Here is a 72,089-nt window from a genome sequence, read left to right on the forward strand (position 1 = left end):
TTATTTCTTGTTCTATCTTCACGAGACCATTCCACTTTCGGTTTTGGAATGTATTGCGGAGTCTCACTTGTTTGTTCGGATGAAGTGTTGACTTGCAAAATCTCGATAGGACCACTCGTAACCACTTCCCACATTTCATCATGTAATGCGGATAAATGTACCTGCATGCGAATTTTCCAATCGTCAAATTTTTCTAGAGAAAATAATAAATTTTGGGCAAGAGCATTATCTCTTTTCATCATCTTGATTTTTCGAGATCTGTCTAGCAGTCAAAATTGACTCAAATAGACAACTGCTCTGATACCAATTGTTGGTCCCGATAGGGTGGTGAAAGTCTAGAGGGGGGGGGGGGGGTGAATAGACTTTCAAGATTTTTCAAATTAAATAACTCTTTGGTAACTTCAACTCTAAGTAACAAGTAAATAGAGCAAGTTTGTACTGCACAGCGGAATAATAGTAAAGAGTTATGCCCAACTAGTAAATTAAGTGTGCATGTATGAGATAAGTTAGGTACAAATGATATGTAAAGTGACAGAGATATCTTGAATATGTAGAAGAGATGGTTCACTCAATATATAATGACAATATTCAAGATTGTAAATAAATATCGTATCACGTCGAATGTGTGACGAATGTTACATGCAACACGTCAAACTTGCTTAGAATAAATCACTATTTAAGCTCGAGAAGTTTGAGTCACATGCATACGTGAGAACACACTAAACCCGGATGATTAAGATTAACTGTGAATAGTAAACGGGTTAGTCGGATGAGATAGATAGATATAGCAAATAAAGTAAGTGCGGTATGTAAATGAGAGAGGCAATTTATAGTGGTTCGGAAGTGGCGTAATCTTCCTAGTCCACTTTTCTCCTTTCACGTCTAGGAGAAATTCACTATTTTCCACACACAGTTACAATAGTGAACAAGTGCTACACAGGCACTTCCTCCGGATGTCTTGCACACAGCTACACCCTACTCCGAGTGTCTCGCACACAGCTACACTCAACTCCGAGTATTTCGCACACAGCTATACTCAACGCCAACTAAGTGTCTTGCACACAGCTACACTTAGCAACTACGAGTGTTTTGCACACAGCTACACTCACTAGAGTATTTTGCACACAGCTATACTCTTTCTACAGTTTACAAATACAAGGATTTGTATTTCTCTCTCCAACTAGATTTTGAGACTATTCAGACTAAGTCTCTTTGAATATTTGAGCACTAGCACTTTTGAATTTTGCACTTGTATTCTATCTCGTTTTTCTCTGTTCTTCACACGCTCTCTGCACACACTTTGTCTTCAAGTCTTCATGACTTTTTATAGTCAATCAAATATATCCGTTGGAGTGGGATAATTTGATATTTGAATTTTGAATCTTCATAGCCTGATATTGTTGACAGTAGTAGATCTTCAATTTTGATTTGATTTGTCAACTTGTCTGACAAAGTAATTATTTTTAGCACAACTTTGATTTTCTAGTTGTTTCTAAAAATATTACTTTAATTGTCAATTTGAATATCCAACGAATCTTTGAAATAAATTCATCTGATAGAATTTATTTCTAGGATAAGTTTTTATATTCAAGCCTTCATAAATATTTTTCCGTTCTGATCAAATGTCTTTCAGGCAATTTTGGAGTCTTGTGGCATGTGGGTGGACTTGGAGTAAATTCCTTCGAATTTATCCAATATCTGATCATCTTGCTCTTTTGCCACATTGTGCTCCTTTGACTTGAACATCGTGCTCCTTGACTTTGAACATTGTGCTTCTTTTGATGCATTGTGCTCTTCTGACAACATTGTGCTTTTTAGACAGCATTGTGCTTTTTAGCATTGTGCTCCTTCGGACACATTGTGCTCCTTAGCTGCATTGTGCTCTTTTCAGATTTGGTCACATTGTGCTCCTTTGGTGAGCATCGTGCTCCTTTCAGATTTGGTCACATTGTGCTCCTTTAGTGAGCATCGTGCTCTTTTAGCATACATTGTGCTCCTTCAAAAATCTGCCTTATTAAAAATATGGGTCCTTGGGGGGAATCGATCTCGGGTGTGATCATTTAGAGTAAGGACCTCTACCATTTCGCCGTTAGGCTCATCCAGTCATTCCTTGCAACGCCATTGCTTTATGCTTCTTTCACGGATGAATGCTCATAGGACCAAAATTAATTTCTCAAATTAATTTTGTTCTTCCTATGGTAGATTCCTTCTGATTTCAATATTCTGATTTATGATGCTTGTACTAAAGACCTAAAGACCAAAGGGATCTAAAGATACATTTGGCTCATCAAAACTTACAAAAATATTCCTATCAAGTAGTTTCAGTTTTTTTCAGTTTATTCCCATGTTTAGTTTGCTTTTATTTACCAAGTCTTTAGGAGTTTAATTGTCAGTTACTTGTTAGTGCCTTAGTGGCTTGATGTTAGCTAGTTAGTGGGTTAGTGGCTATCTTTTGTTTGTCAGTTTTTTTCTGTGTATTTAAGCAGTGTTTCACCAGTTAATAAATGAATCTTTTTCTCAAAAATAACCAACAAAGCAGTCGCCGGGCCGAGGTCGCGATCCACTGCTCGCCATTCAACGTCGATCGCCGGTGTAGCACGCCTGGAAATCTCGCCATCGTCGCCACCTGCGGAAACTCCAGCGCTGGAAACCACCACCGCCGGATTGCTCCAGCGTCACCGTAGTCACCGCCGGACCTGCTGCTGCTTCGCTGTTGTTGCTGTATCGCCGATCGAGAGAGTGAGGGAGGAAACAGGAGAGGTTGGTGGTGGAACCACGATGGTGAGTGGCTCGGCGGTGTTTAGAGGGAGAGAGAGAAGAAAGGTGGCAGAGGCACACGAGGAGACACGGACGGAGCCAGAAATTCCATTGAAGGGGGCGAAGTAGGACGGACTCAGAAAATTTTTTCAGTAAAAGCGAAATATTAAAACAAAAGATATAATTTAAAAAAAATAAATTACCTAACAATTTTTTTTTTTATAACCATTACTTAAGAAATATAATTGTAATTTAATAAAATAATTTGAATAGAAAACACATTATAAATTATACATATCACTATTAATATAAAAGAATGTTATATATATATATGTGTGTGTGTATTAAATTTTAAAAAAGTAAATGTGTTAAAGCCATAGGCTTGGAAGGACAAAATATGCTAATGCAAAGTTTCAAACCCAAGACCTTTCCTATTACCATAGATATGCTCTACCAACTAATCTAATTCCTTACATGATAAAATTTACTAGTTTGTTTATACTAATACTAAAACATATACTATATAAATATATACATATACATATTATACATATTATATATAGGGTGGGGGTGGGGTGGGGTGAAGGGGGTAGCTGACCCCCTGCCCCCCCTCTGGCTCCGTCACTGCGAGGAGATATATGAAAGGGAGAGAATTGAGAGAAGTGTGAAGGAGAGATGGATCTTAAAAAAAAAAAAAAAAAAAAAAAAAAAAAAAAAGAAGGCTAAGAAAAACTGTAGTAGAGATGAAGGAGATGGGCATAATGATAGTGGGTGGAGATGTTAATATTGTTTGGTTTTTGGGTTCTGTTTTAGCAGAAAAGCAAGTAATGGGGGAGAGATAGACCTTGTAGTCCAATAGCACCAAGTTGCTCAGGGAGGTTGTGGGATCTTGACTTATTTTGTTATTATAAGGAAGGGGATACCCTACACACTACTTGCCTCAACTGAAGTTTGAACCTATCACCTCCCACTTAGGGGAGCAACCCAATACTAGTGAAACACAAGCCACTTGGTGGGATCTTGACTTATTAAATTAGCTATGAACAGATATTGCATTATAATAGAGTTATAAATATTTAAAAAAGAAAACATATATATACATATATTAATATTAGCAACATCTTTTCAAAACAATTTAGGTCACATAATATAAAATATATTAATTATGAACCATATACTAAAAAAAAATTTATTTAATATATTTATATAGTAAATAGTTCACTTTAAAATAATAATTTTTATAATCAAAATATTCAAATAACTCGGGTATCACTATATATATAAGGGAAGAAATCAGGTGTGGGAGGGGCTTTCTGTGCGGTTGTGCGGTTGAACGCACATTAAGCATTAACTGACGCACTTTAAGTACAAATACACGCACATTAAGCACACAAACAAAACACCTTCAGAACATAAACTAACGTACGTTAAGCACAAAATTCACGCATGTTAAGCACAAGTCTCACGCATGTTAAGCACGAGCCGCACGCACCTTAAGCACAGAACTCAAGCAGGCACCTTTTAAGTTTCAACAACTACTCACATTAAGCACAAATCCACGCACGTTAAGCACAAAACTCACGCATGTTAAGCACAAAACTCACGCACATAAGCACAAAACTCACTCACTTAAGTTTTCAACAACTCACATTAAGCACAAACTCAGGCACATTAAGCACAACTCTCACGCACATTAAGCACGAGACTCACACACTTGAAATACAAATCTGACGCACATTAAAACCGCACAACCGTACGGGAAACCCTTAAATGCACTAGAACTTAATTATAAATAAATATATATATATATATATATATATATATATATATATATATATATATATATATATATATATATATATATATATATATAAGTACTAGTATTTAATTATTTATTTATAAAAGTTTCTATACCTTCGTGTAACTTTTTACTATTTTTATATCTAAAATACTAAGTTTATTTTTAAAAATTAACAATTTAGTTATTATATTTAATTATTTCTATTATTTTATATTTTATTATAACTAATGAATTTTATTATTTTATTATGTGTAAGTAATTTAAATATTATTTTTATATAAAAAAAAAAGGATGATAAGTGGTGGGTACCCGTAGTGGGCACCCACACCCGGTGGGGTGGGGGTGAGTTTTGAAAAAGTCTGCCGATGTGGGTTGGGGGTGGGGGTGGATAGAGAAAATATAAGGTGGGTCGGGAGATGGATGTAGCATTCTGCGACCTACCCCCGACCCATTGACATCCCTAACTGCCGAGGACTTAGCAATTCATCAAAGTCCATTCAATGTTTATGCCGAATTGGCTCAACAAATGACCAATGAAGATCTACTTAAGGCCATTTATGTTGGTGAGGAAAATACAGTCGCCATGGATGAAGACCTACTCGCTGAGCTCATCCAAGTCACTACATGGCAGAAGTGGCGCATGTCAGACCTTGACACCTTGGAAGAAAGTCTCCCATACATGTGGCCCGAAGAGGTGTTTGCATTGAATTTGGCTTGGAACCTCCGTTATTGCTCTCGCTACAACCATTGATGAGATCCACCACGTCTATACGGTGAAGATTGTGAGAGAGAAGCTTCCAAGGGCAAGGCTAAAGTGGTAGAGGAAGAAACAGAGGCCCCTCGCACTTCTCAATAAGAAAAGGCCTTTACCAAAGAAATGAGAATGGCCCAAACCTTCTCAAGATTTGAGGTAGCGTTTGTGGATCCAAACCCTCAAGTTGGACTTAACACGAGAGTTCCAGATCAACCAAGTGGTTTAACATGAGAGGTCGTAGAGGATAAAACTCATGAAGGCATTGACCAAATGGTTTAAGAGGTCATCTTGACTTCATTTATTGAGGCCGAGACGTCAGATGCTCAGCCGAACCTTCAAGCCAAGGAAACAACACAACCATCTGCCGATGAGTTAATTCGAGAGGTTGAGGAGGCAGTACATAAGATGGTCAGTGAGTTACTCAACTGAGTGGTTGACGCAGCCGAGACGTCAATTTCTTCACTCACACATGCTCGAGAGGTTGAAGTACTGAGCAGTGAGGTTTCTGTCATTGTGGATCTTCCGAGCAGTGAGCCAACCACTCAAGAGGTTGTAGAACCGAGTGGTGAACTTGTTCGAGGAGTAGAAGGATGCTCACCTTCTGTGGCACCCACTCTAGAAGTTGTAGAACTTAGTGGTGACGTAGAGCCCACAACTACTCGAGGAGACAAACCATTCACAACTCCTAGTGATTATGATGAAGGAGTTCTTGCGTCTACAGATTCTACCTCAACTAGTGGTGGAAACATGGAAGTGCCACCTAGTGCGAGCTCATAGGATCTTTTCTCAATTGATGTTGGTCAAGACGAGACACCCTCACATTCACCAAAGCCAATAGATGCGTTATCTTCATTGATCGAATTTTTCAAGACATTGGCTGAGGAGCAGAAGTCTACATTTAAAAAGGTGAAGATGGTTGTCAAGAGGACTCAAAAGTTGAATGCCGATACTAAGAAAGCAGTGTTCAAGGGAACACAGGCTACAAGGCACTTCATCCTTTCACACAATCAACCAGCCAAAGCCTGATGACAAATTTAAAGATTCGGTTGTGGAATCCTCGTCCTAAAACGAGAAAATGATGAATCGGACCAACAAAGCCTTAGACACTATTCTCAATGGCTTAAATGATATATTCATTCAACAAGAACAAGTCCAGGCCAATCAATAGACAATCAAAGGAGACACTGGGGAGATAAAGGAATACTTGAAGATAATTCACAACAGTCTCAATAAGCTCCATTCCAAGTTTGACGTCTTAACCTCCAGCGCTGATGCTGATGATACCAAAAAGGGGGAAGGCATGGGACTCGATATTCTTGGAGTCCCAAGTTCTAGTTCAAGAGGTAGAGGTCGAAGCCTAGGAAGATCAAAGACTACCATCAACACGAGTGGTGAGGTAGTAACCTACATACCCTACCAAGAAGGTAGTGAGAAAAGGTTTAGAGGAGAAAACCTACCACCTTGGACGAAGAACTGGGACAAGCAGCGTAAGATAGACTTTATTTATTTTCGCAATCAAGCTCTTGATAAGCAACGAAGGCTTGATGAGGAGAATGAAAGGCCAAAGAAGAGACAGCGTGTTGAAGCTGCTGAAGCTGAACGGATGATCAAAGCCAAATTTGACTTATTCAGGAGAGTCACTTGGAATGAGCCAGATACAACTCTTACAAGTGCTATTTTTGAAATTCTAAGGAACAAAACTGATGCATTCGCTAACAGTATGAATTTCGAGGAATTAATCAAATGGTGGAGATGTGGAGTTGTTGCAGGAACTGTCATCCTTAAAGCTTTCAATAATTATCAAAGCTTAAGGATCACAAATTTCTATGACCATCTAGTGATAAGAGATAACATCGTGGCTACAATACGGCAGATCAACACTATTTTGGATAAAGTAGCAGCCAAGGCGAAGAAGCTTCAACAAAAACAAGGTTACAGGGTGCGTAATGAATAATTGTAATGTTTATTTACTTGTTCTTTGATTGTCAAAATTAATGTAATTGTAATACTTTTTGAGATGATGAATAAAATAATTTGTGTGGGTTGCGTGGAGTTTAAGTATTTCTAGCATTTAAAATTTCGAGAACTTCATTTGTCAAACTTTATTATGAGCTAATTGTAATGAAAAATCATTTTTCATGGATAATTACATCTTCATAATTTTGGTATAGGTTTTGGCATCATCAAAAAGGGAGAAATTGTTATGAACATTTTGTTTAGATTTTGATGATACCAAATGATATGAATTTTAGTCCCCAATTATTTTATTTTCTATACTTAGGATTATTTCTACTTTACTTTCGAATTGTCTGAATGGTACCTTGAGTAGTCTAATTTCGGTTAAACAAATCAATCTGAATGCTAAATAGATAGGTCACATTACGATCAGTCTCAACAAATTTGAATAAGTAATTCGAATGGTTATCTTTATAAGAACCTGAAGACTTGAAGAACTCGAAGAGTTGAAGACTAAAGAACCTGAAGACTTAAAGATCTCGAAGAGTTGAAAATTGAAAAACCTAAAGACTTGAAGATTCGAAGAGTATAAGACTACAAGATCAAAAGGTTGCAAAGGCTGAGAGGTGGAAAGGCTTACCTTTCGAAGTGTAAGAAAAATGAATGGTAAGGATAATCATTCATAACCGAAAGGCTGCAAAAGGTCAAAAGATGAAAGGACCTACCTTTCGAGGAGTAACAACGATGAATGGTACGATCAACCATTCATATCCGAGAGGTTTAAGGTTCAAAGTGTTAACCTAGTTAACCATTCGTAAAAGGACTGCTTGAGTCATTCTCTAAGCCAACAGTGCGAAACCTTCAAAACTGAGCGAATGTGTTCAAGGCAAGGTGTAACATCCCCTTTTTCTAAACTCTAAACCCGATATAAGCATTCTTAATTAGGATAAATCAAAGGTAGATTTAAATAAGTTAAGATAACAATCTATAACGATAAACTAAAGGGGACTATCACCGCCACAGGCACCCACTCGCGGGTGACTGCACAGGCTAATAAAACTACTAAGTCAAAGAGTCAAACTCAATAAAACGACAAAAAGGGGAAGCAATCCCCGGTGTCTATGCACCAACAACAGTAAAGTAGTTTACTACAACCATCAACAAAAAAACATCTAAGGGAAGAAGGGTACTAGTCTAGCAACTACTACATCTAGGACTACGCACTAGTCTATCAACGCGCGCTCTCATGCACTAGGCCCACCTGAAAGGGGTTATAAAACATATAGGAAAATAAACCCGTTAGCAATTAATGCTACATATAAAACCACTCAACCCTGTAAAGTACTATAGATATAGGTTGGAAAACATTTTGCATTCACACACATTCTCAAGTATGAATATAAACAGTTACGAAACTTAGTCATAGATCTCAATAGATAAACATAAACACTTCTATATGCTCACAACCTATAACTCATATAAACATGCTTTAACTCATAACTCATACTTGAACACATTCACATGCTATAAACAGATATAAATCAACTATAGTCTATTATGCACTACTCACAATCATATTGATAGATAAGGAAATAACTGAAGTTTAACAAATAAAATCATGTTTTTATGCTAACACTTAAACAATGATAAAACTATACTTCTCAAATGCTCTAAATAAAACATATGCTAAATCATGAAGCAATTTTATAAGTAAGGATATAATGCTGAATACATACATACATACATACATACATACATACATACATACATACATACATACATACATACATACATACATACATATATATATATATATATATATATATATATATATATATATATATATATATTGGTTCATGTGAGGTCAGGTCTTCCCGTGCGGTCAGTGCGGCATACACCATTAGGTATGCATAAATGCACCATACAGTGTTCGAAAATACACCAGAATGAAATGCCAAAAAATACACCACACAAAAAAAAAAAAAAATACACCACACATAATGGTGTATCTACGAACACTGTGTGGTGCATTTATGCATACCTAATGGTGTATGCCGCACTGACCGCACGGGAAGACCTGACCTCACAGAAACCTGACCATATATATATATATATATATATATATATATATATATATATATATATATATATATATATATATATATATATATATATATATATATATATATATATATATATATATATATATATATATATATATGTAACACCCCCTAATTTCCATGCTATTTAAAACCTTAAACATGCAGATATCTAATCAAAATATCAAACACAGCGGAAGACTGAAAGAGGTTTATATAAACTGGAAGTAAAAGGTGTGCTATGCCACGCTCACCCAGAGGTGAACGCACAAGCAAACATCTGCATAGTTCAACATCTAAAACCGAACATGTTCAAAGAACTAAGTCTATACTTGGCTCACAGGCCACAAAAGACAAGAAAGGAGCTACACTAGCTGGCACTAAACCGCGCTCTCGTCTAAACATACCTGAAAGAAACACATAAAAGATGGGACGACACCCGGTCAGCGAATAATACTGGTAACCCACCAATGCATGTGAAATATCATACATAGATAAGATATATGTTTGTAAAATCATTTGCGAAACGGAATACATATATATATATATATATATATATATATATATATATATATATATATATATATATATATATATATATATATATATATATATATATATATATATATATAAGTTCAAAACCAAGAGTAGAAATCAACACAAAGACTCAAACACTCACAACGAAGATAAGGGAACACATCCCAAAACCACAAAGAACAACAGCGACTCACAAGGACGGTGTAACACCCCCTAAAAACCATGCTATTTAAAGCATTAAATATGCAGATATCTAACAAAACATCAAACACAACGGAAGACAGAAAGAGAAATATGTATAAACTAGAAGAAGATGGGTGCTATGCCACGTTCATCTAGGGATGAACGCACAGGCTATCATCTGCATAATTCAAAGTCTAACACCATACATGTTCAAAGTTCTAAGTCTAAACTGGCTCACAGGCCACAAAACAATGGAAAGGAGCTACACTAGCTGGCACTAAACCGCGCTCTCGTCTAAACACCACCTGAAAGAAACACATAAAAGGATGGGACGACGCCCGGTCAGCGAATAATGCTGGTAACCCACCAATACATGTGAAATATCATACATAGATAAGATATATGTTTGTAAAGTCATTTGCGAAACGGAATACATATATATAAGTTCAAAACCAAGAGCAAAGGTCAACACAAGACTCAAAGCACTCACAACAGAATAAGGGAACACATCCCAAGACCACAAAGGACAACAACAATTCATAAGGACGACTCGAGGTATAATCTATCATCAAACAATAGATTAACACCCGACATGCATAACACAAGAGAACAAGGACACACCCAACGGCAACACATGCCAAGGTAACACATACCTTTGTGACTACACACGTCACAAGAAGAGAACTCACAACAACGGCTACACAAGCCCTGGTGACATCACCCATCACGAGTTGATATGCCTTCCTTATACCCGGTTCCAACCTTATGGCTACCCCCAACCTTATATCTAGTTCCAACCTTTACCTCCAAGACCCCTGTACACCAAGTCCAACCTTATTCCTCCGGGAACCATCGTTCCTCCTCCAACAGTCCCTCCAACAGAACCACCGATTTCATAGTACACGAGGGTACCGATCACACACACGGCAACACATGCCACCCAAGAAATACGTGAACCTTACAAAAAGGTCATAGCTCCATAATCACGTCATGGCCACCACGAGGACCACTGCAATACCTTGGTGACTAGTGTCCCATACCACTAATCGTGCAATCCAAGTAAAGCCACACACACATCACACCTCAACAGGAATCAATTAACGGATCACAACGAAGATATGAAACCATACTCAATCAAGGAATGGATCACAGTCCAACAACAACAACGATGAATAACACAAGTTATCATCAACCTATAAGAAGGTACGAACAACACACACGCTAGCATTTAAACATCGAACTAGCATGCTCATCAAACGGGTAAACCAGACGTAGTTCCGAAGAACACAAAAGACTCATCACGGTTCAACAAATCACAATGTTGAACACTTAGCACGATTCAAGACACCAAAACCTACATGGAATCCTACCATATAGTTCTAGACGTACGAAACATCAAGAAGACGCTCAAATAGTTCCACAAAAGAACAACGGGAAGTCAAAAGACCAAATACCGAGTCAAAAGAATCACGGGGAACAAATCCCTCAACAACACCAGCATGTTCCCCGCGGGTGGACCCACGGGTAGGCTCCCACCCGTGGTTCCGCCCGCGGGTACACACCCACCGGCCATATGTTCCCCGCGAGTGGGCGGTGGGTAGAGCTCTACCTGTCGTTCCGCCCGCGTGTACATACCTGTGCCCAAAATAATCCCTTCGGGGATTTTCAACACCAAGCTCAAATTCAAGTCCAAAACATGCCAAATCTCACCAAATACAACAAAATGACTTGAATCAAAGGAATATCCAAGCAATGGCTTACAAGAACCCTAAACACAAGCTCTAGATATGCATTTTCACAAGACAATGCATAAACACTCACATTTCATAGCAAAACACATGTAGAATCCAAAAATCATCAAATAGGTAGGCAAAATAGATTTTGTAGAGCATGGGTTACCTCTTGTAGACAAAAACCTTCACTTAACACTTCACAAGCTCCTAGTAAGGCTCACCCTCCAAACCCACTTCAAGAACACACCAAAAAGATCATAAAGATTCTATCTTTAAGAAAAGACACATTAGAAAACACTAAAAACACAAGATGAACATAGATCTTACCCTCCTAGATGCCCAAATGTATGAGAGGTAGAATCTTGGAGACAACTCTTGAAGATTTGACAAAGCTTCGACTTGGCTTGGAAGAAAAGCTATCTACCTTTTTAGAGAGAAGGTAGAGCTAAAGTTTGGAAAGTGTAAGGAGAGAAATGAGGAGTGTCTACTAGGTCAGCTTGCATTACTAACACAAGGTGAAAAGTCATGAATACCCTTACTAAAATGAAAAGGTGTAAGGGAACAAGGGAACTCCTCACAAAGCTTAAGGTACAACCTTGACTTTGGGTTGACTAGTCAATTACTAGTCCCCGACTATTGAATTTCAGGAATTTAAGGAATTAAATTACCAATTGGTTTAGGATTAATTACTTAATTAATCCCTTAATTGAATTTGGATTACGGGGTGTCACATCCTCTCCCCCTTCAAAGAAGCTTCGTCCCCGAAGCTTGGGTACGATGAATTAAAACAAACGGTGAAAGGAAGAATAATGTGACAAGAGTGTCAAGAACAATCTCTTTTGGTCAAAACCCAAAAGATTCCAAAAGAATTCAAGGCAAGAAGGAAGGTATATCAAAACAAGGATTGAAAGAGTTTAACAAACGGATATATTGAGCATAACGAACTCTAAACCAAACACAACCACTAACTTCTAGCCAACAATTAAGAACTAGACAACTACCTCAAAACACCAACCACAAAACTAGCTACTCAACAAAACAAACAAGCAAGAACAAGCACACAAGGCAAGCAACAAACAACCAACAAACGGTAACAACAACTAAGAGATACAACAACTAAGGAAGGGCGAACAAGATTACCACAACACCGAGCTAGAACGACTCGCTCTCCGACTCATCGGTGCTCTCCTCGGATTCTTCATCATCCCCTCCTCTGCGACTCGAACTGGCCTCAATCTGATCTAGCCTTTGGTGCACGGCAACAAACTGCGTCTTCCTGTACGCGAAGCTTTCCTCGATCATACGGTTCTGTTGACGAAGCAAGGTGACAACACGCTCCTCATGCGTCAGGGAGTCATGCTCTCTCTTGGTGCGGGCTTCCCTTCTTCTTTGATTTTCTTCACTTTCAGAATCACTTTCTTCGGCCTAGGCAGCTTCCGGTGCTCCCACCTCTTCCTCACGGCCAAGTGCACCCTCATCTTCTTCATCGCCTCCCAAGCTCTGGACTGCGAGGTTCAACTTCCCGGCATGAATCCCAAGCACGGCTGCCAACTCGGCTCTTTCTTCGGGGGATTTCCTTGCAACTTCTTCGAGAGTGATGTAATCACCATCGTCCAGCTGAAACAAATTGCAACTCGGAGATTGGTGGCATCCAACACCAACTTTCCCACGGCCTTCGGTAGACAACCATCAACACTTACACCTTTCCTAACAAGGATCCAGCTCAACACCATCCCATACGGTAGGCTTTTCCGTTATGATCACGACAGAAAACCATATGTTGCAACATCAAAGCTGGCAGATTGAACTTGACCATATTCTTGAGACAAAAGGCAAAGGTGCACTCCAACTTTCCCAACAACTTACTTTTGTTGTTATTGGGCAACAAACAATCCGACACCAGCATAACCAAGATCATTTGCTCCGCGGACAACCACTTTTTCTCCGGTCTTGAAGCTTGAGTGAAACCACTCGTGCGACCCAACAAATAACTCAGGTAGTCCCGGTACCCCATGGTATCCGTACTAATCCAAGAGTTACCGCTATACTGAGCAACTCCCGAAGCAGATAAACTCAAAACCTAAGCCAGCCTCTTTTCAGACAGAACTACCTTCACACCTCTCACTTTAGAAGTGATCTCAAGCTTATCACCATCCTTTGTCACAACCATGTGACGATAAAATTCTTTAATCAAACTTGGGTATGTCTCGGCCCTTATGGCGAGAAACCCATCCAACAAACCTTGGAATCTAAGCATATCCAACAAAGAATTAGGAAAAGATTCCGGGTCAAAGGCTTTACCTTCAAGAACGAGGTAATGGGCATCCACCCATTCCACTTTCCTAGCCAAACTTGACCTTCTAGGCATGGTAGGAGATGATCCAAATCTCAACAAAAGAAGCCCACAACTCCTCCTTCTTCTCCTCTTCACTCTCGCTGCCTCTCACTCTTTCGCTGCTATCTCGGCGTCGCGGCAACGCAGCAGGTCGACGTCGAAGCTCCGGTGGGCAGTGGCTCCGGTGGACGGCGATGGTGCGGTGGTGGTGCGTCGACGGGCAGGTGGTGGTGGCGGGTTGCAGGTGGGGCGACGAGTGGGGGTGGGTTCTCGGCTGCACACGGGTGGGAAGGGAAGAGAAAGAAAGATTTGGGAATTTAGGGATTTTGGGAAAAATTGGGGAAAATATGATTTAATTTGGGGATTTGGGTAAAGTGGAAAATTTATGGTTTAGATGGAATTAAAGTTAGGTAGGTTCCAAGAAAGATAATTAGCTCAAGTGGTTTAGAGGTTGGGTTGGCAAAGAGTATACCTAGGTTTGAAGCTCAAGATTTGCAAATAAACATTTTACTTGACTTTTAGGCTACACAAGAAAGGATTTTGGTATGGGTTTTCTATTCTCAAATTCAAAGAATACTTATTAAATTTAGGTGGTTCTCAAAGGAAAGGTTGCAAGAATATCCAAGTGCAAAGATTATAGAATTAGCCCAAGCATGATTCATTCCAAAGATAAATAACTAGTTCCGCAACGACCCTTACTCGTGAAAACTAAGAGAATTATCTATCAAGAATAGCTTACACTTAATTCCAAGAGAATCATTTATCAAGGGAAAACATGACAAGGATAGCCAAGTAACTCAAGTAGACAACGAAGAAACACAAGACAACACACTAGGCAACAAGGAACAAGATGCGTACTAAAGACAAGGGTATGCTAGGAAAGGATTACCAGCTAGCTCTTCCTCCACTAATCCTTCGGACTCCGCCTGTGAACGCCCCATCACAAAGACTCTCCCTGATGGTCTGGCACCGGCTGCTCCACGACTCGAGCTACCTCCCGCTGCTCCTCCGGCTCCTGGGGGTGGTAGCAACGCCCTCTGATTGGCTTGCTGGGGACACTCAGCGACCTTGATACCCCTATCTCCGCATCGGAAACACCGAAACGCTTGGCCATGACAATCTTGGCCCGCGTGCACCTTTCCACATCTACAACATGCAAACGTCCTAGCTTGATTCCCTTGCTCCATACGGTTGGGTCCTTGGGTTGGGGACGATGTATTCTTAGCTTGAAAACTCGGTCGTGGCTTCTTGAAGGTGGAAGAACCTCCGCTCTTGATCCTCTTCCTCGCTAGCTCATAAGACCCTTGCTGAAGCTGCTGAACACGGTACAGATCCGCGGCACTCACATAAGCATCTTTAAGAGAACTCAGCCTGCTCACAGTCAAGGCCTTTCGTGCCTCATAATTCAAGCCGGCAACGAATTTCTCGACCTTAGCGAGCTCCATAGGCACGAGCATCCGAGCAAAACGCGCCAACTCCAAAAACTTCTTATGGTACTCGACCACATACAGAGATCTTTGCTGCAGATGGAGAAATTCCTCGTACATGGCAGCTCGCACGTGTGCCGGGTAAAACCTCTCGCGCATCCTATCCTTAAGCGCGAACCAATCGAACTCAGGCTCCTCAAGGTAGGCCGGACCCTCATGAATCCACCACTGATCAACCTCATGACAGAAGTAGAACGTTGCCAGTTCTACCCTTCTCTCCTCAGGACAACCCACAACCGCGAAGATCTTGTCGAACACTCTCATCCATTCCTCCAAAACAACTGGGTCTTCTTCACCCGCGAAAGTCGGTGGCCTGTGACCCGACACCAAACGACCCATGTCCCTGTGCCCAGCAGGTTAAGGAGGTGGCACGGGGTGGTTGTTGTTCAGCAACGCCTCACTAAGATTCTGCATCGTCTGTGTCAACTGCTGGAGGTTCTGAGCGAGCTGCTCATTCGTAGAGGTCTCCGGGGTACGCGCTCGTGGACGAGGAGGCATCGCAAACTTCTACAACAACAACGCGATTACCAAAAACACAACAAACAAGCAAATAACTGAAAGCAACACTCAGCTCACCGCGCAACCTAGAGTCCTAAGCCTAACACTTAGATTCTTAGGGTCACTTTAAGGTCTCAAACCACACTTAGCCACTTAGAAGTCTAGACTTTACCCTCCTAGGCTCAAACCTAGGCTTTGATACCAACTGTAACACCCCCTAATTTCCATGCTATTTAAAGCCTTAAACATGCAGATATCTAATCAAAACATCAAACACAGCGGAAGACTGAAAGAGGTTTATATAAACTGGAAGTAAAAGGGTGTTATGCCACGCTAAACCAGAGGTGAACGCACAGGCTAACATCTGCATAGTTCAACATCTAAAACCGAACATGTTCAAAGTACTAAGTCTATACTTGGCTCACAGGCCACAAAACACAAGAAAGGAGCTACACTAGCTGGCACTAAACCGCGCTCTCAGCTCGTCTAAACATCACCTGAAAGAAACACATAAAAGATGGGACGACACCCGGTCAGCGAATAATGCTGGTAACCCACCAATACATGTGAAATATCATACATAGATAAGATATATGTTTGTAAAATCATTTGCGAAACGGAATACATATATATAAGTTCAAAACCAAGAGTAGATATCAACACAAGACTCAAACACTCACAACGAAGATAAGGGAACACATCCCAAGACCACAAAGAACAACAACGACTCACAAGGATGGTGTAACACCCCCTAAAAACCATGCTATTTAAAGCATTAAATATGCAGATATCTAACAAAACATCAAACACAACGGAAGACTGAAAGAGAAATATGTATAAACTAGAAGAAGAGGGGTGTTATGCCACGTTCATCTAGGGATGAACACACAGGCTATTATCTGCATAATTCAAAGTCTAATACCATACTTGTTCAAAGTTCTAAGTCTAAACTGGCTCACAGGCCACAAAACATAGGAAAGGAGCTACACTAGCTGGCACTAAATCGCGCTCTCGTCTAAACATCACCTGAAAGAAACACATAAAAGGATGGGACGATGCCCGGTCAGCGAATAATGCTGGTAACCCACCAATACATGTGAAATATCATACATAGATAAGATATAAAGGTCAACACAAGACTCTAAGCACTCACAACAGAATAAGGGAATACATCCCAAGACCACAAAGGACTACAACAATTCATAAGGACGACTCGAGGTATAATCTATCATCACACAATAGATCAACACCCGACAAGCTTAACACAAGAGAGTAAAGACACAACAAATGGCAACACAAGCCTCCGTGATATCACCCATCACGAATTGATATGTCTTTCTTATGCCCGGTTCCAACCTTATGGCTACCCCCAACCTTTTGTCTAGTTCCAAACGCTACCTCCAGGACCCCTGTACAACCAAGTCCAACATTTTCCCTCCTGGAACCGTCGTCCCCCACCAACGACCACCAACAAGACCACCAATTCATAGTACACGAGGGTACCGATCACACACACGGCAACACATGCCACCCAAGAAATACGTGAACCCATCACTCAGGTCACAAACTCCATAATCACGTCATGGCCACCACGAGGACCACTGTCGTACCTTGGTGACTAGTGTCCCATACCACTAATCGTGCAATCCAGGTACAACCACACACACCACACAATCACAGGAATCAATCAACGGATCACAACGAAGATATGAAACCATACTCAATCATGGATTGGATCACAGTCCAACAAAAACAACGATGAATAACACAAGTTATCATCAACGATAGGAAGGTACAAACTACTCACACGCTAGCATTTAAACGCCAAACTAGCATGCTTATCAAACGGGAAAACCAAACATAGTTCCGAAGAACACACAAGACTCATCACGGTTCAACGAATCACAATGTTGAACACTTAGCACGATTCAAGACACCAAATCCTACATGGAATCCTACCATATAGTTTTAAACATACAAAACATCAAGAAGACGCTCAAATAGTTCCACAAAAGAACATCGGGAAGTCAAAAGACCAAATACCGAATCAAAAGAATCACGGGGAACAAATCCCCGCCAATCACCAAAGTGTACCCCGCGGGTGGGCCCATGGGTTGGCCCCTACACGCAGTTCCGCCCGCGGGTACATACCCACGTCTCACTTGTACCCCGCGGGTGGGCGGCGGGTGGACCACTGCCCGCCGTTCCGCCCGCGGGTACGTACCTGTACACCAAAATAATCCCTTCGGAGATTTTCAACACCAAGCTCAAATTCAAGTCCAAAACATGCCAAATCTCACCAAATACAAAAAAATTACTTGAATCAAAGGAATAGCCAAGCAATGGCATACAAGAACCCTAAACATAAGCTCTAGACATGCATTTTCACAAGACAATGCATAAACACTCACATTTCATAGCAAAACACATGTAGAATCCAAGAATCATCAAATAGGTAGGCAAAATAGATTTTGTAGAGCATGGGTTACCTCTTGTAGACAAAAACCTTCACTTAACATTTCACCTAGCTCCTAATAAGGCTCACCCTCCAAACCCACTTTAAGAACACACCAAAAAGATCATAAAGATTCTATCTTTAAGAAAAGACACATTAGAAAACACTAAAAACACAAGATGAACGTAGATCTTACCCTCCTAGATGCCCAAATGTATGAAAGGTAGAATCTTGGAGACAACTCTTGAAGATTTGACAAAGCTTCAACTTAGCTTGGAAGAAAAACTATCTACCTTTTTAGAGAGAAGGTAGAGCTAAAGTTTGGAAAGTGTAAGGAGAGAAATGAGGAGTGTCTACTAGGTTAGCTTGCATTACTAACACAAGGTGAAAAGTCATGAATACCCTTACTAAAATGAAGAGGTGTAAGGGAACAAGGGAACTCCTCACAAAGCTTAAGGTACAACATTGACTTTGGGTTGACTAGTCAATTACTAGTCTCCGACTATTGAATTTCAAAAATTTAAAGAATTAAATTACCAATTGGTTTAGGATTAATTACTTAATTAATCCCTTAATCGAATTTGGATTACGGGGTGTCACAATATATATATATATATATATATATATATATATATATATATATATATATATATATATATATATATATATATATATATATACTCTCACTCTTATTTGAAAAAGATATACTTTTACTGTGGAGGATCTCTGTCGAGTCTCTTGACTCGCTTTTCTCTTCTTTCTTTCTTTCTTTCTTGCTTTCTTTCTGATGATTCTCTTTTCTCTTCTTTCTTTCGTGGCAGATACTCCGCCGCAGTGAAGCCCTAGCGAACAGTGCATCTCTTGCAACTGCCACACCCGTATCAACGAAACCTCTAACTCGTGGGGAGGTAGGAACTTCACGAATCATGAATGGACCTATCCGGGCTAGCAAACATGGGCCGACCTAATACTCATCTCGCCCACATACTCATATCTCTGTGGAATCAGGTATCGTACCTTCAGTGTGCACACACCTTAACCGGGATTCCAAGCCCGACGGGTAGTATCCAACCTAGCAACTCGGGAATATCGACCAAGTTACTTCTAGAATATCCGTCGGTCCTCTGTGACAGTTTCTTTCTTTTCTCAAACTTCTTTCTTTCTCTTTTCTTTCGAAAGGACATAGTCCTAACGGGGCCTCACAAACAAGGTTTTCCTCACATATATAGATAACATATATATCTCATGCAACTTCTTTTCTCATGCAAATAATCTCAATATGATGCAAGTTTCTCAATGCACATATGTGACACCCCGAAAATCTTTACTCAATTTCCAAACCAATCCCTACGAGAATTTCTTAATTGGGAATTAATTTCCTTATTTAATAAGCTCAATCCTCATATTCCTAATGGTTCTAACCTATTATTTAATCAAGCCCAATCCTATTAGTAAAATATCCTAGCGTAATAATTCCTTTGAGCCCAAATAATACTAAGTCTTCCTTATATAAATAATCCTTGTATAGAATATATTTAATTCCTCTAGCCCAAGCCGACATAAATAATATTATAACTATGCAAAGCCCACCTCTATAGTAAAGCCCAGAACTTATGTCTTACAATCCTTCTATTGTATACCTATTACTTCCTATCCCTACAAGACATAACCTAGACAAGACTTAACATTTTCCTCCTTCTCTCTTCCCTACTTCACGCCATTTCCCTTCATCCTTCATACCAAGATAATCTTCATCTTCCAACTCAAGAAAACAAGACCAAGATTCCACCTTTCTACTTCAATGAGCCTAGGAGTGGTAAGATAAAGTCTTCTCTATCTTTTCTATTCAAGATCTCTTCACTTTCTCTAAATATTTCTTCTATCTTGTGTTGGGGTTTGGGGGTTTGAAGAAGATCAAGTGGTTGGTGAGTTGTTAGGATGATCTAGAGGAGCTTGTGGTGTTGCTTTGAGGCTTTGCTAGTAAAGAGGTAACTCATGTCCTTCAAAACCTACTTTCCTTGCTAATATGATTTCTTGATGTTCTTGAGTGATGATATGCATATTCTTGTGATTATGCTTTTGTAGAGCTTGTATCTAGGTTGTTTGATGTTATTTGTTGAGCTATTCCTTGTATTCAAGTCCCATTTGTTGTTGATGTGAGTATTGAGGTGTTTGGACTTGGATTGGTGTATTCTTGGAATTTTTCCCGAAGTAGGAATTTCCTTCTCCATTTCAGTACCAGCGGGCACTTCACTACCCGCCAGTACCACCCCCCGGTACGAGGCTTTGTGTGGCGGGGGTTCGGCGGGCAGTTCACTACCCGCGAGACCACTCGTTGGTACGGGTGAGATGTTTTGGCGGGTAGTTTGCTACCCGCCGAAACCACCCACTGGTACGTTGGTTCTTGGCTTCCATTTTGTTGTTCCATGGTGTATTTGTGTGTCTTTATTGATGGCTCATAAGTCTAGAGCGATGTGTTGTGAACCTATTGGTTAGGATATGAGTCTTGAATCGTGGTTGTAATCCAATATTGTGATTCGTTGGATTCAAATGAAGTTTATGTTATTCGTATGAGTCTTTGTGACTACCTTGTTGGCTTGCATGCTAGTTACGTTGCTTATTGGTACTAGTATGTGAATTCCTTGTGATTACCATCTTGATTCTTGATTGAATTGGTACTTGAGCCTATCTATTCATTGCAATCCTTTGATTGGAATCCTTGATATCGTTGTATTGCGTTTGGAATATCTTCTTCGTATCTCTTTCGTGAATTCCTTTCATTGTGATCTACCATTGTGAGCTTGTACATTCGTTGTACTCTATCCTTGATGATTCTTCGATTAAGCTATTGTTTGAGCTTATCCGTGGTTGTACACACTTCTTGTGGAATCTATAACTTTCCTTTGTATCTCTAGATTTCTTGTGTATTGAACTCGTGTTGTGATGAGTATGTTGGGACAGTGGACAGTGTGGGGACTTATTTGTTACTGATATGTGTGGCGGGCCTCTAGCTCTATTTGCAATGGGTCATGTTGGTGTGGGAAGCCCTTGACAGGTCGGTGATGTGGAAAGCCTCGACCAACCATTGTGAACTGATCCGGTAGTGTAGAAAACTACGGGTTGCCGTTTAGATATTTGTGATGTGCGGGCAACTTGGTAGAAACGTATCCCGGTTGCCAGAGATAGTAGCTAACCTGTTGGGCTTGGAATCCCAATAGGGGGTGTATACACTTAAAGTTGCTAGATCTGTTTCCACTGGACTTTGATTGATTGGTCACTTGTGACATTGGTACTGATTTGGAGCCCTTCACACTGATCCACTATGATTCGAGTCGTTTGGTGACTCCTTGGTGAATGACTTGGTTTGGCTATGTCCTTTGTGGATTTGGAACCTCGTCGGTGATTGATTGATTGTCCTATTTGTGTTGAGAACCACTTTGTTGATGATTGTTCTTACCTTACCTTACTTGTTATCTCTTGTGATTCGTTATCTCTATTCCTTGAATTGATCTATATCGTTTGTTATCTCTTGATTCGTTATCTATATTCTTTGAGTTGATTCATATTGTTGATTCGTGGTTTTTGAGTGGTATTGTGGAGTACATTCTTTGTATGGTCGGTGTATTGCTTCTATTCCACGTGAATTGTAAAGCTAGAGTTGCTAAAGCTGTACTTATGTATTCCCAAGTCTCAAAATGGTTTTCATCTGTAGAGTATATGTTATGTATTTCAACGCGTTGGAGTGGCTTACTTAGCAATTTTCGCTAACGGTTGTTATACCTTATGTTTTCAGGTGATTAGTCCATCCGAGAGCATGATAGTTGGAGCCCGGTTTAGACTAGTTCCCTTCCTTTAGTTTAGATGTTTTGGCCTGTGTGCCCTTGAACTTGTTGAATCTTTCGATAATAGTTTTTGTAAGCCTGTGCATCTAGGTTGGAAATCTAGATATGACATAACATCCCTAATACTATGTTTAGCTTCCGTTGGGTTTTTATATGATTATGGTTAGATGTTGCCCTTATTTCCTTAGTTTAATTACTTAATCTTTGCCTAGTTTTGGGGGTGTTACAACATAAATCTCAAATAACTTCTCTTTCTCATATTGGAAATCTAATTGTCATGCAAGCTTCTCTATGCAAATAGATATCGATTTTCCATTATAGATATAAGGTTTTGAAAATAGCTTAGGGCTTCACTTTGAGCTTTTACTGTACTTAATCTTTAAAAGTGGCAAAATGCCCTTTTTAAATGCAAATGGAGAAGGAAAGCAGTGAAGCTGTTGCTTCTCCAGTGCAAGGCTGGAGAATTTTTTTTGTTTGGGCCGTGAAGGGCTCTAGCCAATTTGGCTAGAGCCCTAGCCCATTAATTACTATTATTTTTTTATATTATAATAATAATAATAATAACAATAATAATAATAATAATAATAATAATAATAATATTTGTTGTGGATTTTCATATTTCAAGTGTTGAAGAAGATCAAAATGACATGAGTGATTTTATTCAGTGGCATGCTAATGAAAGTGGTCCTCATTCAAATAAAATTGAGTTAGACAAGTATTTAGATGAAGCTCTTGAGCCTTTGAGTGATAAATTTGACATACTTGCTTGGTGGAAGGTGAATGAACCTAGGTTTCCTATTTTGTCACAAATGACGCGTGACTTGCTTGGAGTACCAATTTCTACTGTTGCTTCAGAGTCTACATTTAGCACTATTGGTCATATACTTGATGCTTTGTGTAGCAGTTTAACACCAAAAATGGTTCAAGCAGTGATATGTGCCTAAGATCGATTACGTTCTCAATCAAAAGATGTAAGTGTTGAGGAAAACATTGCAATCCTTGAAGAGATAGAAAAAGGTAAACATCTTATACTTATTGACTTGTTCTCTCCATGAGTCTCTCTGCCTCTTTTTTCAATTATTAATTATTAATATTTAATTTTACTATTTTAAGTTTTGGAAGCACAAAATATGGATTCAAATTCAGCTCTTGAGTGCTAAGAAGAAATGACTTGACTAGCCACTCTGATCTACAAGCAGACAAACATTAAATTGGTATGTATAATATATTGAATTCTTAATCTTAATGCCAAAGAATAATATGTTATTAACTAATGCTATTATATTTATTTTTTGCATAAATTTATTAATAGGAAACTTGATGATTTGGAATCATGGAGATAGTTAGAAAAAGACTAAAAGAAGACATTAGATAGTCCAAAGACAAAACCCTACTATCGGGGTTCGATCTTGTGACCTTTCCTTAAGGAGAGCCACAAAGGTGGCTTCTAAGCACAAGGTACTTGGCATTTTATCTAGTATTTTGTTACATTTTCATTAATTTATGCTTGTTATGGAATTGATTATCTTTATTATTTTAGACTACTTTGACTTTTGGTAATTTGTTCAATGGTATTACTTGATTAGTATTTCACATTTTTTAATTTGATTAGATTTAATTTTGAAACATTTAAAATATTTGTATCTATTGATCTTTTATTAGCTATTTTATCCCCCAAAGAGAGTATTATAACATTTTTTGGGTATATCCAATTAAACCCGAAATATTTTCACCCGAACCGAACATATCCGAATTAAATTTGGTTCAAATATCGGGTGTATAAAACATCACCCAAAATTTTCAGATATCCGAAATAAAATTCGAGTATCACTCAAACCGAACCAACACCCACCCCTAGCACGCACCCTAGTCTTCACCATAGGAAACCTAACATCCTCTTCTGTAGCAAGCTTATAGTGGGGGAGCATTCCAAAACGGGTCTTGTTGCAACCTTGCAAGGAACGCCAAAGGTGGTGAAACAAAATCATCATCAATATCAGAAAATTACAATCAACTAGGTTCACGCTATGATACCTTGAACTTCTTACCTACAACAAACAGACAACATGCAAGAGAACACCCCCCCCCCCCCCCCCCCCCCCCCAAAAAAAAAAAAAAAAAAAAAAAAACACCTCATAAGCCAGTATAGAACAAAAATACACACAATTAAACCTAAGCATGCACACAAGTATTCGATGTATTCTATATGTGTGCGCACATATAGAACAAAAGTGCACATATTCCAACCCAAACATGCACACAAGTATTCAATGTATTCTGTATGTGTACGCAACAAATAATGCACAACAAACCATTAGTAAAAGTAATCATAAAAACCAAGCTAACGACTCCAAACAAACAGTACAAAGATGATATCAACAGAAAAAGAAAGCCATAGAACACCAATAATAGACATACAGTTTTCCGAAGCACCAATCGCCATTTTGATCCTTTACACGGGTTAGGTAATTTTGCTTACGCCGAGCCGAGGCTGTCTTATGGAAATATTTGGTATTTGCATCACCTTGTTTAAGCCATAATTGCTTCGAACGCTGCTTCCAAAATGTCTCCTCCGCTTTTTGGACATCTTCCAGTTCCCTCTCAGCTTCCAGGAATCTGGCTACTGCCTGCGGTGATCTATTATCCTTCAAATCGTCAAGAGTGCGCCGTAAAGCTTTGGTTCTTGCGCCAAAAGTACGATGATAATCGCCCCCCCAGTCCTCAGCCGCTGACCACACAACGCCACCCGATCCTGAAAATTCATGCCCGAAGACATGTGCCAAGCGTCTTCGACCACTTTCGTGCAACCTGCCTCCAAGAGCCAGGCATTTTCAAATCTGAACGCCCGCAACGCCGATCGAACCGGAACGGTATGAATGTCCACTAGTAACGCACAGTGATCGGAACAATTGGAGAAGATGTTCTCGACCCTAGCCCCTTCATGTAGTTCTATCCATTCGGTCGTCGCCACTGCCCTATCCAAACGTTCCTCCACCCAAGCCGCAGTCCCCCGACCTTTAACCCATGTGAAACGCCCTCCCGTCATTCCCAGATCATTTAACTCGCAATAGCTCAACGCATCGTTAAAATCTTCCATGAGTGTCGTTGGGTGAGAATGTGAACCCCGCTTCTCCGCAAGACAGGTTATGTCGTTGAAATCTCCTGCGACGACCCAAGGTAACTGATTGTTATCCTTAAGCTGCCTCAACAGATCCCATGTCACTCTTCGACTACCCCTGTCCGGATCTCCGTAAAAGCCCGTCAACCGCCACGCCGGACGACCTGGTAGCGTTATTTCCATGTCGATGTGATGATTGGAAAGACTTAATAATGATGCCGCATTTTTATCCCTCCAGAGAAAAGCTAATCCCCCCTCCAAAGCCTACTCGATCCACGCAGATTTTTCCCTCGAAACCTAGTTTCACACGAACCTCCTCTATACGATCCTCCGTTGCTTTTGTCTCCATTAAGAAGACAAACTGGGGTCTATATTTGGACATAATGCCCAATAAATCACGAACTGTTCGGGACCCCCCCAATCCCCGGCAGTTCCAGCTTAACAGATTCATAAGGCTCGGCGAGCCTGGTCTGCCAGACTCGCCAATTCATGCACTTTTGTATTATCTGCCATCTGCACATCATCTCCCAGCCTACCCTCCAAAATCACAAGATCACCCCTACGACGCTTCAAATCACCATGCAACCCTTCTGTCTCCTCCCTGGTCACAAGAGTAGCCGGGGAGATATCCACCGAGGCGGTAGGGAGTGGAGCCGCAATGGTGGACGATGATAACAACCATTTTGCGCCCACCGGTTTCACCTGGCGCCTTGGACCTGCACGTAACCACGCCCCATATGGGAAGTCTTCTGGAAGAATACCTTGTTCATACGCCGTTTTGCAAAACTTATCTGAATGTCCCAGGATGCCGCAACAATAACATAACGTACTCAACCTCTCGTATTTAAACGAAAGCTATTGCGTCGTCCCCTCTCGCCTGACCAGCTTCATGCGCCTCTTGATAGGGGCGGATACGCTTAACTTCACACGAATTCTGTAAAAACTTCGCCATGCCCCTCCAAAGTTGAACGGATCCAGAGCGATGAATTCCCCTATATAATTGCCGATCTGCGAAATAAATTTAGGAGATGCGTACATTGCCGGTAGTCCATGAATCTGGATCCAAAAGGGGATGGTCTCCAGTTCCACCTCCTCCGGACGAACGTTGGGCGGCACTTGTTCACAAATCAGCAGGTGGTTCTCAAAGGACCAAGGTCCATCTTCAATTACCCGATGAAGATCCCTCGGATGCGGGAATTGAAAGAGAAACAGATCATCCGCCAGAGAAATCGCATACATACCCATGACGGTCGCCATACTGATGCCAGGACATGCTGCATATGCTCGAACCGAATTGGCCGATCGGTGAGGAGACGGCCAACAAGGTTATTCATAATCGTCGCATCTGGAATCGACAGAGCATCCGGAGCCTCAAGACCTCCGCCCGCTTCATCGGCCAGAACAATCTCGGCACAACGCTTTTCTAAATCCAGGACGTCCATGCAGATCGATATCAAGAGCCACAACAGAAAAAGATTGATCGCAGGTAGAGAAAACGAAACCATCATCGCAGATTAAATAACAGCGCCCTAGATAGCCTAGGGAGAACACTTTCTCCGATCACGATCGGGAGAGGTATCCACGTTCGTAATGTTGAATCAAAACCACGATCAGGTGTGGCGAAGAATACGGAGCGTTTCTAATGCGATTTTCATTAACTTTTTAAATCACTATTAAATTATTTCATAAAGATTAGTTTACTACCTATATAATTATGTAGATGAGAATTAGAAAATTTTATCTTCCTCCCATTTTCTCCATTGCCATGAACTTTTATACAATATAAAAATATATATTTTCTTCTTCTTCTTCAAGGTTGGAACTCTCCTTTAAACAAGTGCCTTGTAAGTGTTATTCCTTTATTTTATTTTATTTTATTTAGTATGGGTAGAATACAAGTAGGGACCTTAACATTTTACGGGTGCTTATTTGTACCTTGTGTTGTTTTATTGTTGTTGATGATGATGGTTGATAGAAGGGTAGGATTTGAACAATCGAGGCTTAGAGAAATTTGGGAAAATAAGATTTCACGGTAAGTGGTTGTTCTTCTTTTTACTTTGTCCAAAGTAATTTGTAAAGTGATAGGATATGTTGGTTGATAATTATTTGATTGAATGTTTTGACTTATGAAATGACTCAATTGATTACTTAAAAACATTTCTATACTTAAAAAAAAAAACTCTTTTATTATATATATATATATATATATATATATATATATATTTGTTTTATTCATACGAAAAACAATATATATATATATATATATATATATATATATATATATATATATATATATATATATGTGTGTGTGTGTGTGTGTGTGTGTGTGTGTGTGTGTATATATGTGTATGTAGTTGTTTATTTACATACATATGTGTATATCTCTATAAAAAATTACTATTATTATTATTATTATTATTATTATTATTATTATTATTATATTTTCTTTATAAACATGTATTATTAAAAAATATAAACGTAAATGAAAATCTTTTGATTTCTTTCTTTAGATTCATAATCCTAACCTCCCAATCCCTGATGATACACTTCTTGTAGGCAGATACGATTCCATTAATAGGGCCAAGTAGAGCCGTCAATACGGACTTAGCCCGCCGGGTAAGTCCGTCCCGCCCTACGAAAAGGGCGGGGCAGACATTGATATTTTAAGCCCGTATTTTGACGGGTTTTTTTAGCCCGCCCCCGCCTAACCCGCGGGCTTTGGCGGGCCGGGCCGGCGGGGACCCGCCAAATATATACAAATAAAATTTTATTTTAATTATATATATATGTATATATATATATATATATATATATATATATATATATATATATATATATATATTTGTTTACAATGTATAAATGATTTGTTATTGATTTATAGATTAACACATTATGCATTTGATTATTTATTACTCCGTAGTTATTATTGTGCTTAAAACATTAGAAATGTATTAATATATGTTTAAATTATCTAAATTATTTTAGCATATACTTATTATCTTTTTTATATTAATTTTTAGTTAAAATTAAATATTTAAAAATTTGGCGGCCCCCGCCAAAGCCCGTGGGCCTAAGGCGGGCGGGGCGGGCCGACCTACCTTAGGCCCGTATTTTGGCGGGCTTTTTAACCCGCCCCCGCCATATGGCGGGCTTCTGCGAGCCCCGCCCCGCCGGCCCGTTTCGACAGCTCTAGGGCCAAGTAACTCAGTGTCCCCATTGATCCAATCCACAACCTCTTTTTCATCAATACGGATTCAAAGTTTTCTGACCTTCCTATCCCAAGCCCATTGAAGGGCAGAATACACCGCCCTTCTGCCATCAATGCATCTTGTGCAATGTGGAGAGACGGAGGAGAGTTCTCCCTGTTGATGGCGCATGTGTCTTCTATCTTGAGTTTGATGAAGATGCTGATCATATTGTAAGGAAATGCTGGAAGGCTAGGGAGGTCTGGGAGCGCCTGATTCCTGTCTATAACCGCGTGCAATGGGAAGGTGGCGACTTCGCGGGGTGGATCCTGGGCAACATTGCGATGAAGTCAGACTGGAGTGTGTTCTTTGCTACAACAACATATCTCGAGAGATTTGTTTCAATTGGGCAAAGGGCATACAACGATTCAATTCGGTTGTTCTTACAATTATGCAGTTGTAAAATTACCTTTTTTTTTTTTTTTTTTTTTTTTTTTTTTTTTTTCTAAGTTATTTCTTGCGGAGGAATTCTATGTATTTTTTTACATTAAAGATTTACATTACTTTTTCATATTGTATTTTTATTTGTAATTATGAAACTAATTACTATATATAAAAATAGTCTATTAAAAGGTAGGATATTGATTTATATAATAATTATTTCCATATGAGCGTATGTAACTGTCAATTCCAGAATTTCATATAGGTATACTAGGGTAATATTATATTTATATATTATTCCAAAAAAATATACATATATATCATACATCATATATAGTTATTAGGATCAGATTTAGGAATGATATATATAATTGAGTAGAATAATTTAATTATATATAATAAATTATTTTAAAGTTATTTGGCAGATTGGAATGTCACAAAAGTATCCCTACAATTAGGAATTTTTATTTATAATTGTGAAATTAATTACCATATATAAAAATATAAAAATATTCTATTAAAAGGCATGATATTTATTTATATAATAATTATTTCCATATGGATGTATGTAACTGTCAATTCCATAATTGTATATAGGTATAATAGGATAATACTATATCTATATTTTTTGAATACATATATATCGTACATCATATAGAATTATTAGGATCGTATTTAGGAATGATATATATAATTAGGTAGAATAGTTTAATTATATATATTATATATATTAATTTAAAGGTAACCTATTAAAAAGTTTGAAATGATGTAATAAATTATTTTAAAATTATTTGACAGATTGAAATGTCGCAAAAGTTTCCTGCAATTAAGAATTTTTATTTGTAATTATGAAATTAATTACCATATATAAAAATAGTCTATTAACAGGATATTTATTTATATAATAATTATTTTCATATGAACGTATGTAACTGTAACAATATACATAATATACAATAACAATGTAAAAAAAAAAAATTAACATTAACTACTGCAAATTTATAGGTTGTGCATCGCACGGGTATAATAATAATAATAATAATAATAATAATAATAATAATAATTAATAATAATAATAATAATAATAATAATAATAATAATAATAATAATAAGTGGTGGGGGAGGTGGCCAAGACCTTTTGGTCTAGTGGCACACTGGCACGAAGTGGCTCTCCGAAATGAGAGGTCATGAATTTAAGGTCTGATGGAAGCGATATCGACTCTTTGTACTTCAGTAGGATGCTATCATATTACATGATAGTTTACGGACTATTTCAATTTTATTTTTTAAAAATAAAATCGCCTCTCCCAAAAAAAATAAAAATTTGTAAAACATTAGATTTGGCTTGCAGCTATTTTAAGGAATTTGCATAACCCACACACCATTTCTTTGGTTCTCGCAATTGGGACCCCTACTAATTTACAAAATACAACTACGGTCGTAGCAGAAAAACTAGCAACAAATCTACTTCCCCATCTCATCGCGATTTGCAGGTATATTTTGGTTTTCGCTTTTTTTTTCTTAAAATTTTTAATTTTATTTTATTTATAATTCCTGTATTCCAACGCCATGAAAAGGTGAGCCACTGTTATCTCGCGCTCTCAATTGCTGGACCCGGTGTTCGTGCGCGCCGTAGCGAGCGACGTAGGGTTTTCTCACTGAGTTGCCATCCAGATCCGAGTCCCCAACCGTTTCTCTCACCCGATTCCTTTCTTCGAGATTTCACAATGTTTTGGCGTATGGCGGGTCTCTCCACAGCCTCTCCTGTAAGGCCTTCGGTTCAATTTCTTTCGGATGTTGATTTTGTTTGTTCGATATAGCTTTTCTTGACGATCATGTGTTTTTTTATTATTTTTGAATTTTTAATTTTTTTGGGAGCTCTTGGGTTCTTCAGTTTATATGTTGAATTTTAGTTCTTGTTTTTTGTGTTGTGGAAATTAAAAATGTAATAATGTTTGATTTAGCTGTAGTGAAACGTTTGTGCGAGCGCTATTATTTCCTGAATATTGTCGTGATGTAGGTATATTGCGTGGGATTATGAATGTAATTGATTTTTGGGTGGAATTCATTGTAGGGCAATAAATCTAGCATTGTAACATGTCATTTCAGTTGCATACCATTGGGTTCATGGTGCAGTTTTCATATTATCATTATCTACTCTTAAGTCGAAAACCCCAAAAGTCAATAAAAATGCATTCCTTTGTAGCCTATATGTTATTAACCATGTGAAGTTCTGGTATATGGATCAAAAAAGTAAATTAAAAAAAGAAAAGAAAATTCTATGTATCCAATAGAAGTAAAAGACTATTCAAAAACCGAAACCCATCCTTTCAATTGTTTCTTCCAGCTCCTGCATGAGAAGTGAGTTCAATATTGGTGAACTTTTCATATCTTTGTTCATTGAGCAATTCTTTAACAACAAGAGCTGGGGCCATCTAACCAACTCCAAACAAAGCATATCACAAACTGACAAACATAAAAATAGAGGACAAGTTTGGGAGAAATCAGCAGACAGTGGCAGCGTCATATGTGATTTCAGAGTATCTTCCCAATGGTGTAAAATTAAAAATGATTTTAAATGAATTTAACTTCTTAGCATCACCAGGAAGTTCCATTTCTCTAGGGAATCTCTTATGTGGCTAGATCTATTTCTAGTTCTACTTTGTCAGTGTAGTTCAACTCATGGAAGGTCCATGGTAGTAGTTCTTCACAGAAGAAGTAGATGAGAGTTGTGTAAAATCAGGGGCACGTTATAGTTAAGTGAATTAGTAGAGCTGCAAAGGATTTTGGCTTTTTTTTTTTTTGGTTTTTGTTTCAAGATGCTTGCAACTATTCTTTCTATGGGTGCCATTATCTATAAGTTGATTTGATGATAGTGCATTCATTGCTTATTGGTATGTTTTCATGAAAGGGAGACCTTGTGGGAATGAAACGTGGTGATTTTTTTTTGTTTTTTTTTTTTAAAAGCTAAAAAAATTCTAGGTATGCACCTAATTTCTGTGGGTCTAGACCCTAGAATATGAATTTAGTTAATTTGCACAGGCTAAGAATTCATCTACTACATAGATTTGCTTGTTAACTAGGAGTGGCACAGCGATGAAAGGAAACTGTTATAGAATTCAGAAGTACTGGAATCAGATCTGTCATTCTTTTGGAGAGCTATTAACAAGAATAGTGGAGTTGCTGAGGAACAACTAAGGAGAATGTAGGTTTATGTGTAGCCATGTACAGATCTGGCCTAGCAATCTAGCCCCAAGAAAAATGTTTAGTTATGATGCAAAAGAAGCTTTACCAAACTTGTATTCAGTTTCATAAGCACGTAATATTATAGATAACATTTTGTTCAAAACACCAAAAGGGTGCCCCCAAGTACAAGAAGTACTTATGAAGATATAGCAGACTAGAGAACCCTAAAATGGAAAACAATATGGTTATACTAAAAACATATTGGAGTAACCAGAGACCAAGTTCTGATGAAGTTCTCCAAATCATATTATCCAAATGATAAAACCCTTTGACTAGTGTGCTTACAAACCCTCATCCTCTAGGTGCAAAACTACTGGCTTCCTGCTTCTGCTGCATGCATCCCTTATTTCCTTTCCTGATTTAACAAGAAAGTACGAGCAATTTTTCTTCCTAGAAGTTTCAATCATAATAGAAATAATAATATAATATAAATATACTCCCTTTGTCCCATTTTACTTGTCCTGTTTACTATTCATTGGTTAAACCAACTCTTTCTTCTTTGTTTATTGTCTTTAGTAATTTTGAATTATTTTTAAATTTTTTTATTTTGTGTTTAATAGTACTTTTAATGTAGTTTCTAAATATATAAATTTTATATACTAATACTAAACTTAATATTGTGAAAAATTGAATTAAAATAACTTCAGTCAAATCTCGTTAATCGAACCAGACACAAAATTGGCAGGAGGGAGTATTAATTTAACACCAATACATGAGATTTTACCCAAATTCTTGCAATATCATTAAGATTACCTAAAATCTCATCACTGACTTAGTGACTCTTAAAAATAGTTTGGCTAACAAATCAGATGATTGGAATGCTATATATTTTCTTTCCTCTTTTATCAAGTTAATAATGAAATTGTCCATATAGGTTATTGGATATGGGTAGAAGCCTTTCCACTTAGGTTTTGTTACTATAACCTTGATCTCAACTTTTGATTGTTGTTACATTCATCCTTTTCTCTTATGCTGATTTTATGTGCCTGTTATTTTCTTATCTATATGTGGATATGTTTATGAATGGAGATTATTTGATCTCTTGCCATGTTTTCTACCATAACTAGGATTGCAATGTTTTTACATGGTTTTTGTTGTTATGGATCTTGTAAATTTGTTGGTTTGGACCTATTATTATAGCCTAGAGTCTCGGTATTGTCTTTTGTAAGTATAATTGTTAGTTATGTGAAGTAATGTTACTTTTATTTCTTTGCTGGTTACATATTTATTTCAGGTGGAGACAATTCTAGACAAGGATAATTTCACATTAGAAGAACTTTTAGATGAGGATGAAATAATCCAAGAATGTAAAGCTCTTAATGGCCGTCTTATCAACTTGTAAGTTGTTTGCTTACATGCAGTCACTCACTTTCTCAATAGCTGCTTCCAGTGTTTGATTGGTTCCACTTTTCTTGGTGCTATTAAACTGTGCTTATTAAAAACATGACGAAACGATTACTCTTTTGATCTTTGTGCCTTTTCTAGGACAGGCTTAAGTTTCTGCTTGTTCTACAGCATTAGACACATCTATTTTCATGATTTATCACTACCTTTTAATTTTTTTAATCATTATTTTCTGATTTTGGTTCATGTGTTTAAGCATTTCTGAACACATACTGAGTTAAATTATGGGTCTTTCTGCATTCTATAATAGGCAAAAGATTGAGATGGAGATAAGACTTAAGGTGTGGTTAGGAACATAAGCCCTAGAAGTCTCTGTGTATTTGATAATTGATATACACCATTTTGATCTCTGACACATATTCATTAAGATAAATACCTTTTTGCTCTTGGTCTTGGACATGTATTCATCAGAAACCAGATGAACTACAAAGTCTTTGCAGCTTTCTTTGATATGCTTTAAACTTTGAGTTGTTTCTAAAAAATAAGAATTGTAATTATGATGGTACGACTTGGATTATGAAACTTATAGTTATGTCACCTGAATCTACTTCAGGCAAATACTGTGAAAGAGAAGTTATGATTTTCTATCAGTGACAAAACTATGGCCTTTATTTTGACAAATCTCCTGTATTTTTGCTTCCCTAGAGCAAGAATGAAAGACTTCTTGAGTGCCATATGGCCCATACATGTATTAAATCTTAAGACTTAACACACCCTAAAGCATGGGCAATAGTGTTTGTAGTTATTGTGACAATATTTGCCACATATGGTGTATATGCATATCTATATGTATGTGGCAAATTTTTGCTATAAAGTTATAGACTTAAGTTCAGTGATCCCTCTTGTAGTCTATTTTTGTTATAATGGAAGGTACCTCCCCTTGTTCTGCTAATGTTCAGCTTACTTGCCTCTAAACTATGGAAAGTAAACAGGCTTGATTTGAACTCCCATGTTGTGTCTTTTTGTAAGTACATATTCTTACTATGCATCTTCAACTTTTTTAACATCTAATTTTGATAGTTAGATGATGCAGTGCTTAATGCTTTCAGCCTTTGTCCATTTAGTTAGTTGCTGGTTAATTATGATATGTATGCTAAATGCTCACTACCCCTACCTTCTAAGGCACCGCCTCACACATGAACGCTCATGTCTTTCTCACTTTGTTCCTAGCTTACTAAAATATTATCTCTCATGTTGAAATTTGTAAATATAAATTCTTTGAGCTGTTTCCTTGTAAACTTTCTATTTACTGCCACTCTAAAATATTTGTTTTCACTTGTGGGCTATTTGGAAGTTTACGGGAGAGAAGTCAAGTGGAACAACTTGTCAGATATATAGTGGAAGAGGCTGCAGATGAAACTGAGAAAAAACGAACATTTAAGTGAGTTACTTAAAAAATATCTTTGCCCTGCCTATTAATTTCTTGCATATTTACATTATCTTGAATATGTTGTATTGTTCTAATTTTTATTTTTTTTTGGTTCATGTGGGTGAATAGGTTTCCTTTTATTGCTTGCGAAATTTTTACTTGTGAGGTTGATATAATTCTCAAAGCTTTGGTTGATGATGAAGAGGTGACAATACATGCTTTCACTGTTTGCTTTATTTATCTTATTTGGAGGAAAATGCTTTTAAATAGACTTTTAATTTTGATTGGCAGCTAATGAACTTGCTATTCTCATTTTTGGAACCTGTGCGTCCTCACAGTGCTCTGCTGGCTGGTTACTTCAGCAAGGTATCTCATTAAATTAGATGGTGGTATTTTGTTTCACTTCACTTTTCCGAACATGGATTGACTGTTTCCTGGTGCTTTTTTTTAAAAATTTTTTTATTGGGTGGGGGGTGAGGTGGTGAAGGTGGTAGATGTCTTTCCTTGAGGGGGAAGTAGAGCTTGAATCCCTTGTGTTTGGAGATTATACTTGTTATTTTATTTAGGAAAAAAAGGAAGCTTCTACTTAATTACAATATATTTTGCCATTTTCCTCTCCACCTCCCTAGTAAAGTAGTTGACTGATTGATTTTGAGGTTGGCCTAGGATCTGAGTGCTTTCCCTTTTCTGGTCCTTGTTTGCAAATGGTCATATGTTGCTCTGGTCAGAGCATTAAAATATTTCTTATATTTGCTTTTGTTTTTAATATTCTTTATGAAATCAATAGGTGTATACACACACAAAAACAATATTAAAGACCTTTTCCATTTTGTTTTTAATTTTGTTTCTGGCTTTGCAATATTATTATTTCTTTTTATGTTGGCATTTGATGTTCACAGTTCCATATGCTAGGTTGTTATATGCCTGTTGCAGCGGAAGACAGTACCTTTGATGAATTACATACGAGTAAGTACAGTGTTTGGTTAACTTTATTAAGGAATATGCTTATGATTGTGATAAAATGTGGCTTGGTGGTCAAACCTTAGCCTGCCTCCAATGCCTTCGCATGGCTTTTTGTGTCAATCTGGTGATTCTGGTCTGTTTGGTTTTTTTCCTTGAGGGGTGGGTAGGTTTGTTCCTGCCTGGCTTCACATGGTGTCATGGTTTGAAAATTTTCCTTGTTTCAACTGAAACTTGTAAATATCAAAAAAGTCTAATTCAAATTTTGCTTGTTAGCTCAGGACTACTGATTGCTTGTCTTTTGTTGTTTGGTAGGATGCTGACAATTTTTTATTTCTATATTTAATGCTTTCATATTTTTACTATAAGGAATATTACATGTTCTATTCTTCACCTTGATGGTTGAAATATCTGCTGCTTTTATTGTCTGAAAGATGAACTGTAAATCTGTAATCTAATGATAACCTTTCATACTCTTGCAGACTCATCAGGAGGTTATCAGAAAGTTGGTTGATCTCATTGGAATTACTTCTATCATGGAGGTCTGTAGTTTCAAAATTTATTTTAAAATATTCCCTTAAATACACTTTCAGGTCTTAATGCATTTTTATGGACAGGTTTTAATTCGCTTAATTAGCTCCGATGAACACATGTATAGCAACTTTGTGGATTCAATGCAGTGGTTAGGAGATACTGATGTTCTGGAGATGATTGTGGATAAGTTTAGCTCAGCAGTACGTTCGTGAATACACCCCTAATATCATTTATATCATTTAATGAGCTTATAGAACATTTTAGGGTCTTGGTTTATGAATCTTCACTCTTCAGGCTCTGCAGTTTCCTGTGTATGTAGGTTTGAGATCTAATAATCTTCCTGGTGCCCTTATGCTTGTTGAGATTCATGGGTTGCAAGTGAGTGGATAGGATGAGTCCTTGAGAATTGGGTTCAAAAAATATTTTTCCCCAGTTGGGATATGATTTAGGCTTGAATGGAGTTAGATGCAACCTTTTCAATAAAAAATCAGGTTGGACTAAAATGTGTAGATGGTTTGAATATATTTTGTGTTTTTGTTGGATAACAGATGGGACCTTGTGGTGAGGTTTTTGGTGCCTTGGTGGAGGGGGATATTCCATCTAGAGTTCTATTTTACCTCTTATTTACTTTTTATTACATGGAACGAATATTTTCATAATTAACTATAGATTTAACATTTTCAACTTATTTTTGACAAAGAAGTTAAAATAACTTATTTTCTTTTTGAAATGAAGGCAAGGAGATTGTATCCCATCTTGCATTGCTTAAGCTAGATTGCTTCATTGATTATAAAAACCATTAATTCTATGTTATAAATATGTCAGAATCCATTGGTAACATATTGGTGTTTACTATTTGCAGGACTGCCCTGAAGTGCATGCTAATGCTGCAGAAATATTGTGTGCTATAACTCGATATGCGCCCCCTGGGTTATCTACCAAGATCTCCAGCCCTAGGTAGTGTTCTGTGTTAATATTCTAGTCTATCCAGTATGGGTTTTTGTTCTATGAATTCTCTTGCATAAAATATTACTTATATGCATATTGGACCTTGCACAGTTTCATTGGAAGATTATTTTGCCATGCATTGGAGGGCTCACGGCCAAAATCCGTTTTGGTCAATTCATTGTCTATATGCATATCCTTGTTGGACCCTAAAAGGCTAACATCAGGAACATATTACTTCTTCAACCGTCAATCTACTCAGGGAACTGGGGTAACTGCTAACCCCAAGACTATTGAAGGCATGCTGGAAAGCCTAGGTATGTTTGCATCTTTCTGTGTTAAGCACAGTTAATATACTTGTATCCTTCAGCTTAATAGAAGTTACTCTAGCTAGAAGGAATGAAAATGTGAGATTGTCAGAAAGAATCTCTTCTATACTTTACTCATTGTCATGTAGCTAGAATCATATCCTTTGGATGGTTCTTTATATTGGCTATAAATTAACGAGGCACTGTGTAATCATTTAATTGTAAAGCTCTCTGAAATTTGAATTAGGATTCATTTGTGGGGTACAGTTTTTGATCCTTTAAAATGGTTTAGATAAGCCTCTCGACGTGCCTGGATAGACATAGGTGGTTGTATTGGAAGAAAGTCTCCTAGTGCCAGGGGTTAGGAGTTAGGACTGATAGATTTTTTCAAATTGGATGTCTATGAACTTTAGGAAGTTAGACTAAGGACTGCAACTTCCAAATAGAGTAGTTTAAGCTTCATCTGTTGTCACTTATGCCACATTTTAGTTTTGTTTTCTCTTAAGCCAAATCCAAGAAATTAAATCTAGTTTTGTACTTTTGGTGAAGTGGAGATCAATTTCAGCTGAAACTTAGTTTTGTTCTTTTATATCATTGAACTAAAAAAAGCTGAGGGCCCGTTTACTTTAGTTTTCTATTCTCTGTTTTCTTTTTTCTAGTTTTTAAATTTAATTCTTTGTTTTCTATTCCTTGTTTTTGGTTTAGAAAACTTTTAAATTTAAGTGAAGCATGTATATAATTTTTCACTTTCAAGTCTAATATATATGAAATTTTAATATTTGATATCCAAACCAAACTTATGTTAGGATATAACATAACTAAAAATATCTGGACTAATAATCCATTGAGTTCAACCAAAATCTAAAAATCGGTCTAGGTTTCGAGTTTTAATTATGATAATATGAATTATGTCTAACTTTAAGTGTATGCAAATAAGTTATGTTTACAAGTAAATGAAAGTAGAAAGGATAAAAGATGTTAATGAATGTTGTTATAGTAATGGATAAATATATAAGTAAATAAGTAGATAAAGGTGGTAGGAATGTGGTTGTAGTGGAATAAATGACAGAGGTTCTGTTTTCCAACTTAGAAATCTGAAAAAAAGAAACAAAACAAAACAAAAGTTCTCCAGTTTTCTGGAAACTGGAAAACTGAAAAAAAATTCTCCGGTTAGTAAACGGGCCCTCAGATATTCAGATTAAGGGGTATCTCAGTTATTAAGCAATGAATACTTCCTATGGTGGATTTGAATTATTTCTGTTTTGGTAGTGTTGAGTGAGAATTTTTTGTAGTTGGGAATTATGAACTTTACATTCTTTTATGCAGGTGATCTAATCAAACTTTTAGATGTTTCATCAGAGGACAGTGTCTTGCCAACTACATATGGCAAGCTACAGCCACCTCTTGGAAAGCATCGTCTTAAGGTAGTTAACTATGTCTCATTGAAAGAAAAAATGAACTCAAGCAATTGGAAATCTCCTTTTTTTTTTTTTTTTTTTTTTTTTTTTTTTTTTTTTTTAAAGCTGAATGCTGGAACTAGGCACTTATTTATAGAGCAAATACCAATTTTAGTCTCACGAGTATTAGCAAAATGACGGTTTTAGTCCACATGTTTAATTCCTACCAATTTTCATCCACGACTATTGTTTTTGTACCAATTTTAATCCATGACTATTATTTTAGTACCAAAATTCATCACGTCGGTCACCCATCTATTTAAAACATCCTGAAATCTAAAAATTTTAAGGGCATTTTTATCCTTTTCAAATTAATATTCCAATTTGAGCATAAATAAATGAATTTAAGCCCAAAGATTGATCCCAATTCGCAGTTCTCCTCCTCATCCTACATTAATTTGAGGAGGAAAACTGCGAATTGGGATAGATCTTAGGGCTTAAATCCCTTTATTCATGCTCAAATATGAATCCTAATTTGAAAAGCACGAAACTACCCTTAATAATTTCATATTCCGGCATGTCTTAAACGAAGGGGTGACCGGCGTGATGAATTTTGGCACTAAAACAATAGTTGTGGATGAAAATTGGTAATAAAACAATAGTCGCGGATGGAAATTGGTAGGAATTAAACATGTGGGGACCAAAACTGTCATTTTTCTAATACTCGTGGGACCAAAATTGGTATTTGCTCCTTATTTATAATGAAAACTTACTAAAGTAATCTCTATCATATATACATCATGTTCGACACTGTGTTTTTATACTTACACATATTACCTCAAAGAGAGTTTTTACACTACTTGCCTTTATGCAAAAACAAAGTACTGTTCTCTCCTTTATTCTTTTACATGCTGAAAGTGTCAAATTATAAATGATGCAGAGGGAGATGTTGCATTTGACTTTCATTGATCTTATATTTTTCTTTTACTGATCAGTTTGATGTTGCATTTGAATTAGCTGCTCATTTGATGTTCCTGTACTTTCTCTACCTTCCTCTTCCTTTTTAACTGTTATATGATGTTTCTGAATTCTGACAGTAGTAACATAAATCTTCAGATTGTGGAGTTCATTTCAGTCTTAGTGAGTGTCAGTAGTGAAGCTGCTGAAAAGGAATTGATTCGGCTTGGGGCAGTTAAACGAATTTTGGATTTGTTCTTTGAGTAAGTTCACACCTTTAGCTTCATCTTGTCTTATATGGAGGAATGAATTTTGAGTGTCTTAACCTGGAAACAAATGTAGGTATCCATACAATAATTTTTTGCATCACAATGTTGAGCACATTGTAGTATCTTGCCTAGAGAGCAAGAATGCTCAGTTTGTGGATCATGTCCTCTGTGAATGTAATCTTGTTGGGAAAATTCTTGAGGCAGAGAAGAACCTCACAGTGACCACTGATTCATCGAAGGTAATTATCTGTATTGTGGCTTTTCTCTGTATGTTTGTTACCTGTTAAATGATCACCATCATTTCCTATAGATGTCTGTTCTCTATATGATATTGTTACTTTTATTGAATGATTTTGCAGCCAACTGTCCCTGTCGAGGGGAAATCACCACCCCGGATAGGTAATATGGGGCACATTACACGCATAGCTAACAAGCTTATCCAACTGGGGAACAATAACAACAACATACAGACTTATCTGCAGGTTCATCTGATGATCTTTTTTTGTATTAATATCGTCAATGTATTGCTTAAATTATCAATAACTGATGTAGTCACATCATATTCTGGTCCAACATCCCTCCATTTTAGCTTGTCAGTTTTAGAGTTGATACTTCATGTCATTGGAAATACATTCTGCAAACATGAAAGGGAACACTTTTGTCATCTCTAAGTTTTCTTGTCCTTTATGAAATGACTTTGGCAGGAAAATAGTGAATGGGTTGATTGGCATACAAATGTCCTACAAAAACGGAATGCTGTGGAAAATGTTTTCCAGTGGGCATGTGGGTAAGTGGTGGTTCAAAAGTGCACTCACTTTCCTTTCTTTAGCTGTGAATTTGTCTGGTTTGCTTGTTGAATGACAAATTTATTTGACATAGAGCATCTAGCTAGAAAGTAATTTATCCCCTTGGTTTCATTTTCCTAAATATCATAAAAATGTTCTTTATATAAAATGCACTATAGCTGCATTTTACCAGAAACTGAAGCAGTAACTTGGTGTAATAAAGCACTTAAAATGACTATATTATTGGTGGAAAGTAAGGGTAGAGAATAGGAGGGACAGGATAATGGAGAGGAAAGTTTGTGTTTGAATGAGGAAAGGGAAAGAGACGAGTGAGAAATGGAGATTGTGCTTGGAAGGGAAGAGCCAAAATTCTGCCTAATTTTTTCCCATTTGTGGAAAAATATTTTATAGATTTTGCCGCATTCAACTTCTCTTGTTGACAAGATAGTATCTACTTTATCAATTTGCTTTCTTGACTTGCACTTAAATATGGTTTCATCTTTATTGCAGGAGGCCTACAGCACTCCAAGACCGTATGAGGGATAGCGATGATGATGATTACCAAGATAGGGACTATGATGTTGCAGCTTTAGCAAATAATTTAAGTCAGGCATTTCGATATGGGATCTATAGCAATGATGACATGGATGAGGTGCTTGTCCCTACTTTTACTGTCAAACTTTTTCTCTTGCCCAAGGTGCTTTTGGCACAACATTTGGTTAGAAAATATTTAATGTTTAAAATATTTGACAATCAGATTACATGCAAAGAGTTGGAGTTAGAACCAAACAGTATAAATTAATTGTTTATCTTTTTCTTAAACTGGGTCAGGTGCTGGCAAGTCTGATAAGTGAACCTGGTTCTAAATGGTGTCCTTTGTCTGTGAAAGTGGAATGGAAGTGTTAATATCATTTGCTTTGATGGTTCTTAGTCTGTTAAAAGGATTGCTAGTACCATTATATATATGTTTTTAAATCTAGATTCTCCTCCACTTGGCAATATCTCAACTGCTCTTTGATGCTCCTTTAAGAATTTATTGTTTTAAAATTTCATGTCTTTGATATTCCATAAAAAAAGAAGCTGAAATTTGACTACTTGTGATGTCTTTAAAAAACTAATTTAAATAATTGATTCATTTTAGTATACATTTTGAATCTCAAGCTTTCATGTAGCCATAACTTTTTTGTATTGATATGCAGGCCCATGGTGCACTAGAACGCGATGATGAGGTACGCTCTGACTCTTCTATATTCCTCTTAGAATGATTGTTCTCACTAATGAGCTAGCCACAATGGTGACTAAATAATTAATAATGAATGTATTCCTGTGTGTTCACACATGAAGTTTTATATATAGAGGCAGCATGAGTACAAATATTCTCTTGGTTAATTTACTTGTATTTGTTGGTTTATAGTGTAGTAAGGTTTTGACGTTTAAGATTATGAAGATCTCGCTTTATAAAATTTCATTTATCTGATGTTCTTTAAAAGCTTCTGTGGTTTTCTGTAGGATGTCTATTTTGATGATGAATCTGCTGAAGTTGTCATATCATCACTTCGATTAGGAGATGACCAAGATAGGTGGGTGAGGGAACAGTTGGAAAATCCTTAGTTTTTTTATTTTTATTTTTATTTTTTATCTCTTCCAATGGGTTGTGAAATTGGGTAAGAACTCTTCCATTGCAAGGAAGAGAAAAGAAATCATATTTTAAAAATTAAGTTCCACTTCCACATTTTGTGTTCACAGTGGATCTCTTTTTACAAATTCCAACTGGTTTGCCTTTGAGGATGATAGAATGACCAATGATCGCCAACCTGGTTCAGTAGCTTCACCGTCACCAAATACCAATGGGACCAATGTTATCTGCCCCAGCAATAAAGATGAGCCAACTGCTGATGGAGACAATGATTTGGCTGATACTGCAACATCTGGTCCATCTGAACCAAAACAATTCTCAGAGATTAGTTTGAGTGAGGAAGAGCAAAATCCTAGACACACCAAGGGTGGAGAGGCTCCTGAATGGGTTGATTGGAGAGAAAGTTCTGGGCCAACTGATGTTACTGTAGATACACCTGAGCCTTCAACTCTGCCAAATGGTGAACTTCAAGTGGCTGAAGATAATGCCAACACCAAAACAACAGCTGATGCTCCTGTGTCTGCAAATAATGACAAAAGTAATGCTGAAGGAGGATCAGCTGATTTGGTGCATCCTCCTCCTGCTGCTGCTGCTGCTGCTGCTGCTGCAACCCCAACTCCAGAAACAGCAGAAGGGAACCCCCCAAGGTCTGGAAGCTCTGATGCTATTCCTGTCTAAATACTCTTACTACTATTACCTGTTGGAATGAAAGGATGATCCTCAGGAGCTGAAGAGGGAAACTGATGTGCAGGAGTGCGTGCTATAAACAACTCTCTGGTGCTAGTACTGTTGATCTGGTGCAATAACAAAGTGCGGACGGGGGGTTATTGTTCTGAGTGCTGATGATTCTTTTCCCGGGGTGGTGGTAGATAAACCGGTGTTCTATCTTCTTTGATCTTACAGTCACTAGTGCAGATGACTTTTCACGCCTTGTTTTACTATTCATTTCAAGCGTCACTGCTGGATTAGCATTTAGCAGACTGCTGTACACGTTCAAAGAATATTGTCTATATCTCATAGTTTTTCTTTCCTGCTCCATTTCACTTCACAAATGAATGCCATTCCTATCTATTTTTGCTATATTGCACCTTTCAATTTAGACATGCTATCAATTATATAATAAATAAAGAAAAATGCATGTGTGAGCATGGAAGGGTAAACCACCCATCTTTATTGAATGGAATTAGCTAGGACAATAATCTTTGTGAAAATATGCTTTACAAAAATATATGCCTCGGAGTTTATCTTTATTATTCACCATTTTGAATTACTTGATTGTATTGTTGGAACCTTCTTTAGAAGTGCGTTAACTTGGGTTTTGTTGGTTAGTTGGAAATGAACATTTATTTATGGTCTGTAGCTTCCTAGTTCCTATACAGAAGGTCTTGCATCTCTTGTTGTCCCATGTAGAAAGGAGCATCACATTCTCGCACAATCATGAGCATGCCCCTCATTTGTCTCGCACAGTCAAACCTTCGCCATAGGCCCTAAAGCCGCTTTACCTCCTAGAGTCAAAGCCTACTCTTGAAGAACTTGCATTAATGCGGGGCCCATGTAATCCTAATAATCGTGCTTGAGCGTGCTTGAGCGATTTGGAGAAGACAACTAGAGCCTGAGTAGTCCACCAGGCATGCGTGAAATAACCTACTCGTCTGCGGCGCAAGCAAAGTCCTCGGTCCCCTATCCGTCCTCAATAGCATCCTGCAGGGCCTTGGCGTGATCAACTTGTTGTCGCTTGTGGTCCTCATGCAAAGTCTGGTGTGCTTGCTGCAATGCAGTGTGGGAAGCTTTGAGGGCAGTCAACTCCGTCACCATGGCATCGTGGGCTTCTTTAAGCTGTTGGCAACGTTCCTCTAGAGTATCGTGTGCCTCCTCAGACTCAACAAAGTCCCGTGATGCTTCCTGCAACCGTTGTTGAAGCCCTACGGCTTGCATGACAACTTGCATAAGAGGGGGGGGGGGGGGGGGGGGGGGGGGGGGGGAGGGAGGAGTTAGTACACAGTGCACTTGCATAAAGAAGAAGATGTGATTTGTCCTTACATTCATAGCGTCACCCACCATATGTGAACTGGGCATCCAAGGAGTTGTTGTCCATCTAGAACCGTTGAGCAGGAGGCACTATTTCTTGCACTCTACAGCGTATGAGATCAATATGACCTGGCTCATAAGGACGAAATGGTGCATAAAGAAGATGTAATTTGTCCTTACATTCATAGTGTCGCCCACCAGATGTGAACTAAGCGCAACCATGGAGTTGCTGTACATCCAGAATCGCTAAGCCCGTGGCACCATTTCTTGTACTCTGTAGCGTATGAGATCGATATGACTGTGCTCATAAGGATGAAGTGGTCTAGGCCGGGTGGAAGACTCGTCATAACCTCTCGCGGCCAAAGGGTCGTATGTGTAACACCCCCAAAATTCTAACACAGGAATATTAAATAAAAGAGATATATAAAAATAAGTTTCGTTTACAAAAAATAGAGTTTAAGCGCGGAAGCTTAACAACATAGAACCTAGAGGGTGTCACGTCACATTTGGGCCAAAACCAAACCCAATTGCTAAGGCTTCTAGAACTACAAATCCATAATCAATATCCGACATCCAACAAGTCTAAAATAACATACATCCATCATCTAAAAATCTTAGCTACAAGTCCCAAACGTACACATACTAATAAGATGATACTAAATTGAGAAGTCTACTCGGCGCTCTCAAGCTAGCCACAACTCCAATCCTAAAAACAACAAGGTTGGAAAACACAAAACAAAAGCATTAGAGAAGAACCTTAATAGCAAGGGAGGATTAATTAAGGCTAAGAGGTAACCCATGTCTCGACAAAACCTATTTTCCTTGCTATATCATATTCATTGGCTCCTTTGATAATCGTATGTGTAATTCGGTGATTGAGTCTTGATAGAGCCTTTGCATAGGATTTATATTGTGCTTATTTGATAATCTTGATGTTCTCGATCTTGTGATTGATTATATGTATGATCTCGTATTTTAATTATGTCTAGAGCCCTAGGGTTTATATCGTGAATTTCGCATTATGATGTTCTTGTTATATTTGGGTGGGATTATGCATGATCGGGTGTTGAGTCTAGCCTTGGACTTGTGTTTAGGACTTTGCATATAGATTTCTTGATGTTCATGTGGTTCCGGATGCTCTTGAACCGTTATATGATTTATGTTGAGTCTTGACATGTTTAGGAATCGTGTTAGAACGTATTTTGTATGATTCTTGGTTTGTTTCCGTTAATTGAATACGTGGTGTTGTCGTTATGTGTTTGAATGTGTCTGGACATGGTTTCGGGTTTCACGAGAGATCTCGGGACCAAAATATTACCTGTGAGTCAGTGGGGGATAGGTGGGGGCAAGGGTGCCCGCCACCTACCCGCTGCCCGTGCCCACCTTCCAGCGGGCAGGTGACTGCTCGCCGGGCACCCGCTGGAATAGTGTGTCGCCGTCGGCGGGTGGTCCTCCACCCACCACCCACCTGCTGGAAGCCCGGCATGGTTCATGGTGTTTTCCCCGTTTGTTGTTTTCTCGTGTCCCGTTGTGTCCTGTTGTACCCCGTTTTTTGTGTATGAGTCTCGTTTGGTGTTTAGGTATTATTCTAGGAATTTATGTGTAATACGTGTCGTTGTTGTTGTGCCTTGATTGTTATGTAATTATGTGTTGATTGATTGATTGGTGATGAGTATAATGGTCATTGCGCAATGACTGGTGTGACTAATGATGATGATGAAATTGTGATTGGTGGAAAAGAATTGTTGGAGATTGGCACCACTTGTGCCGGGTCATTGTTCTAAAGGTAGAGGCCATAACGGTGACTGTGCTGAAGGCACACACCCACCTTCGACTAGCTTGCCGTTGAGAATGGGTCAGGTTATAAGTGCTACAGTGTCATGTTAGAGCTATATACGCTAACCCCTTGATATTGGCACTAGAGGTGCAGATCATTGAATGGCACTGCGGTACCATCTTGATATGTTGGTGGTTGATAGGTGGTTTGTCGGTGGGGGCATGTAGTTACCCGGAGGAATAAGGGGTGGTGATATAAGGGTGGCCTGGAGGTATAGGTTGGAACTGATATAAGGACGGAGGGGAGCTACAAGGTTGGAACTTGGTATAAGGTTGGAGGATGAATTGTGTGCTTTGATGACTACTTGCTAATTGACTGTCTTGAATGCCTTCGTTGTCTCTAATTGCTATTTATACGCTTATATGTCTGTTATGCCTTGTATTGCGTTCTTAGGATGCATGTTAGTGTTTATGATTATTCTATAATGTTGATTCTGTTAAACGTGTCTTGAGTCTTGATCTTGGATTTAAATTAGAGTCTCGTTAGTATATATGTATTCTAGTTTCAAAATGAGTTTCTTATATCTACCTATATTGTACTTAACGCGTTGGAGTGGGTTACCAGCATTATTCGCTGACGGTTGTTATACTGAATGTTTTTCAGGTGATGAGCATTAGCTTCAGAGCGCGCTAATCGGAACCCTGTGACTTAGCTTAAATAGCCTTAGCACAGTAGTTGGCCTGCGTGCCTTGGGATTGTATTTGAATATTGACTTGTGGATTAATTATGCTTGGTTAGTCTAGCCTGTGCATCTAGGTTCTCAAACCTAGGTGTGGCATAGCACCCCGACACTTATGGATAGCTTTATGCTCTGTTTGTGATTTAATTGATAGATTCACCTTTATTTTATAAGTTTTAAATATCTCAAAATTTAGGGGTGTTACAGTTGGTATCAGAGCCTAAGTTCGACCCTAGGACAATGCCTTTAGGATAAGGCTTTGGGAAATTAAGCTTGAACTCTAGATACTTACATATTTGGATGTTAAGAGTTAGACTTTAAGATGTTAAGCTTTAACTCTAGGCATCTAAATACTTAGGACATACGAATCTTAGGACGCGCGGTAAGGTTGTGAGTTTATTTATCGCCTTCAATTAAGCTTCATGTACTTGTTCCTTGTTCAGCTTTAGTTCTTTTAGTTAAGACACCAGGTTAGGGTGTAAGTAGATAAATTTACCTCCGTAACCGGGTGACGTGCACCTACTCGGTAAATCGCCTCGTTCTGATTTCCGCTAAAGACTTAACGAAGACTGCAACTAAGAGAAGGGAAACTTGGATGTCTGTTAAAGTAAAGCAGCTAAAATGTGACGTTCACATCTGGACATAGGGTTAACTCGAAGAAGTTAGACTGCTTTACTCGCAACTTGGAGTCAGCTACCGCGATTCCCTTTCGAGCAAGTAACGTGCAACTCCTGGTAAGTTACTTTATCTCGGTATGTAAAGGTTACATCTACGACTAGAAGGAAAGAGAACTAGGACGCCAATTAATGCAAGGAAGTGAAGTAACGGATGAACAACGCCGTTGGTTAATGTTTGGTGCAAGGCAAGTATACCACGACGTCTTGTGAGCCCTTTTGCCTCAGTATAAAATATCTTCTCGCCTTTGAACCTCAGCCTCTTGATATTCCTATTTGTTGAAGCCCCCACATCGAATCCTTGGTTATTCAGGGAAGCAATTGACACCCGCTATGTTTTTACTTACCCTTTGTTGTACCTAACTTGAATCCTTGAAAACTCTAAATTGTTATGAGCTTGTAATCATTGTCATTTCTCTAGTTCTATGTCCCTCTCTTTTGAAACCCTTGTTAAAACACTACGAGTGGTGTAAACCCCTTGCTTTGCCGGATGGCGTGAGAGTCAATGCTTATCGGTTTGGCGTTAGGATTATCATTAAGTAAGGATCGGCAAGTTAGATAGAGGAGACGGATGCTTGGAGAGAGTATCGTGCGCTAAGCCTCGCTGCGGTAAGGACCTTACCCTTGGCATGAAAGCCTTGACGGTTTTAAGGCACCATAAGAAGTATATGTGATGCACAAAGTCGCCAACGTCATGCGACGACAAAAGCAGTCAACCAAATACATTCCAAGAAAGAGAAAGGCGTCACTAAGAGTTTTGTCCGCTAAAGGATTAAACGGGATCAGACGACAAACTGAATTTCAAGAAGACCGAGACGACTTGTCGTTAACCAAGACAAGAAAAGACAAAGTTGAATTATAGCCAACTACCTTAGGAAGACTTCAAGATTTGTTAACCGTGAACATGACTCGACCTATTAAACAATTAGTAACGACATGCGTGAGTCCTTGGGTAAGGGACCATGGATTGTCTCGAGATGTTGACCTTGGTAAACGACCTTGACCCACGTCACGTTTTTGAAAAGGTAATATCAATTGCATTAGCCGTGGAATTGCAGTTGAACTCTACAATTCAACCAACTAGGAATGGTTGACAACAAGAAAATCATGCAAACAAGTCAAGTTGGGAACTTGTGCCATTGACTCACAAAGGCCTTAAGTCAAACACTAAGGATGGATCGAGTTTCTTACAACCATGGGTATCAATAAGAGATTCTAATTAATCAACTTTGGGGTTAGTTCTTAATACTCTTGGTCAATTAGTTATCATGGTCTTTGACATATTCAATTGTGTCGTGGCATCTATTATTTGTGGCCAATAAGGTCCTATAGAGAGATTTATATATTCAAGTACTCTTTATTCACTAATTAATTTCTTCAATTTTCTTTCGATTCTTTTTGATTGTCCTAGTTCTTTTTTTTTTTTTTTTTTTTTTTTTTTTTTTTTTTTTTTTTTTTTTTTTTACTTTGGCGTATTAAATTACTTCTTCATTCATTCTTTGTGATTAAATGATAGAATAACAGTTATTACTAATACTTTTAGTGATTGTTGGTTTTGGCACTTGCAGTACTCTTTTTAGTTTATTCATTAATTATAGATATACTTACCAAATTGAATTTGTATACTTGCAAATCGAGTATAAAATTTTTGGTGTCATTACTTGGGACTAAAATACTAGTACATACAGCACTTAGTTTTATTAATCTAATATTTTTTCTTTTTATTTCAATCTTAAACAAACTTCTTCTTCTTCTTTTTTTTTTTTTTTTTTTTTTTTTTTTTTTTTTTTTTTTTGCTGAATTTATTTTAAAGCAATTCCGGCCACTTTTAGTCGTCGCCTGAGTTCCAGTGCATCTTTTTGTGCCTTCCAGAATACATTGTTGTGTCTTATAGTGCACATTGTTGTATCTTTCACTTTTAAGATCGTAAGTGTTTTATATATATATATATATATATATATATATATATATATATATATATATATATATATATATATATATATATATATATATATATATATGTATATATATATATATGTATATATATATATATATATATATATATGTATATATATATATGTATATATATATATATATATGTATATATATATATATATATATATATATATGTATATATATATATATATATATATGTATATATATATATATATATGTATATATATATATATATACATATATATATATATGTATATATATATATATATACATATATATATATATATACATATATATATATACATATATATATATATATATATATATATATATATATATATATATATATATATATAGACTTGCACTCGGGTGCGAACGGCTCACCCAGGCGTGAAATAGGAATGGATTCTGTTCGTCCACGTGTCCAGATCTAATGGATGAGAAACACTGATTTTTTTAAAAAACGCGGTGGCATTTTCGTAAATAATTGAACATCGAATTGCAAGTAAAATGTATTACAAGTGCATGTAAAATGTATTATAGGTGCAAGTAAAAATTTACACTGAGCATCAGTACTTAGTTGCACTTATAGTTCTAAGTAGTTGCACCTATAGTTCTAAGTAGTTGCACACATAGGTATAAGTAGTTGCATCTAGGTGTATGAATGTTTGCGAGTAGTTTTCAGGAGTATTACTACCCGCTGAACTCAGATCAATGAATGTTAACAAGGCAAAATTACATGCACTTATAGGTGAAAGTAGGTGCACCTATAGTTATAAGTAGTTGCACCTATAGTTATAAATAGTTGCACAAATAGTTATAAGCACACCCAGGTGCATGAATGGTTGCGGAAAGTGAATGCTAACAAGGCAAAATTACATGCACTTATAGGTGAAAATAGGTGCACTTATAAGATATTTTACTTGCACTTCGATGTTCAATTATTTACGAAAATGTCACCGCATTTTTTTTTAAGTTATTAGATCTGGACACGTGTCGCGCGTTGATTCGTTCGCATTTCCTTCCTGGGCACTTATTCGCACCTGAGTGCGTCCATATATATATATATATATATATATATATATATATATATATATATATATATATATATATATATATATATATATATATATATATATATATATATATATATATATATATATATCGTCTGGGAGATGCGCTGCTCAAGCTCTTACAACTTCAACGGCAGATTGATCAACTAGTTCATATAAGGAGATAACCACTCATGGTAGCTAATCATTTAGATTCATCACTAGCCACAATGAAAATTCTGTAGTGGAATGAAGTGTGTGTGAAATGGTATCCTCATACCGGATATCATTTCAAGGAGTGGACCGAAAGTGAGTTGAATAGTAGGTGGTTACTCACACAAGAGTGTAGAGTGTTTGTAAGCTAGTTCAAAGAGTGAATGAGGAGATACCTGTAACACTTCCGATTTTTAGGCATATTTTTAAAACAATTTAAGCTTAATAAATATGAATAAGTCTATCATTAATACCGAAATAAGTGGAAACTAAACTTAAGAGTTGGGGTGTTATGCCACATCTAAGCTAAGAACATAGATGCACAGACTACTAACTGAGTAATCATAAACCATAAACAACATGATCAGTATAACATCAGGGCTCACAAGCCATTCAAACTAAGCTAGAACTAACTAAGTCTAGGAACCACGGCTCCATCTAGCGCGCTCTCGTATTGACTAGTCTGTACCTGAAAAACATATGGTGTAGCAACCGTTAGCGAATAATGCTAAGTAACCCACTCCCACGCGTTGAGTGCAATATATATAGATATAAGAAAATCATTTTGAGACTTGGGAATACATAATTATAGCCCTAAACAACTCTAGCTTTAAAGTCGGGATAATGACTCATTGCAGGATACACACCTCAACATACTCAGACTCATGACACACCAGTAGAACTGACACCATAAGACAACATTAAGACACAAGAATGACAAACCATGACCACATTACACATTCCATGTTCCAACCTTTACACCGCTCCATCCTTATAACAGTTCCAACTTGTACCTCCGAGACCACCCTGTACACCAGTCCAACCTTATCCCTCCGGAGCAATGCTCCCCACCTACTTTTCCACTAACTTGCCCACCGATTTTAGCACACGCAGTGCCATAAACCTGATTGTACCGCAACACAATAAACTAAGCACACACAGTGCTATAACATAGGTACCACAGCACCATAACATAAGATAAATGCACCGCAGCGCAATATCATGAGCACACGCAGTGCAGTATACCACCAATCCCATATCTTTTATCATACATGGACATCAACACAACATTCAGGACTCAACAACGACTTCATCAGGGATAACTAGGGAAAGGGTACAACATACGTACAGACTCTGAATGACAAGTGACATCAATATAAACAGACGACTCATGGGTAACATCATAGACTATACTTTGAACCAACACGATACAAGTTTAGACCACATGCATAATTCAAGACTCACAAATCCTATTACGGTACTTAGGACATCATTCTAGACTTACCAACATCAAGGAAGACACTTCGGGGCACGGGGATCGACCAAACGGAGGTCAACCGACGACCGCACCGCTCATACCAGCGGGTGGTACGGTGGGTGGACAACCACCTGCCGGCAGACCACCCTGTTCCAGCGGGTGGTTGTCCACTCACCAGCCGCCCGTTGGAACCATCTACGCCGTCCGGTGGGTGGTCAGGTCGGGGTTCGTCCCCCCACCGACTACGTGCTGGAACAACCCTTCTTGGCAATTTTCCCACTTCGGGAATTCACCAACTTTGCCCAAAATCAAGTCCAGACACACCAAAACTCATATCAACTATTATGGGGACTTGAATACGAATAACCCAAGTAATAACATTATTGAACCCTGGACTCAAGCTCTAAACATGCATAAACACAAGAATATGCATATAATCGCTCAAGAACATCAAGAATATCAAGAGATCACAATATAAACCCTAAATACAAGCTCTACAAGTCATAATCACAAGATAACGCATACCATCATTCAAGGATACCAATAAATCATAAGATAGCAAAGAAAATAGGTTTTGTAAGACATGGGTTACCTTTTAGCCTAATCAAACTTCTCATAACTCCTACGATCCTTCCTCAAGGTCCTCTTCCAATTCATCTTTCCTAAGTTGGGTGATGGGGAAAGGTCTAAACTTGATAGCCTTTAATGGTGGAAAAGATGGAGAATTCTTTGGCTAGGTTCTGGGAGGGAATTTCGTGTGGGATGAGAGAGGTATGGGTAATCGGGTTCTAATTCCTTCCAATTCCTTTTAAATAGGTCTAGGATTCCTAATACGAATCTGAAAAGGTAAGACGACCCTCCTTATTTTATCTAAAAGGCTAACGGACTTTATTTTAGACAAAGGTCCATGGTCCACCATGGACCATATCAATAAATTAAGGGATTTGGGCCAGATTATAAATAAACTTTGGGCTAGACCCTTGGTGAGGGCTTGACACCTTGGATTATAAATAGCTATATAATACATATAGGTGGGCTTAGGATTCGGGTATTTAAAATCTTCATTTATAAAATAAATAACCAAAGCCCCTAGTAACATATTTAGGTAGCTATATATGTATATATATATATATATATATATATATATATATATATATATATATATATATATATATATATATATATATATATATATATATATATATATATATATATAGCAAAATATTTAATTATAAGTAAATAGTTCTATTTGGATAATATTTATATTTAATATAAATATTCAGGAAAATATGGGGTGTTACAATATCAAGGAACAACTAAGTGCAAAGTGTAAAGATAAAGCAAATAACTAAGGCCCACAATTAACAAGTAATAGTAAAACTAAGGGCTTGGACTAAGCTATTTAAGTGTAGATGATATAGTGTATCATTGGTTAGAACTTATGTAATGTATTGACAGGGGAACTAGGGAGATGATACTAGATGCCAACGCCACTCTCGTGGTCATTGGATTCTCAATTAGCTTCAAACTCCACTCTCATGGTGACTTAAGGCCATTGAAGCATTTTATCAAACATGTGGTGTTCGCATCTCTTTCTAACCCCCTTTTCTCAAAGGTGAGTTGGATTAGTGAGAGGTGTGTCTATGGTACGGTATTGCTCTATTCTCATACTAATAACACCTTTTCCATGTACCTCTTGCATAATTTCGCCACAACCATACAAAAATTGATACAAACCATCAAGCTCACAGCTAGACAACATCAAGTCATTACACTAGTTCATAGCTCAATTCAATCACATAGGATCAATAACAAAAGATGACTTAATCCAATCCCTAATTGAATATTGCTAACAATTTTAGGAATGTAAATGAAATTAGATTTTTTTCGTTATTCAAAAATATGATATATCATTCTAACGTGCCAATTTCGATGTGGATCATTTGGCGTGAACTCGAGTATCAATTTGCTAAAGAGTCCTTCGATTGCCTAATGTTTTTCTCACCAAAACAACAAGCACAAGAACTACGGTTTGAGGGTGTGGAGATGGATTTTATTTATATAGGGGTTGGTTAGGGGATTATTTTTTGTGTGTTTTACTTTTTTTATAAGGATATTTTAATTTCGTCACACCTTGGTCTTAGGTGATAAAAAATGGGTGGCACCACAAGATTGATAAGCCTAAAATAACACCTCTCAACACACAAGAGAGACAAGAAAATGTATTACTGACTCTATTACATTGTAGTTGTGACACCCCAAAAATCCAAATTTAATTCATGGATTAATTGAGTAATTAATCCTATTTCAATTGAGGAATTATTTCCTAAAATCCTGAAATTTAATAGTTGTGGACTAGTATTTGACTAGTCAACTCCAAAGTCAAATTGTACCTTGAGCTTTGAAGGGAGTTCCCTTGTTCCCTACACTTTCTAATGTTAGTAAGGGCATTCTTGACCTTTCACCTAGTGTTAGTATTGTAACCTAACCTAGTAGACATCTTCATTCTACCCCTTACACTTTCTAAAATTTAGCTCTACCTTCTCTCTAGAAAGGTGAGTAGCTTTTCCTCCAAGCTAAGTTGAGACCTTGCCAAGCCTTCAAGAGTTGCTTCTAAGATTCAACCTTTCACCTATTTGAGCATATAGGAGGGTAAAATCTAAGCCTATCTTGTGTTTTTGGTTCCATCTTAGGTGTCTTTTCTTAAAGGTAGGATCTTTATGATCATTTGGTTTGTTCTTGAAGTGGGTTTGGAAAGTGAGCCTTGTGAGGAGCTTGTTAAGGTGTGAAGTGAAGTCTTTTAGTCTACAAGAGGTAACCCATGCTCTACAAAATCTATTTTGCTTACCTATATGTGATTTCTTGGATTCTACATGTGTTTTGCTATGAAATGTGAGTGTTTATGCATTTGGCTTGTGAAAATGCATATCTAGAGCTTGTGTTTAGGGTTCTTGTATGCCATTGCTTGGATTTCCTTTGATTCAAGTCATTTTGTTGTATTGGGTGAGATTTGGCATGTTTTGGACTTGAATTTGAGCTTGGAGTTGAAAATCCCCGAAGGGATTATTTTGGACACAGGGATGTACCCGCGGGCAGAACGACGGGCAGAGCCCTACCCGCCGCCCACCAGCAGGTACATTGGCCTCGTGGGTAGTGTACTCGCGGGCAGAACCACGGGTAGCGGCCTACCCGTGGGTCCACCCGCGGGGAACACTTCGGTGTTGTGATGGGATTTGTTCCCCGTGATTCTTTTGACTTGGTATTTGGTCTTTTGACTTCCCGATGTTCTTTTGTGGAACTATTTGAGTGTCTTCTTGATGTTTCCTATGTCTAGAACTATATGGTAGGTATCTATGTAGGACTTTGGTGTCTTGAATCGTGCTAAGTGTTCAACATTGTGTTTCGTTGAACCGTGGTGAGTCTTGTGTGTTCTTTGGAACTACGTTTGGTTTACCCGTTTGATAAGCATGCTAGTTTGGTGTTTAAATGCTAGCGTGTGTGTTGTTTGTACCTTCCGATTGGTTGATGATAACTTGTGTTATTCATCGTTGTTGTTGTGGGCTGTGACCCATTCCTTGATTGAGTATGTTTCATATCTTCGTTGTGATCCGTTGATTGATTCTTGTTGAAGTGTGATGCGTGTGTGGCTTTACCTGGATTGCACGATTAGTGGTATGGGACACTAGTCACCAAGGTATTGCAGCGGTCCTCGTGGTGGCTGTGACGTGATTATGGAGTTGTCACTTGTGTGTCAGGTTCACGTATTTTCTTGGGAAGGCGTGTGTCGCCATGTGTGTGTACGGTACCTTGTGTACTATGAAATTGGTGGTCTCGTTGGTGGTCGTTGGTGGGGGACGACGGTCCTGGAGGGAAAAGGTTGGACTAAGAAGTACAGGGGTCCTGGAGGTAATGGTTGGAAAGAAGAAACAAGGTTAGGGGTAGCCATAAGGTTAGAACCGGGCATAAGGCAGGCATATCAACTCGTGATGGGTGATGTCACGAGGGCTATTTAGCCGGTGTTGTGAGTTCTTCTCTTGTGACGTGTGTAGTCACAAAGGCATGTGTTGCCGGTTGTGTAAGTCTTATTCTTTTGCGTTGTACTTGTCGGGTTTTGATCTATTGAGTGATGATAGATCATGCCTTGACTCTTTTGTGAGTCGTGTTGTTCTTGTGATCTTGGGATGTGTTCCCGTGTTGTTTGTTGAGAGTGTTGAGTCTTATGTTGGTTTTGACTCTTGGTTTTACACTTATATATATGTATTCCGTTTCGAAAATGGTTTTACAATTTATATCTTACCTATGTATGTTATTTCACATGTATTGGTGGGTTACCAGCATTATTCGCTGACTGGGTGTTGTCCCATGTTTATTTGTGTTCTTTCAGGTGATGTCTAGACGAGAGCGGAGTCTAGTGCCCGATAGTTTAGTACCTTTCCTTTACTTTACGGCCTGTGAGCCGATGTAGTGATAGACTCATGAGGTTTTGGGATAGTTGTGAACCATGCAGACTTTGCCGTAGCATTTATCGTTGTTGGTAAACGTGGCGTGACACCCCATGTTTTGGATTTTCGTTTATCCAGTTACCTTTTATCTTCCGCTGTGCTAGTGTTTTGTTGTGATATCTGCATGTGTTAAGGCTTTTTATATAGCATGTTTTGGGGGGTGTTACAGTTGGTATCAGAGCCTAGGTTTGAACCTAGGAAGAGTTAAGTCTAGACTTTCTAAGTGGCTAAATGTGGTTTGAGACCTCTAAGCTACCTTAAGAAGCTAAGTGTTAGGCTTAGGACTCTAGGTTGCGCGGTGAGCTGTGTGTTGCTTTCTGTTCTTTGCTTGTTTGCTATCTTTTGGTAACCATGTTGTTGTTGTAGAAGTTGCGATGCCTCCTCGTCCCCGAGCACGCACCCTGGAGACCCCGACCAACGAGCAGCTCGCTCAGAACCTTCACCAGCTAACTCAGACCATGCAGACGCTCGGTGAAGCTTTGTTGAACAACAATCACGCTGTGTCGCCTCCTCCCCCTGCAGGGCACCGTGATGTAGGTCGTTTGGTGTCGGGACATCGGCCGCCAACCTTTGCCAGCGAGGAAGACCCGGTAGTCTTGGATGAGTGGCTACGGGTGTTTGACAAGATCTTTACCGTGGTGGGTTGCCCCGAAGAGAGAAGAGTGGAACTAGCAACGTTCTACTTTTGCCATGAAGCGGATTTGTGGTGGGTCAATGAAGGTCCGATTCTTCTTTAAGAACCCGAGTTCGACTGGACCGCGCTCAAGGACAGAATGCGCGAAAGGTTCTACCCAGAACATGTGCGCGCCACCATGTATGAAGAGTTTCTCCACCTGCAGCAATGATCCATGTCTGTGGTTGCATACCACAATAGGTTCTTGGAGTTGGCACGTTTTGCGAGGATGCTTGTGCCTACAGAACTCGCTAAAGTCGCGAAATTCGTGGCCGGTCTGAACTATGAGGTGCGAAAAGCTTTGACTGTGAGTAGGCCGAGTTCTCTTAAGGACGCTTATGTGTGTGCCGCTGATCTGTATCGCGTGCAGCAGCTTCAGAGAGGATCGTTCGAGCAAGCTAAGAAGAGGACTGAGGGTGGAGGTTCTTCTACCTTTAAGAAGCCAAGACCAGGTTTTCAGGAAAAGATCGTGTCATCTTCTTCTCAAGGACCTATCAGAATGGAGCATCGGGATCAAGCTAAGACGGTTGTTTGTCGTAGATGTGGGAAGGTGCACGCGGGCCAAGACTGTTTTGGTCAGGCGTTTAAGTGTTTCCGATGCGGGGATCGTGGTCACAAAGTCGCGGAGTGTCCCCAGCTTGCCGGTCAGAGAGCGTTGCCACCACCCCCGGGAGTCGGAGGAGCCTCGGGAGGGACTTCGGGTCGCGGAGCAGTCAGAGCTAGGCCACCTGGAAGGGTCTTTGTGATGGCGCGTTCACAGGCTGAGTCGGAGGGCTTGATGGAGGATGAGTTGGCAGGTAACCCCTTTTCTCTAGCCTATCCTTGTTTTCCGTGATCATCGTGTTCTTTGTTGCCTTGAGTGTTACCTTGTGTTTCGTAGTTGTCTATTCGAGCTACTTGGCAATCCTTGGCATGTTTCCCTTAGTAAGTGATTCTTTTGGAGCTTAGTGTAAACTCTTCTTGCTAAGTGATTTCTTTATTTTGGCATATAAGTTTCGTTGTAAAGTTAGCAATCCATCTTTGTAATGTTTTGTGATTTGGGTCAATTCTACAATCCTTATACTTGGTTGTTCTTTCAACAATTCCTTGTGAGCTCCCTAAATTTTCCAAGTATTCTTTGAATTTGGAAATAGCAAAATTCATACCAAAAACCTTTCCTTGTGTAGCTTAAAAGACAAGCCTAATGTTTAATTATAACTTTTAAGTCTCGAACCCAAGTTTATTCTTTATCAACCCAACCTCTAACCCATTTGAGCTAATTATCTTCCTTGGAACTAATCCAATTTTAATCCCATCTAAACCATAAATTTCCACTTTACTCAAAAATCCCCAAATTAAATCATCTTTTTTCCCAATTCCCCTCAAATCCCTAAAATTCCCTTTCTCTTCTCCTTCCTTTCTTTCTACCCGTGAGATCACCTAAACCCCACCCCAACCCGTAGCTTCACCGCCACCACCACCAACCCGTCGCCCCACCGTCGCCGAGCCACCGCCACGCCGTCGCAGCAGCCGGGAGCCGTCGTACTGCCGCCGACCTGCTGTCGCCGAGAGAGCAGCGAGAGAGAGAGAGTCGTGCGAGAGAGAGAGGAGAGTAGTGAGGGTGAAGAGGAAAGAAGAGGAAGTTGTGGGCACCTTTTTGTTGAGTTTTGGGTCATCTCCTACCATGCCTAGAAGATCAAGTTTGGCTAGAAAAGCGGAATGGGTGGATGCCCACTACCTTGTTCTTGAAGGTAAAGCTTTTGACCCGGAATCTTTTCCTAGTTCCTTGTTGGATATGCTTAGATTTCAGGGTTTGTTGGATGGGTTTCTCGCCATAAGGGCCGAGACTTACCCAAGTTTGGTTAAAGAGTTTTATCGTCACATGGTTGTGACAAGGGAAGGTGATAAGCTTGAGATCACTTCTAAAGTGAGAGGTGTAAAGTTGGTGTTTTCTGAGAAGAGGCTGGCTCAGCTTTTGAGTTTGTCTGCTACCGGAGTGGCTCAGTACAGTGGTCATGCTTGGATTAGTACGGATACCATGGGGTACCGTGACTACGTCAGCTACTTGTTGGGTCGTACGAGTGGTTTCACTCAAGCTTCAAGGCCGGAGAAGAAGTGGTTGTCTGCGGAGCAAAGGATTTTGGTGATGTTGATATCAGATTGTTTATTGCCTAATAACAACAAAAGCAGTTTGTTGGGAAAGTTGGAGTGCACTTTTGCCTTCTGTCTAAAGAATATGGTTAAGTTCAACTTGCCAGCTTTGATGTTGCAACACATGGTGTTTTGCCGGGATCACAATCGGAAGAGCTTACCGTACGGGATGGTGATAAGCTGGATCTTGGTTAGAAAAGGTGTCAGTGTGGATGGTTGTCTCCCGAAGGCTGTGGGAAAAATGGTGTTGGATGCCACCAACCTTCGGAGTTGTAATCTGTTTCAGATGGATGATGGTGAGTACATCACGCTAGAGGAAGTGGCAAGAAAAGCACCCGAAAAAAGGGCCGAGTTGGCAGCTGAGCTTGGCATCCATGCCGGGAAGTTGAGCCTCGCTGTTCAAAGCTTGGGAGGTGATGAGGAAGCCGAGGATGAAGCCGACCGTGAGGATGGGGTGGGAGCACCGGAAGCTGCCGAAGCTGAAGAAAGTGATTCGGATAGTGAAGAGAACCGGAGAAGAAGGGAAGCTCGCACGAAGAGGGAGCATGATACCATGGCACACGAGGAGCGCGTAGTCGCCTTGCTTCGCCAGCAGAACCGTTTGATCGAGGAGGGTTTTGCCTTTATGAAGACGCAGTTCGTTGCCGTGCATCAGAGGGTAGACCAGGTTGAGGCCAGTTCGAGCCGCAGAGACGAAGATGAGGAGGATTCTGAGGAGGTCGAGGAGTCTGAAGAGGCCGAGGAGTCGGAGAGTGAGGAGTTCTAGCTTGTGTTGTCGTAATCCCGTTTGCCTCTTTCTTTGTTGTATCCTTTTGCCGTTGTTAGTTTGGTGGTAGTTTGTTGCTTACCTTGTATGTTTGCTTGCTTTGGTTGTTACCTTGTTGTTAGCTAGCTTAGTAAGTTGGTGTTTGGAGTTAGTTGTCTAGTTCTTGGTTGTTGCCTAGAAGTCGGTGTTGGTGTTAAGACTAGAGTTCGTGATGCTCAATCCAACCCTTTGTTAAACTCTTGCCAATTCTTGATTTGATATGCCGTCTTTCTTGTTTGGAATTCTTGTGAAACCTTTTGAGTTTTGACCAAAAGAGCTTGTTCTTGAACCTCTTGTAACAATGTTGTTTCCTATCATCGTTTGTTTCTAATTCGTCGTACCCAAGCTTCGGGGACGAAACTTCTTTGAAGGGGGAGAGGATGTGACACCCCAAAAATCCAAATTCAATTCATGGATTAATTGAGTAATTAATCATATTTCAATTGAGGAATTATTTCCTAAAATCCTGAAATTTAATAGTTGGGGACTAGTATTTGACTAGTCAACTCCAAAGTCAAGTTGCACCTTGAGCTTTGAAGGGAATTCCCTTGTTCCCTACACTTTCTAATGTTAGTAAGGGCATTCTTGACCTTTCACCTAGTGTTAGTATTGTAACCTAACCTAGTAGACATCTTCATTCTACCCCTTACACTTTCTAAAATTTTGCTCTACCTTCTCTCTAAAAAGGTGAGTAGCTTTTCCTCCAAGCTAAGTTGAGACCTTGCCAAGCCTTCAAGAGTTGCTTCCAAGATTCAACCTTTCACTTATTTGAGCATCTAGGAGGGTAAGATCTAAGCCTATCTTGTGTTTTTGGTTCCATCTTAGGTGTCTTTTCTTAAAGGTAGGATCTTTATGATCATTTGGTTTGTTCTTGAAGTGGGTTTGGAAAGTGAGCCTTGTGAGGAGCTTGTTGAGGTGTGAAGTGAAGTCTTTTAGTCTACAAGAGGTAACCCATGCTCTACAAAATCTATTTTGCTTACCTATATGTGATTTCTTGGATTCTACATGTGTTTTGCTATGAAATGTGAGTGTTTATGCATTTGGCTTGTGAAAATGCATATCTAGAGCTTGTGTTTAGGGTTCTTGTATGCCATTGCTTGGCATTTCCTTTGATTCAGAGCAGTACTAAACATAAGAATACGGGGTGTTATGCCACATCTGAGCTAGAGAACTCAGATGCACAGGCTAGACTATCTAATTATCTTTAAACAACATCATTACATCATTATGGCACGCAGGCCGAATATGAAACTATCTATCTAAGCCTCGGGTCCACTAGCGCGCTCCGGAGCTAATCATCTGTTCCTGAAAGCCAAATATATCTGTTCAGCGAATAATGCTGGTAACCCACTCTAACGTGTTGAAATACTGTATATATATATATATATATATATATATATATATATATATATATATATATATATATATATATATATATATATATATATATATATATATATATATATATATATATATATATATATAAGAAAAGTCATTTTGAAGCAGGAAGATATATCCTAGGAAACTCTAGTTTTAAAATCGGAATAGACTCGACAAATAGGCGTCAGCACATTCAACAATTATAACCATGTATGTAAAGATACTAGCATATATCCTATTAGATAACAGTTGTAACCAAACATGTAGAGATACTAGCATATATCCTATAGTCACGGATTCAATTCATCTCATTTATATCATCATTCATCACACAAGCACACTTTGTTGGCGCCACAGGACCAATCGCATGCCCATACATGAGGGTCAGCGCATATAGCTCTGACACGGCCCCGCAGCACCCTGCCTCGTATCGCAACACGAAGGGGTCGATCGCAACTGACCGATGAACCGCAGCTCATCATAATGTTTGATCGCAACCAAACAGTGGACCGCAGCTAAAGAGTGATCATCTGACCGCAGCCAGGAATATGAACCGCAGCTCATGTAAAACGTTTGATCGCAACCAAACGGTGGACCGCAGCCCGAGAGTGTAATTCTGACCGCAGCCAGCTTCTGAACCGCAGCTCTGACCAACCCAAGAGGGGTTTTTTCGGCATTTTTGGGTGGGTGGTGTTTTCCAATGAACTTCCGGCGAGGGTTCCGGCGAGGCTTCGGCGTGACTCCGGCGAGCTTCCGGTGACGTGGTTCTCTCGACGGCGAGCGGGCGGCGGCGTGGCTTGGTTCTGGCGACGGCTCAGCGAGGTGGCGGTGGCCTTGGGCGGAGTCGGGCAGCGGTGATGCGTGTGGCAGCGGGTTGTGTCCGGGCGGGTGACGGGCGGTGGTGGCGTCGCGGGTTGCTTCCGGCGGCGACGGTGGCGTGCGGTGGGGCGTCGCCTGGGTGCGGCTTATGACGAACACTTTTCCGGGGGCACCGTAGTTTCCTTGATGGTTCGTGCCCCAATGTTGGCCCATGGTCGTGGGGCGTGATCTCTGGGATTGAGTGCATTGGAAGGCCTTGTGCCCTTCTCCCCCGCAGTTGAAGCATCGCCAGGGGTTGCCCATGCAATCTTTGCCTCTATGGTCTTTGTTGCATTTTGGGCAAGGGAAGCTCATTGTATTAGTTTCGTTGTTTCCTAGGGATGGCCTCTGGCCAACTGGATTGCTTGGTCTTGTGTTGGCGTCGTTTCTCGTTCCTTTTATAGGTGGTGCTCCACCTCCTGTGTTCGTTTTTCGAATCTGTTCCTGAACCCCACGTTGCAGCAATTGGATCCGATAGAGATTTGCGGCACTGGAGTAAGCCTCGTTGAGGGTCCGGGGTCTGCTTACTACTAGTGCTTTTCGGGCTTCGAAGTTGAGGCCCGATACAAACCTTTCTATTTTGGTTGCCTCAGTGGGGACTAGTTCTGGTGCGAAGCGTGCTAGCTCGAGGAACCGTTTATGGTATTCCATGACGGTAGTCGTTCCTTGTTTTAAGTGGAGCTCCTCTTCGTGCATGGATGCTTTTACGTGTGTTGGATAAAATCGTTCTCGTAGTCGTGTTTTGAGGTTTTCCCAGTTGAACCCTGGTTCCTGTCTATAAGTGGGCCCCTCGTGGATCCACCAAAGGTCTGCCTCGTGTCCGAAATAGAATGAGGCTATCTCTACACGACGTTCCTCTGGGCATTCTACCAACCCTAGAATCTTGTCGAATGTCCGGATCCATTCCTCAAGGATTACGGGATCTTCTTCTCCCGAGAACGTGGGTGGTCGATGATTTGAAACTTGTCGGGCGACTTCCGAGTTCGTGTTTGATGGAGGTGGTGGGGGTCTGTTGTTGCGGAGAGCTACGTCGCTTAGTGTCTGGGCGACTTGTGTTAGTTGCTGTAGGGTTTGAGTCAGGGGATCGTGTGTGGTGAGTTCCAGAGTCCTTGATTGTCTTCTGTTTGGCGCCATGCTGCTGTTTTACTGGGCCAATGTTCATAGTAATGTCCAGTTAGAGTTTTGTACCCTTACCTTGGTGCGATAAGCGGAGGGGGGGGGGGGGGGGGGGGGGGGGGAGTTCTTTTAATTTAAACAAGAGTGAGGGGGTTATGTGATGGTGGGTATACTCACAATCTCACCACGCGTCTTAGGTTTCCTGAGTCCTATGTACTTAAATACCTAAAGTTCAAGCATAATGTCTTAAAGTTTGATCTTAAAGGTCTTATCCTAGGGTCAAACTTAGGCTCTGATACCAACTGTAACACCCCAGATTTTCGAAACTTTTAAAACTTATATAATGAAGGTAAATTCTCATTAAATCCCAAACAGAGCAGTACTAAACATAAGAATACGGGTTGTTATGCCACATCTGAGTTAGAGAACTCAGATGCACAGGCTAGACTATCTAATTATCTTTAAACAACATCATTACATCATTATGGCACGCAGGCCGAATATGAAACTATTTATCTAAGCCTCGGGTCTTCTAGCACGCTCCGGAGCTAATCATCTGTGCCTGAAAGCCAAATATATCTGTTCAGCGAATAATGCTGGTAACCCACTCTAACGTGTTGAAATACCGTATATATATATATATATATATATATATATATATATATATATATATATATATATATATATATATATATATATATATATATATATATATATATATATATATATAAGAAAAGTCATTTTGAAGCAGGAAGATATATCCTAGGAAACTCTAGTTTTAAAACCGGAATAGACTCGACAAATAGGGGTAAGCACATTCAACAATTATAACCATGTATGTAAAGATACTAGCATATATCCTATGAGATAACAGTTGTAACCAAACATGTAGAGATACTAGCATATATCCTATAGTCACGGATTCAATTCATCTCATTTATATCATCATTCATCACACAAGCACACTTTGTTGGCGCCACAGGACCAATCGCATGCCCATACATGAGGGTCAGCGCATATAGCTCTGACACGGCCCCGCAGCACCCTGCCTCGTATCGCAAGACGAAGGGGTCGATCGCAACCGACCGATGAACCGCAACTCATCATAATGTTTGATCGCAACCAAACGGTGGACCGCAGCCCGAGAGTATAATTCTGACCGCAGCCAGCTTCTGAACCGCAGCTCAGGAATAACCAATTTGATCGCAACCAAATTGGGGTATCATGCACACATAACACATAGCAAGCACATGCAACCCAAAGTAATACATTTGGAAGGGGAGAAAACGTATAATGAAACCTATGCGTGGTCATCCACAAACTAGGAATAATCCTAAGGGGTTCATACTTCTTTCACCTAGGCCAACGGGATACCAATTCAACTAGCATGCGATATATAAGACCCATTTATCCTACGAATGGTACCCGAAATATCAAACTAGACTTAGGCACGATAAACGGAGTCCGTTGGGACACCACGAGGGTCGGGGAAACATCAAACGGGAAGCCGAAGACCCGAGTTGGGCAAATTCCAGCGGGTAGCCGGTGGGTGGAGGGTCACCCGCCGGCTGCCCTCCGGCGACAAGTCTCCGGGCAGCGGGTGCCCGGCGGGCAGTCGCCTGCCCGCTGCCGGCGACGTCCTCTTTTGGGCAACGGGTAGGTGGCGGGTCCCCCTACCCCCACCTACCCCCCACTGACTCTTTATCAAAATAAACGTCCTGGGATCCTTTGTGGAACCCGAAACCATGCTTAGACACTTTTAAACGCAATTGATGACACCACGTAGACAATTAACGGATCGAAAGCAAGAATCATATAGCACATATCCTATCATGACTTCTAAGCGTAATCAACACCCGAACATGCGAATTTCCACCCAAATATATCAAGAATAACACAATATGAGTTTCACGATTCATCCTAGGGCTCTAATTATATTTAAATCAACAAGATCGTAGTTCATCTTTTAACATCAAGAAACATCAAGATATATCAAGAGCGTCACATAATCATCAAGAACCTCATATCATCATCAAGATCATCAAGATCCCACATAAACTTATCTCATCAATTATCAAGATCATATCATCAATATCATAAACGAATCATCACGACACAAGCGTAGAGAAGAAGCCTAAGAAGATGATTATAGCAAAGAAAATAGGTTTTGTTAAGACATGGGTTACCTCTTAGCCTTAATTAATTTCCTTGGCTATGAAGGGTCTTTCTTTAAGATTTCTCCTTTCTTGATTTCTCCTAGGGGAATTCTTGGAACTTCTTGTGTGGTGAGAGATTATTGTGGTGTGGGTTCTAGGTGCCTCCTATGCCCCCTATTTATATACCTAAGAGTCCTAATTAGGGTCCAAATACTATGGGCTTGCTAATTCTATTCCCTATAGGACTAGGGGATTGGTTTTAGGGATGAGGGCCCATGGACCATGGTGGGCCTTTTCCTAATTAATTACTGGGATTTAATTATTTCTTTTGGGTGAATGATTAATTGGTTTTAGGGGTCGTAGCACGGGGTGTTACAGTTCCCGTGTTGTTTGTTGAGAGTGTTGAGTCTTATGTTGGTTTTGACTTTTGGTTTTACACATATATATATGTATTTCATTTCGAAAATGGTTTTACAATTTATATCTTACCTATGTATGTTATTTCACATGTATTGGTGGGTTACCAGCATTATTCGCTGACTGGGCGTCGTCCCATGTTTATTTGTGTTCTTTTAGGTGATGTCTAGACGAGCGCGGAGTCTAGTACCCGATAGTTTAGTACCTTTCCTTTACTTTACGGCCTGTGAGCCGATGTAGTGATAAACTCATGAGGTTTTGGGATAGTTGTGAACCATGCGAACTTTGCCATAGCGTTTATCGTTGTTGGTAAACGTGGCGTGACACCCCATGTTTTAGATTTTCGTTTATTTTATCTTCCGCTGTGCTAGTGTTTTGTTGTGATATCTGCATGTGTTAAGGCTTTTTATATATCATATTTTGGGGGGTGTTACAGTATTTGTTCATCTATACTTTCTCACCACAAGATTGATAAGCCTAAAATAACACCTCTCAACACACTAGAGAGACAAGAATTGTAGTATTTGTTCATCTATACTTTCTCAACCTGTTGAAGCACAAAGAGTCAACATCACTTCCACTGAGGCTCGATCTCATGATCTCCCATATGAGAGAGTCACTACATGTCATCTGAGCACAAGATGCTTGGCTCCTAAACATGTAACCTACAATAAAGTACATAACCGAAATGAATAACATTAATCTTTCCTAAACATGTAACCTAAAATAAAGAAAACAAAAGGTTACATATTAAATTTAGCATAAATATATTTTAGGAAAAAGCATTAAGTTTGCCCCCTAAGTCACCTAGATAGTGCAATTGAGTCCCATAAGTAAAAAAGGAAAAAAAAAAAAAAAAACGTCATTGAAGTCCTCTAAATCGGTAAAATTGTTCAATTAAATCCAAGTTGACTTATTTATCATGTTAAATTTATGTGGTGTTGACACGTGTCATTTTTATTTATTTTTAAATTTTATTATTTATTAAAAATAATATTTATATATAAAATAATTTTTTTTTTAAAAAAAAAACAGCCACTGGCATTCCCTGCCGGACAGTCGGTGGCAGTCTCCTGCCAGATAACGGTTTAAGGAAGACGGTCATGGCCGACGAAGGAAGACGACCATGGCCGTCTTCTAGATCTGGAACTAGGACGATGGCCATGGCCGCCGCCCTCGTTCCGGATCTAGAAGACGGCCATGGCCGTCTTCCTTCATCGGCCAAGGCCGTCTTCGTTAGACGGCTGTGGAACGGACAACCGGTGGCTGCTTCTTTTATTTATTTGTTTTTTATTTTTTTTAAATATAAATAATATTATTAATTTTTTAATATAAAAAAATTATTTAACAAAATAAATAAAAAATGCACGTGTCAACACCACATAGATTTAACCTGATAAAAAGTCAATTTGGACTTAATTGAACAATTTTATCGATTTAGGAGACTTTAATGAACTTTTTTTACTTAGGGGACCCAATTGCACTTACCCCAAAAGGCTTAATCCCCAACCCTAAAGGCTCCCCACACTCCGACCCGACAGAACATGTGGGAGGATGTAGTAAATCATGGTGGCTCAATGAGTTAGTAGACAGGGGGGACCCAATTGCAGTATCAATATGACTTGGGGCCAATTTGACACTTTTTCCTATATACGGAGTATATATATATATATATATATATATATATATATATATATATATATATATATATATATATATATATATATATATATATATATATATATATATATATATATAGAGTTGCACTCGGGTGCGAACGGCTCGCCCAGGCGCGAAATAGGAATGGATTCTGTTCGTCCACGTGTCCAGATCTAATGGATGAGAAACACTGATTTTTTAAAAAAATGCGGTGGCATTTTCGTAAATAATTGAACATCGAAGTGCAAGTAAACTGTATTACAAGTGCATGTAAAATGTATTATAGGTGCAAGTAAAAATTTACACTTAGCATCAATACTTAGTTGCACTTATAGTTCTAAGTAGTTGCACCTATAGTTCTAAGTAGTTGCACACATAGGTATAAGTAGTTGCATCTAGGTTTATGAATGTTTGCGAGTGGTTTTCAGGAGTATTACTACCCGCTGAACTCAGATCAATGAATGTTAACAAGACAAAATTACATGCACTTATAGGTGAAAGTAGGTGCACATATAGTTATAAGTAGTTGCACCTATGGTTATAAATAGTTGCACAGATAGTTATAAGCACACCTAGGTGCATGAATGGTTGCGGAAAGTGAATGCTAACAAGGCAAAATTACATGCACTTATAGGTAAAAATAGGTGCACTAATAAGAGATTTTACTTGCACTTCGATGTTCAATTATTTACGAAAATGCCACCGCGTTTTTTTTTAAGTTATTAGATCTGAACACGTGTCACGCGCTGATTCGTTCGCATTTCCTTCCTGGGCACTTATTCGCACCTGAGTGCGTCCCTATATATATATATATATATATATATATATATATATATATATATATATATATATATATATATATTTGATCAAAAGAGACGAGGGAAACTCGAGGGAGACTTCGAGGCTCTAATCAATTTCCCTATCTCTACGGGCTTTTTCCTATATTTTAATTCACTAAAATACTATATTTTTATTATGTGGTTTCATTACAATGATGATCAGGTTCCATGATCCTTTTAGGATATTTTCCTTCATATTGTTGGACCGACATAACGATCGTTTAAATTTCTATGGTCGTGTCATCATCAAATTTGGTTGCCAAACAATAAAATGAATTAAGCAGACAGGATATATCTACCATTATTTATAATGTACGATGATTCATCAATTCACAACCTATCAAATTTGTTGCCGCGCAAATGAAAGTAGACAGGTATCTACCATTAATTATAATGAAAAATGAGGTTTATCTACCATTAATTATAATGTAAAATGAAGTTTATCTACCATTATTTATAATGAAAATGAGGTTTACCTATTAATGTAAAATGAAGTTTATCTACCATTATTTATAATGAAAAATGAGGTTTATCTACCATTAACTATAATGGAAAATGAAGTTTATCTACCATTAATTATAATGTAAAATGACGTTTATCTACCATTAATTATAATGTAAAATGAAGTTTATTATCTACCATTAATTTATAATGTAAACAGAAGTTTATCTACCATTATTTATAATGTAAAGTGATATATATCAGCTAGCTAAGCCTTCTTTTTTTATTTTTAGGTAGTAAACGTTAATCGAAGCAAACGATTTTTATATGACTGCGTGAGTACAGATCAGTGAAGTATTATCTTCTCCCAAACAAACAGTGTTTGACTGTGTTAATTACTAGGTACTATACTTAGGTAGTTAAAACTGTAGAGATTGAGTGTCGAGAAAGTCAGAGAGGCTAGGGTTCACTTGTTCACAACATCAGTCTTCAGGTAAGTCATAAGTGTTTTACTGTGTTAATTACTAGGTACTTAGGAAACGTTATGCTGTGGAATCGTGTCCACCTTGCACGGTGGGCACGGTTTCATATCTACAATTTCTATACCGTAGATCTATAATTTTTATACTGTAGATCTATAATTTTTATATTGTAGATTTATAAAATCTATACTTTAGATTCATAATTTTTAAGATGTAAATTCATAATTTAAATACAGTGGATTTAAATTTAAAAAAAAATACAGTGGATTCATAATTTCTATACAGTAAATTCATAATTTCTATACTGCAGATTCATAATATCTGTATTGTAGATTTATAATTTCTAAACTGTATAGTTATCAAATTATGAACATATAGTTATGTGATTTGTGAAAACAGAGTTCAACAATTGGGAATATGAACATATAGATCTATACTTGTGAATATATATTTATAAAATTATGAACATATAGCTCTATAATTATGAATCTCCAGTATACAAATTATGAATATGGAACCGTGCCCACCTTGCAAGGTGGGCATGTTTCCAGACCTTAATTTTTAGTGGGCTGTTTTAATTAAAAGGTTACTTTATGTGTTTGGTTCATGAGTTTACACTATAGAAATGAGAAATTGAGAATCAAAATCATAGTTAGTGTTTGGTTGACAACTTTTTAAATTACAATTATGAATTTTTTTTTTTTAATGCTATTGAACAACGCCTCCACTGAGACTCGATCCCATGACCTCCCATATGGGAGAGATCACTACATGTCATTTGAGCACAAGGTGCTTGGCCAATTATGAGATTTGATTATCTCTTCAATTAAAAATCTCATTTCCTAATTAAAAAGGGGTATCATTCCATCTTATTGGTAATATAATTTTTATGTTTGGATTAGTACGTACTATTAGATTTTTTTTTTTTTGATTTTTTGGTCATATTGATGCTTTGGATGTCATTATATATATATATATATATATATATATATATATATATATATATATATATATATATATATATATATATATATATATATATAATTAGGTTCTGGTGCAGTAGGGTTGCCTAGGTGCGGTTGTGCGGTTTGATCTGGGCCATTCATCTTGCTTAAATCAACGTCTAGGATTACCAAAATTAAAAAAAAAAAAACGCGGTGGCAATTTTGTAATTTTTGCATCTAGGTCAAAATTAAGGTAAGCGGTTCTGTGATCAATGTGCGAGAGTTTTGTATATAAGATGCGTGAGTCTTGTGCGTAAGGTGCGTGTGTTTTGTGCTTATTGTGAGTAGTTGTTAAAACTTAAAGTGTGGGCTTTTTGTGCTTAAGGTGCGTGAGATTTGTTCTTAATGTGAGTGGAGTTTGTGCTTAATGTGCGTAGGGTTTGTGCTTAGTGTGTGAGGTTAGTGATTAACGTCAGTAGTTCGTTGTTGAAACTTAAGGTCTGTGAGTTAATACTTAAAGTGCGTGGGTTTTGTGTTTAATGTGCGTGAGATTGTGCTTAATGTGCGTGGGTTTTGTACTTAATGTGCGTGAGTTTGTGCTTAATGTGAGACATTTTAAAATCTTAAGTGTGTGAGTTTTGTGCTCAAAGTGCTTTGTTCTGTGCTTAATGTGTTTGGATTTTGTACTGTGTGTGATTTGTGTTCTTGAGGTGCTTTGTTTGTGGACTTAAGGTGCGTGGTGATTTGTGTATTTAAGATGCGTCATGTTAATGATTAAGGTGCGTCCAACCGCACAACCGCACGGGAAACCATCCCAGCACCTGAACCCTTCCCTATATATATATATATTATGATCAATTACCTTGATTTTTTGTTTTTATATTTTTAAAACATTTATTCCCATTATAGTTGTGGTCTGTGGTAAATGATTTCCGTTGACTTTGATTTTTCAACCATTTCAAAATATTGGACACTAGAAAAAATAATTTCTATAAATCA

At 38.5% G+C, this 72,089-nt stretch overlaps 1 protein-coding gene across 1 annotated transcript; it reads left to right on the forward strand.

The window, feature by feature from the left end:
• The first annotated feature begins 30,564 nt into the window (after positions 1–30,564).
• Positions 30,565–44,062, forward strand: LOC109174118 (serine/threonine-protein phosphatase 6 regulatory subunit 2). The gene is made up of 20 exons (XM_019323412.1): positions 30,565–30,674; positions 30,759–30,947; positions 33,662–33,765; positions 35,126–35,212; positions 35,330–35,405; positions 35,492–35,566; positions 36,113–36,166; positions 36,643–36,702; positions 36,778–36,894; positions 37,557–37,651; positions 37,754–37,956; positions 39,274–39,371; positions 40,461–40,564; positions 40,644–40,809; positions 40,930–41,052; positions 41,275–41,357; positions 41,866–42,007; positions 42,555–42,584; positions 42,865–42,935; positions 43,102–44,062. Exons 2-20 carry the CDS (start codon positions 30,909–30,911, stop codon positions 43,667–43,669), a joined length of 2,295 nt encoding a protein of 764 aa, XP_019178957.1. The 5' UTR covers positions 30,565–30,674; positions 30,759–30,908; the 3' UTR covers positions 43,670–44,062.
• The last annotated feature ends 28,027 nt before the right edge of the window (positions 44,063–72,089 follow it).

Source organism: Ipomoea nil, unplaced genomic scaffold (genome assembly GCF_001879475.1).
Source record: "Ipomoea nil cultivar Tokyo-kokei standard unplaced genomic scaffold, Asagao_1.1 scaffold0519, whole genome shotgun sequence".
In the NCBI taxonomy this organism is placed as follows: Eukaryota; Viridiplantae; Streptophyta; class Magnoliopsida; order Solanales; family Convolvulaceae; genus Ipomoea; species Ipomoea nil.

Bases quoted from the DNA above. Each gene is read 5' to 3' on its own strand.
- LOC109174118 (XM_019323412.1), top strand. From the start codon at position 30,909: ATGTTTTGGCGTATGGCGGGTCTCTCCACAGCCTCTCCT. The intron at 33,766-35,125 runs GTAAGTTGTTTG...GCTATTTGGAAG, and splicing joins AATGGCCGTCTTATCAACTT to TTTACGGGAGAGAAGTCAAG. The intron at 42,585-42,864 runs GTACGCTCTGAC...GGTTTTCTGTAG, and splicing joins CACTAGAACGCGATGATGAG to GATGTCTATTTTGATGATGA.